Source organism: Pseudopipra pipra, chromosome 22 (assembly GCF_036250125.1).
Source record: "Pseudopipra pipra isolate bDixPip1 chromosome 22, bDixPip1.hap1, whole genome shotgun sequence".
In the NCBI taxonomy this organism is placed as follows: Eukaryota; Metazoa; Chordata; class Aves; order Passeriformes; family Pipridae; genus Pseudopipra; species Pseudopipra pipra.
In genome coordinates this window covers 1,409,204-1,462,805 of record NC_087570.1, presented here as the reverse complement: position 1 = coordinate 1,462,805, position 53,602 = coordinate 1,409,204, and the positions used below count along the sequence as shown (strand labels likewise).

General features: G+C 49.3%; 6 protein-coding genes across 15 annotated transcripts; 4 read left to right on the top strand and 2 right to left on the bottom strand.

The window, feature by feature from the left end:
• Positions 1-701: 701 nt before the first annotated feature.
• Positions 702-3,830, bottom strand: LOC135425776 (transcription factor HES-5-like). The gene is made up of 3 exons (XM_064678390.1): positions 2,419-3,830; positions 1,943-2,123; positions 702-1,764 (listed from the first exon to the last, which is right to left on the bottom strand). Exons 1-3 carry the CDS (start codon positions 2,806-2,808, stop codon positions 1,499-1,501), a joined length of 837 nt encoding a protein of 278 aa, XP_064534460.1. The 5' UTR covers positions 2,809-3,830; the 3' UTR covers positions 702-1,498.
• Positions 3,831-12,458: 8,628 nt separating this feature from the next.
• LOC135425778 (transcription factor HES-5-like) lies at positions 12,459-14,145 on the top strand. The gene is made up of 3 exons (XM_064678395.1): positions 12,459-12,581; positions 12,741-12,921; positions 13,049-14,145. Exons 1-3 carry the CDS (start codon positions 12,519-12,521, stop codon positions 13,288-13,290), a joined length of 486 nt encoding a protein of 161 aa, XP_064534465.1. The 5' UTR covers positions 12,459-12,518; the 3' UTR covers positions 13,291-14,145.
• Positions 14,146-15,015: 870 nt separating this feature from the next.
• On the top strand, positions 15,016-19,013 carry TNFRSF14 (TNF receptor superfamily member 14). Its single transcript, XM_064678383.1, is given in 9 exon segments — positions 15,016-15,117; positions 15,119-15,226; positions 15,356-15,461; positions 16,052-16,177; positions 16,724-16,879; positions 17,127-17,217; positions 17,758-17,885; positions 18,175-18,191; positions 18,389-19,013. Coding segments are annotated over 9 exon segments (969 nt in total). The 5' UTR covers positions 15,016-15,030; the 3' UTR covers positions 18,539-19,013.
• Positions 19,014-19,048: 35 nt separating this feature from the next.
• LOC135425777 (tumor necrosis factor receptor superfamily member 1B-like) lies at positions 19,049-22,371 on the top strand. Of its 4 annotated transcripts, none has more exons than XM_064678391.1 (7): positions 19,049-19,237; positions 19,965-20,070; positions 20,250-20,405; positions 20,653-20,743; positions 21,284-21,423; positions 21,712-21,728; positions 21,926-22,371. In XM_064678391.1, exons 1-7 carry the CDS (start codon positions 19,049-19,051, stop codon positions 22,046-22,048), a joined length of 822 nt encoding a protein of 273 aa, XP_064534461.1. In that variant the 3' UTR covers positions 22,049-22,371. The 4 variants fall into 4 exon arrangements, with proteins under 4 accessions (XP_064534461.1, XP_064534464.1, XP_064534463.1 ...); XM_064678393.1 differs by lacking the exon at positions 19,049-19,237 and adding an exon at positions 19,262-19,409; XM_064678392.1 differs by lacking the exon at positions 19,049-19,237 and adding an exon at positions 19,561-19,876.
• A 158-nt stretch (positions 22,372-22,529) lies between these two features.
• LOC135425775 (tumor necrosis factor receptor superfamily member 5-like) lies at positions 22,530-26,390 on the top strand. 5 transcript variants are annotated; one of them, XM_064678385.1, is made up of 7 exons: positions 22,530-23,227; positions 23,339-23,444; positions 23,933-24,088; positions 24,290-24,380; positions 24,921-25,048; positions 25,338-25,354; positions 25,552-25,635. In XM_064678385.1, the coding sequence occupies exons 1-7, from the start codon at positions 22,847-22,849 to the stop codon at positions 25,555-25,557; spliced, it is 885 nt and encodes a 294-aa protein (XP_064534455.1). In that variant the 5' UTR covers positions 22,530-22,846; the 3' UTR covers positions 25,558-25,635. The 5 variants fall into 5 exon arrangements, with proteins under 5 accessions (XP_064534455.1, XP_064534459.1, XP_064534454.1 ...); XM_064678389.1 differs by lacking the exon at positions 25,338-25,354 and having other exon boundaries at positions 22,530-22,761; positions 25,552-26,390; XM_064678384.1 differs by lacking the exon at positions 25,338-25,354 and having other exon boundaries at positions 25,552-26,390.
• A 1,189-nt stretch (positions 26,391-27,579) lies between these two features.
• Positions 27,580-53,172, bottom strand: MMEL1 (membrane metalloendopeptidase like 1). 3 transcript variants are annotated; one of them, XM_064678382.1, is made up of 23 exons: positions 52,892-53,172; positions 48,136-48,299; positions 42,036-42,095; positions 41,250-41,411; positions 40,760-40,840; positions 40,199-40,294; positions 39,805-39,923; positions 39,085-39,150; positions 36,743-36,877; positions 36,067-36,156; positions 35,680-35,816; positions 35,108-35,201; positions 34,708-34,836; positions 34,323-34,421; positions 33,863-33,946; positions 33,507-33,610; positions 32,605-32,663; positions 31,847-31,966; positions 30,654-30,787; positions 30,227-30,292; positions 29,123-29,218; positions 28,745-28,821; positions 27,580-28,571 (listed from the first exon to the last, which is right to left on the bottom strand). In XM_064678382.1, the coding sequence occupies exons 2-23, from the start codon at positions 48,287-48,289 to the stop codon at positions 28,472-28,474; spliced, it is 2,262 nt and encodes a 753-aa protein (XP_064534452.1). In that variant the 5' UTR covers positions 48,290-48,299; positions 52,892-53,172; the 3' UTR covers positions 27,580-28,471. The 3 variants fall into 3 exon arrangements, with proteins under 3 accessions (XP_064534452.1, XP_064534451.1, XP_064534450.1); XM_064678381.1 differs by lacking the exon at positions 52,892-53,172 and adding an exon at positions 48,472-49,437; XM_064678380.1 differs by lacking the exon at positions 52,892-53,172 and adding an exon at positions 48,434-49,435.
• Positions 53,173-53,602: the final 430 nt, after the last annotated feature.

The following is a 53,602-nucleotide window of genomic DNA, read 5'->3' as shown; positions in this document are numbered from 1 at the left end:
TTCCTGTGGTTAGAGAGTGGCTTTGTGAACTGATTATTTGTGCAGATCTGTTCTACTTTGAAGAGAAGGGAAAATAAAAGGAAACAACTTAGCAGAGGAAATGCTTTTCAGTCTCTGCTATCTAATTATGGAGACTTCCAGCCAGATGTGGGCACATTTCACTTCAGTAGAGGCAGCAATTTTTTTATTGCCTAGCAGAATTTGTGTCATAAAATTAAAAGGCAACACAAACTGGTTCACCCCAGTGCAGGTGGTTCAAAGAGGGCAAGATCCCCAAGCAGAGGCAAGTGCCAAACTCTTTGGAAGTTATTGGGAGATTTCCCTGAAGCTCCCTCATAAATGGGCAGAAAGCACAAGGCTGAGCTCAGCTTGGTGGGCAAATTAATGGGGGAAGTGAAGTGGCTGTGAAATTAGGGGTTTGTTTAAGGCTGAATGGGCTGCTGTTATAAGTCTGAAAGGTTAACACCTCTCAGCATCTCACTTTGGTTTCACCTCCATTTTGATTTTTGATAATTTTCCCAGAGGTTGCTGCTTTACAGGATCTGAAATCCTGCTCTGCCAAAGGAATTTCGCAGATATAAAGTATGTCCTGGAGTGAAGGGCTCAGCACTGTGACACCTCCTGATGGCTTCCCCACTGCAGGGGTGTGCAGGCACCCAGTCCAGCAGGATGAGCCTTTTGAATCATTTCAAACCAAAGGATTAATGACTAAAACAATTTTTATTGTATTGTACAGTGAAGACACACAAGTTGGACATCACACAGGATGAATACATCATAACTTTATAAAAGCTTTTTAAGCTCCTTATCATGTTCAGTGAATGATTACAAAGTACTTATTGCTTCCCTTCCTCCCCCTTCTCCTTAAGGTATAGCTCAGGTATTTTCCTTTACAAAAGGCATCAATTATCCCTCAACTGAGAGCAGCACAAAGTGACAGGAAGAGAATTTTCCCCAGAGCTATCTGTGATCAGCACAACTCTGTGAGGACACTAAAAATAGCAGAGGAGCTTCAGAAGAATCAGCATTTCTTAATAACATCTTTCACTCAAAAGGTAAAGGCTCAGTCCTCTCTTTATGATACAAAATACATTCTCCAAAGGGCTCCTTCTTGAGGAAGGTCAGTACATTACCAAGAGACAATGGAGCACTTGAACCAGTGACCCGGGGAGTCAGCACAAGGATTCCCACTGCCAGCCACGGGCTCAGCAGCCTCTGATGGAACCTGAAGGGCATTTGCTCTCTGAGATCACCACAGAACTTGGTCCTGTCTTTGGCCAGGAGCCACCAATAAAAGCAACAAATTTGCTGCAAGATACACCCACAGTCCTTCACTATGAAGGGAAACCACCCAGCGACCCTCATTTCTGGTGACAGAAAAACAATAACCACCCCCTCCCGCCTTTGGAAAGCAACGTTTCCTACTTTAAAGAGGAACTAATAAACCACAGGTCCCTCTAGTTTTTGTAGCAAAACACGGGAACAGAGTTCAGCAGGTCTACCAGGGCCTCCAGATGGTGGGAGCAGCAGGCAGGCTCTTCTGGGCAGGCTGTTTTCTGGGGAGCACACAGGGAGACAGGGGGGAGCTGCGCAGGGCCAGGGAGTACGAGGGGTCTGAGCCCAGCTGGGCTTTGCAGAAGTGCTTGATGAGCTGGACCTGGGTGTCCTTCTTGGGCTCGTAGTAGGACAGAAAGTGCATGGCCTCCTTGAGGCACCGCAGGTACCCGCTGTTAAAGTCCTGCTCGGGGCTCTTGGGGGCGAATGCTGGAAGAGAAGGAAAGAAGCAAATGCAGTGGGTTAAGATCATGACCAAAACATGGGACAGTGGTGATTTGAGCAGTGAATTTCTTTCAGGAGTCCCTGAGCCTTGCTCGTGTGCCTGGAGCTGGGGTGTCCCAGCCCTGGGGAGCAGGGTCAGGCGTGGTACCCACTCTGCACTCACTTTGCTCCTGCAGCTGGCTCTGCTGCTTCAGGTAGCTCACAGCCACCTCCAGGATGTCGGCTTTCTCCAGCTTGGAGTTGGGCTGGTGCCTCTGGAACTCCTTCTCCAGGAGCAGTTTCAGCTGCTCGATGCTGCTGTTAATCCGGTCCCGGCGCATTTTCTCCACCACCGGCTTCCTCAGCTGGGAGAGAGGGAGCACATCCTTAGGGATTCTGTGGAGCCTGACCCGATTTCCCCCCCATGCCCTGACACACGTGTTCAAAGATGCTTTCATCTGGTGGAAGAGCTGTGAGATGCTGCCTACCCATTCCCTACTCCATTTAATTTTTAAAAATCAGTATAGTCTCCTTTATCTCTCTTTAACCTATTTGCCTTCCCCCAGACCACTTTCTCCCTCCTATCCCACCTTTTCTCACGTCATATTTACTTGCTAGGGGCAAGCCAGCCTTTCCAGTCCTCTCAAGGGCTCCACTTACTTTGTTCTTTTCCTTTGGCAGCAGTTTCTCCTCCACGTGGATCATGAGGGTGTTGCTGGGAGCCATCCCGGGCGCTCTCAGCTGGGCACAGACCCCTCTCAGCTGCCGTGCCGAGCACGAGGGGATGCTCTGGCAGCTCCCGAGTGCTGTATTTATAGCCGGGGTGCCGGGGCAGATACGTGAGTGTCGGGATCGCCGGTGTTTCCCACAGCCCCGCAGCCAATCCCGGCGGGCAGCGGGACAATGGGGGAAGCATCCATTAGTGCACGGTCCATTGGCCGCCAATGCCCCGGGGAGAATAACCTTCTGCCCACGCTGCTGGTGGAGTGTGGGGCGTGGGGAGCTGGGAAAGCACCGACCCTCCAGCTGGTTGTCTGGGATCAATGGCATTCCCGAGGCCCCGCATGTGCCGGGAGCAGGGGTGGCGTGGAGGAGGCACGCTTTCGGGGCAAGGCGGGAAAAGGCCACGAGGAGCCCTGGTAGGGATAAAAATCAACATCACCAAGGACATCCCTGCCCTCCCCAGCAGGAGTGTGTGTGGGAGGTGTGTCCATACAGCCACTGCACGTCAGTGGGTGACCCAAAGTGTGACCAGTGTGGAGCCCTGGGTTTGTTTGCAGCACATTTTTAATGCTGTGGAGAAGTGACAGTCAGGGTGGAGGGGTGTTGGATGGATGGGATGAATAACTAGGGAATGGGAAGCAGTGGGAATAGTAACCTCAGTTTTGCTCATCCCCTTAACACAGCGGGCTCTGTGAGTGTTCCCAGTGCCCCCAGTAAGGAAGCCCACCCCTCCCAGCAGGGCTGGGCCATGCCCAGTCACCCCATAGCTCTTGCTTTTCCCTTTCCTCCTCTCTCTCTTTCATACAGACATTTATAGGGATGATGGTTAAATGGGCTGAGGAATAGCACCAGGTTCAACCTGTAATCCTGGGAAGTCTTTGGAAACCAGAGGTGTGTCATGAATGGGATTTAGGAGCTGAGGCCCATCTTTGGCCCTCAGCAAGGAGGTCAGCTGTGCTTCTTGCCTGAGGTTCCTGGTGTGCTCTGTTCTGCCCTTGGACCTGCTGCAGTGCTGAACATCAGATCTCAGAGACCAGTCTCTGCCTCCCTGTGTAAACCTTACTGTGTCATTCCCACTCCATTTTCTAATGTGGAAAATGGGAACAGAGCTGCTTGCTTGCATTGGCATGGAGATGTCGGTATGAGTTAAGCAAACATTTCTTTTGTGACAAAGGCAAGGGAAAGAATGAAGCTGTGAGGGCACTGGAGGTCAGTTCTGATTTTGTCTTATGAGAAAAATCTCTGCCTGGATACAGTCCTTGAGGCAGCACTGAAAATAACCCAGAACCTACCTGGGAAAAGCTGTGCTGCACCTGCCATCTGTGGGTCCAGCCCCAGGCAGAGGCGTGTGCTCCTCCTGCTCCTCCTGCTCCTCCTGCTCCTCCTGCTCCTCCTGCTCCCGGCACTCCACTGTGCACGGAGCGTGGCCGAGCATCTGGGCAGGGAAAGGGAGCAGGGAAGTGTGCAGGGAGGTGAGAAAGCCAAAGAGTTTCTTACTTGGAAATCCTGAAGTGAAGCCCGAGGGCAGTGGGCAGTTGACAGAAAGGAGGGAGGTGTCACTGGAAGAGCCAGGGATTCATTGTGCTGACCTGAATGGGCTCAGGGCTTTGTGAAGGGCAGATGTTGTCCTTGGAGCCCTTTATTCCCTGTGTGGTGGGAAAGCCAGGAGACAAGACATCTCATGAACACTTTGAAGCAGTCAAAGGATTATGATACAAAATAAGACACAGCTCAGAGACCATGGCCCAGCTCCTGCCAGCTCTAATGAGGTGTTGCCTGTTTTCCTGTGCTCTTTGGCTGGCCTTCCTCCAGGAGCTGGTATCCCGTGTTATCCTTTCCCTAGCAAGGGAGAAATGATGGCCTTGCAGGCAGGAGCTGACAGGTAGGCATGGACCAAGCTGGCTGAAGAGACTCTTCAGTGTCAAACCCCATCTTTTTCCCAACTCCTGAGAAGCAGCCCTGACCTTTATTGCTGTGTTAGAACTGATAGCCAGATGGTCTTTTGGGAGTTGGATTCTTTCCCTTTAAATCATTCAGGCTCAAGCACCGTCACTAATGTCGGGAGTAGTTGCAAGGCACACTTCTATTGTCCCAGCAAGAAGTGTTATCAATGGGGGAAGAGTATGGGAAAGGCAGAGAAATCCAAACCCACACAGCCCGGCGCTAATGACTCCTTTGTGGAGCTGCTGCTGTCGGGGCACCATGAACTCCGTGGCTTTTTCACCCAGGAAGGCTGAAACGCGCCTGTTTCTCCATCCAGGGGCTTCTCCAAGCTCTGTGTGTACCAGGAGAAAGGGATGGCAAGGGCCAAGGGGCAGGGACAGTGGGTCACACGCAGGGGTGGCTGCAGGAACGCGAGCTGAGCTGCAGCACGAGCTGTCCCAGGGCTGCTGGTTTGCTCCACTGTCCCTCAGTTTGCTCTCCTGGGACATGGGAGAACTTTTTCACAGAGCCCAGTTGGAATTGGGAGCTGCCCTGTGTCTGTGGTGGGAGGCAGGGACAGGGCTGAAGTGGCCCTTGTGCTTTTCTGGCATCCCCTGGGGACAGTGCTGGGCACCTCTGGGAACGAAGAGGAGGAGCAGGGCTGGGCTCTGCTCCTTGGCTCTGGAAGTGCTCAGGTGGCCCCTTCTCCCTGTCTTGCAGAGGAGTTTCTTTTCTCCCCTCCTGTTGGCTGAGAAGGCTCGTTTCCCCAGGGAAATGGAAGGGTTGTTAGGATCAAGCCAGCTCTGATCTCACTTGAAGGATAATGTGCTGGTGGCAGCAGCACTGAGGGGGAACAGCAGCAAAGAGAACACCTGCCAGGGTCCCAGGCACACACACCTGAGTGGGAACTGATATCTTTGAATGCCTGAGAAACTATTGGGTCTGTATGTCACTGCTGGGTGGACCTGTCCTAATGTCTAAGACTCCTGGATTTCAGCAGCACAAATCCCTGCAGTATTACCACACCCCCTCCTCATCCTCATGCTCTTCCAACTGGCTCTGTGGAGGTTCTTGGCTAAGGTGTGAAAAGACAGGGTTCTCTCTATTTGAGTGACCCCTAATGATCCTCTGATAGTTTTTAATTTAGGGGCCAGTGCTTTCTTTGGTGTCTCAGATGAAGATCCCTTTCCAGCCCCCCTGTGTACACAACCCTGCCTCCCATGGTCTGCTCAGGGTCCTTCAGTGACGTGACATTCTACACACTGAGTAATTTAAAAATTGTTTGCCTGGAAGGCAATATATAAAGAAATTATCATGTAAAACTTGCTATTCAGGATTGGCTTCTGTTCCCACAAGACAAGCATAACTCTGTGTGTGAACCAACAGAGTGGGAGTGCAGGGAAATCTGCCCTTCCAGGGGAAAAGGTTATGTTGTTATTGCACCCATTGTGTAAAATATTCCATTAAATGTCATTAGCATGGCATTATCTTGCCTCCTTTAGACATCAGAACCCCCCTCAAAAAGGGGTCTTAGTACTGTAAAGTACATTCTTCACAGATTTAACCTTTTTTAATTAGTTTTTCTTCAGATCCAGAATATTTAATATGCTGCCGTTCCCAGGTGCATGGGTGAGGGAAGGAGGACTTTGATCATTAAGAAACATCTGAGACAATTTGATCTGCATTTTTAGGGTTATTAGAGGTAAAAGCAATTTCTATAGCTGCTTGTGTGGTGACCCCCAAACAGTCATGCACCAATGACATAGTCCTTCTACAGTGAGTATCACAAATAATTAAAAATTAAGGAGAATTTATTATTTTTCTGCCCAGCTGAAATTCCCACAAGTCACCTCTCGGCATATTCAAGAGTGCACAAGAGGGATTTATTATTTCCTGGTATATTGACTCTGAAAGGTCTGGAGATTACAGCTGCTTTGCACATGAATAGCTGGAGTGTGTTGTACAAAAGGCATGGTCTGTGGGATAATGGGGTTGGATGTGGGAAAGCGCTGACCCTGGGGGAGAGCAGGCTGGTGCCTGATGGCAGGAATCAATTATGGCTCAAAGGAACACATTGCCCCGGGAGCAGGCTTGGCGGGAGCCACCACGTTCGGTGTTTACCACCCTCCTCCTCCGGCCCCGGATAAAACAACCGCGGGGTATATCCTGCCCTCCCGCCTGGCCCCGGGGCTGAGCCGGGGATGGCTTTGGGAATGGCACCATTCCCCACCTCAGGAGCAGGGCTGGCACCCAGCAGGGATCTCACACGTGCTGCCAGATGGGGCTGAGGTTTCTCTCAAGCACCTCAGATCCCGAGCTGACCGGGAGCACACGCTGCCCAAAGTGCCCCGGAATTCCCCATCAGTCACCTCCTGTGCCCTGGCCAGGGAGGACACAGCCTGGCCCTGACAATGCCGTGCAGGGAGCAAACAGAAGCTGCTGGGTTCATGCACTTCCCGCATTGTTTTGGGTGGGATTTTTGGAAGACGGTGGCATTCAGCTCTTACAATGGGCTCTGCATCTCCGGGTGTCTGGCACTGCTGCCAGCCTTTCAAATGTCAAATCTGGGCTTTGAGGAACCAAGAAATGGGCTGAGTGTCATAGGAATTTAACAAAAACATTTGATGTTTCTAATAAAAATAAAAGGATTTTGATGGGAGAGGGTTTACTTACATTTTGATTATTTTATTGAGTATTTAGGCTTTGGACCGACATCGTTAATTTTTGGTCTTTATACAATTATGAGGCTTGGACATGAAGTCCTGCTGAAGGCCATAAGTATTTTGAGCCTCCTGATAAAAGTCACAAGACTGAGCAAACAGTGCTGCCAAGCTGTTGGCAGGGAGCAGGTATCCTGCAGGGAGGATATTTCAGCGGAGCAGGTTGAGAACCCGGAATGTGGCTCCTGAGGTCTGGCCCCAGCAACCACTTGCTGTCATTGACAGGATGGGAATGGTGTGTCTGTACCAGAGGGGAGGGCAGCACCTCTCCCCGTGCAGGGGCAGCAATTAATCCCTTCTGCATGTGGCAGATATTTAATCACTCAGACTCCAGCCAGGGCAGCGTTTGGGTGGGGGAGATAACAGGCACAGGCTTCCCGGGTGTCCCCTGAGCCCCTCTGATTGTCCCTGATTGAGGTTTGGGACCTGAACCTGACTCTCCCTTATGCCTCAGTGGATTTCTCCCCTTCCCTTGAGCTCAGCCTGAGTTTTGGGGTGAGTTTTGGGCTGTAAGCTCCTGTCAGTCCCTGCCTGCGGAGCACAATGGACCCGTGTCTGGGGACAGTGTCCTGGGGCTCGTGGCAGGTCCTGCCCTGCCAGGCAGGTGGGTCTGGGAGGCCTGAGGAGCACCTTTGCCATGCTCAGCTGGCAGCAGAATGAAGAGATGGTGTCTGATAAAAGCAGGCACCTGCCCTGTGTTTCAGGAGGCAGGAAAGCTGGTTCTGAGCCAGGCAGGGGACTGGCAGAGGGGCACACGCAGGAGCTGCCAGGCCCTGGTGCTCACAGGGCAGGGCTGGGTGCCCTCATCACCATCCCCAGGGCAAGGCGTGCTGTCAGATTCCTCTATAAACTCAGGAGGCCTTGTAATTCCGGGCACACTGCATCCCCTCCTCCAGGGAGGTCCCAGCCCAGGATAACCACAACTGCTGGGAGCAGAATTCCATGGTGCTGACAGACAGACTGTCCTGACCAAGGACAGCTCTGGCTTTGGGAGGTCTGCAGGAGCACAAAGAAATTAAAACTTTGTTTACTCTCTAGAGAGATGAAGTTATTTTCCGTTGAACACATCATTAAGTATTTCCTGCTCAGGGATTTGAGAGCATCTTCCTCTCCAGCCATTTCATGGGCTTAAAGAAATTATACTAAATAACATTTTCGAACCCCACTGCTGAACTTGGGGGCAAAGAACTTTGGTGTCTGTTTATCTAGGTGGTGTGTGGCTGTGAGTGTGGTCCAGGCTGGTATCCCAAATTCTCCCAACAAACAAGGGAGCTGGCTCCTCTCAGAGATCCAAAGCTAATTAAAACAAAAGTGGGTGCTGAGCACCTTTGCAAACCAGATGTCTCAAACAGCCACTTGAGAAGCCCCGTGACCTGCAGGCTGCTTGAAAGCCTGAAACCTTGGTTTTCTCCTCTCTGCCTCATTTTCCTGCCTTTGTAAAACATTGCTAATAATACATCCTCATCTCGCCGAGGAGGTCGCTGAGAATTCATTAGCTGGTATTTGTAAAGCACTTTGAAAATGCAAAGCCAGTGCATTATTCCCACTCTTCTGGATGCTTTCCATGTTATTAAAATCAGGATTTCAGAAAGGCTTATCGGGGATCAAAACAGCATCCCAAACTTGAAAGGAAGCACGACTGTTAAACCATCAACTGTCGCCTCCCCCTCCAGCCAGATGTTAAGCCCCAAAGAACTGAAGTGGCACAAGGAATTACTTTCCCAAGTTCCCCCAGCTGGGCTGACAGGCCTTGATCAATGGTTTTCTCCACGGTGAGGGCTATGCAGATGGTGTGCCCAGAGCAAGGTTTCTGTGGAGCACAAAGGGAAGTCAAACACCATTTCTAATTCAGCTTGTAGCATGGCACACTTCCTTTATCCTCCTCCTGAATGCCCTGAATGGGAGAGCAGTGTGGGAAACTGGAGGGAACTCCACACTCACCGCGTCCCCCGGGCTGGGAGACACCCCTGTCCCCAAAGCACATCTGCCTGTGACAGCCAGGGGGGAGAGGAGTGACAGATCGAAAAATCAGATTATAAAACATGCGCGGAGGGAAAGCAAACCCCGAGGAAAAGGAAAAAAGGGAAGGAAGATGTGCAGGCGGGCGGAAATTGCACCGGGCGAGGAGCAGGGAAGGGGTGGGAGGGAATGCAGGGAAGGGTGAGGAGGAAAAGCAGGGAAGGGTTAGGAGGAAATGACAGGGAAGTGTCAAAAGGAAATGCAGGGAAGGGCAGGAAAGAAGTGCCATGGAAGGGAGCTGCAGAGCAGAATCTTGCCCATCCAGCACTCAGGCCAAAGGCTGAGGTGGTTTAGGTCTGCTCTGAGGCTTCTGAGCCACATCCCCTGTTTGCTTCTTCAATCCCTTTGATTTGTTCAATATATCCTGGCAAACAAGGTGATTCCTATGGACCATGAGGGACCCAGATGGAGCTAAGGGAGCTGGGCTTGGCTTTTAAGAAAATTAGACCAGGTTTCATCCCAGCAATACTAGGGGGAGGCTCTTCTTTTCATTAATACTCCTGAACTACTCTGTGTTGCTTGGATGAAAGAAATGGGTCAGACCTGGGTCTGGTTTTGGTATTTGGCAGGAGAAAATTCAGCCTCAAATTTTGCTGGCTGGGTTTTGGCAAGTCTGCTGTAGGTGTAGGTGTAGTTTGTATTTACGAGTTTACAGAGATCAGGAAATAGCTCCGGAGGTACAAAAGCTGCAGGGCAAATCTTGGAGCCCCAATGCTCTGTTGGCCATGGGAATGGCCAATCCCAGCTTGGGATTGGACCCGTTTTATTTTCGACTCCAGGACTGTAGGACTCAGCACGAACTAAACACCCTATATTTTGTCTTTCCCATTCCCAGTTCACCTCTGTCCCTGCTCCCAAGCCTTTCACCTCTCCAAGTGACTTACTAACATAGGGCTGTGGAAGTTAGTGTACTCCAGAGTTTCCCACACCATTCCCTAACCACAGTCCCTCCTGTCACAAAGGAAGTGTGCCCGACTACAAACCACATTAGCAACGGTGCTTGGCTCTGCTTTGTGTTCAGTGGGAAACCCTGCTCCCAAAAGGCCATCTGGGCAGCACGGCCCAGGAAGCACTGGGAGCAGGGAGCATCTTTGAGGGACTTGGGAAAGCAGCAGCATCTTTAAGTCTTCCTCAAGGGATAACATCTGGCAGGGATTCTGGGGGAAGGCTGATTGCTGATGCCCTATTTCAAACATCCAGATCCAGTATTTTGGGATCCTAATGAGTTTTCTGTGCAGTACTGTGTGTGTTTGGAACCGCAGTAGGAGGTGTGTAAGTCCAAATTCGTTCTCCTTAGTGCAAAGTCCATGTATTCTGCAAACTTTATAATAGGGAGGAATTTTTTTTATCACTTTCTTTAGGATTTCCAACCAAAGCACAGCATCTATTTTGGGTAATTGAGCATCTAAGTTGAGTAGCTCTTCCAAGATGGTCTAATTTTTCCCCTCACAGATTGTGAAACAAAAGAGAAAATAAAAAGTATAGGTTTTTATTTCAGATGCTTTAAAATTTGTTTCTGACACAGAGTGAGGGAGTAGGAGCCTCAACGGATTTACCATCCAAGGGAGATTTTGCTACATTCACCTCCCAATAATACATTGAATATTGTAATTTTTATTATCACATGCAATGTAAATATGTGGGGCCTCCAGCCTCCATAGTTAAAGGGCCACAGAAGATTATTTCACATTCATCCTGCTCAGTTGCAGGCTCTGGGTCAGTTTGGATCCGAAAGGAGAGGAAATTTTGAGCACTGACCCCTTGACTGCGCCAGTGCACAACCACTACCAAGAGCAAGGAGGGTAAAGTTGGCATGACTGTTCCCATGGGGTTAGTGTAGTAATTATGCAGGAATTGAGCGGAGAAGTAAGAGGAAAACAGCAATTGTCTGTAGCAAAACTGCCAGTGGCCCTGCAGATCACGGGACTGGCACTTTTCTTCCTCATGTGCTCAATTAACGAGCTCAAGAAATGAGTTCCAGCTCTGGAGTTTCTGTGTCAGGGAATCTCCCCAAGAGGGACGTGCAGAGAGCAGGATTGGTTTCAGAGGTGGCATTACATGGGCTCAAAGATAATCCACAGGCTTTGAGGAGAACATGTGAAATGGTGTCACAAAAGCTTTCCCACAACTTGACATAAAGGACGGGGAGCTCAACAGCTGCTGCTCTGAAGGGAGAGAAGGAGCCCATTCAGAGCAGCACAATGGGGCTGGAAGGGTAGAGCCTGGAGGAGCTCCTTTAAACCTTACCTGGGCCTGCAGGAATGAGCTGCAGAGGGAGAGAATGTGCCTGTGTGCTCGGTGTGTGTGCTCACACTGACAGACAGGAGTGACCACACACGTGCAGTGATGTACACATGAACACACGTGTATTAATGGCAACACAAGCAGCATTTACTGCTGCAGGAAGAGCTCCCCAAACATCAGCCCTGACGTTACTTGGCAGATGAATTGCTGGCAGATTTGGTTCAAGTTTTCCAACAGGAATCCCTGGCTCTGTTTATCAGGCACAAACAGTGACACTGTCAGCTCTTCCCACTGCAGACACCTCCTGAGCACCTCTGTGTGGAAACTGTCCCTGCTCCATGTGCCTTGTCCCTGCTCCATGTGCCATATCCCTGCTCCATGTGCCTTGTCCCTGCTCCATGTGCCATATCCCTGCTCCATGTGCCTTGTCCCTGCCCCATGTGCCTTGTCCCTGCTCCATGTGCCTTGTCCCTGCTCCATGTGCCATATCCCTGCTCCATGTGCCTTGTCCCTGCTCCATGTGCCATATCCCTGCTCCATGTGCCATATCCCTGCTCCGTGTGCCTTGTCCCTGCTCCACGTGCCTTGTCCCTGCACCATGTGCCTTGTCCCTGCACCATGTGCCATATCCCTGCTCCATGTGCCATGGCCCTGCTCCAGTGTGTGTCTCGGTGCATTCCCAGGAGCAGTGCAGCCTTCCCGCCATCAGCAGCTGACCTCCTCCTCCTCCTCCTCCTTCCTCCTGCCTGTGAACCCCCGGCCGCCCCTGGAATGCTATTGATCCATGGCATTAGTCAGCAGCGTTTCCCATTGAAGGCCAGCTCTTTCCCAGCTCCTGACACGTAACTCTGATCCCAGGCTTTCACGTAGCACACACTCCCCACCTGCTCATCTGGGAGAAGGTCATTATCCGCAGGCTATTCACTGCCACTGGAGCATGCAAGAATAGCTGCTTCTCCCATTGTGCTTCCCACCTCCCGGATTGGCTGCCGACTGTGGGAAACGCCACGGAGCCGCAGACCCACAGACTCGCCCTGAGCTTGGGCAGGATAAATACCAGGCAGAGGCAGCTTCCAGCAGCACGTTTCTCCTGGATTCCACTCTGAGGGCTCCCTTCCCTTCTCAGGACAGATGGCTCCCAGCAACGTTTTCTTGGAGCCCGACAACCTGCTGACACCAAAGGAGAAAAACAAAGTAAGTCCCAGCACAGCCTGGCAGCGATCTCGGAGCATTGACACCAGCTGAGAACCTGCCCCACACGGCTTAGGAGCAGGGATGGGCACCAAACAGCCCTGAGGGGTGACAGACAGAGGATCCTTTAATAACAGGTGTCTTTTCCTTTGCTTTTTACAGCTGAGGAAGCCGGTGGTGGAGAAAATGCGCCGGGACCGGATTAACAGCAGCATCGAGCAGCTGAAACTGCTCCTGGAGAAGGAGTTCCAGAGGCACCAGCCCAACTCCAAGCTGGAGAAAGCCGACATCCTGGAGATGACTGTCAACTACCTGAAGCAGCAGAGCCAGCTGCAGATGAAGAGTGAGAATTGAATTTTGTTTCGTTCTCCATCGTACTGCAAATCTGTGACAGTTGTATTAATACCGAGACATGAACAACTGCTTAAACTATTCTTTCTTCCCTCTCCCTCTCTTCTTCCCTTCTCTAGCTGCAGGATCCTTCCATAAAAGCTCCCAGTTTGACTTCAGAGAGGGCTATTCCAGGTGCTTGCAAGAAGCTTTCCACTTCCTCTCTCTCCATAAAGTCCGAACTGAAACCCAGACCAAACTTTTAAGCCATTTCCAGAAGAGCCAGTCGGCTGCTCCAGAGCTCTCCTGCTGCCCTGGGAATGCCAGCCCCCTGAAACAAGTGTCTCCAAAGGACACCTGCCCTCTCTGGAGGCCCTGGTAGTCGGGGAGTCCTCACTGCAGGGACCTGTGACAGTCCAGAGGAAGGATCTGACTGCATCAGATAGTCCAGCTCTGATCCTCTCTGCTGTAGGGAATTTTATTTCCCCCTGTATTTCATTTATGTGTGAAAGAATGCCATACTTTTGACGTTTTTGGGATCCTTTGGCAAAAGTTGTGGTGTTCTGTTTGGTGTGGAAGCTGTGTAGGCACTGCTGCAGTGCTGCCCAGGCAGGGGCAACATCTTCAGAATGAAGGAGGGTGTTTGTAAATGTTACATTTGTGATGGACAGCAATTGCTGCAGGAGATGTTCTCTAATATTCCCTGTAACAGCCACCAGCTTTGCTCTGGCTTGACGAGTGACTCGGGTTGGCTCACTCACTCCAGAGGAGAAATTTATTCCCTTTGCTCCATGCAGACTTGGTTAAAGTCCATTTCCCACTGTTTGCTTATCAATTGTGCAGCGTCAAAAACGGGTTTGGTTTTAGTTTGGATTTCTCCCCCATGGCCCTTTCATTGTTCTGTATATCCAGTGGGAGGGATGACCAGGAGTTAGGAAACTATGTGGAATATTTCTACTCTTTGATGCTTTTTTCAATTTAGAAAAAGAGTATGTTCCTGCTTTATGTTAAAGAAAAGGTAGTAAGTAACAGACTTGATTTGTCAATGTTATACATTCTGGGTGTAAGCTATGCTTTTTTAGCATTTTCATTATAATAATGATTTTTATCTGTATTGAGTAGTTGAATTCCTGGTGGATGGTGTTTCTCCCAGTGCTGGGACTGCCCTATGGCTCACGTGCATACTGTGTATGCGTCTCTGTGTGTGCAGAGAGCAATAAAATGCATTTGTGTGCAAGCTGTGTGTGGTTCTGTCCCTCTGAGGGATGTGCAGCTACTCGCACCCCTGGGAAAGGTTAATGTCAGCCTTCTGAAGAAATGGTTATTTTTGTGAAGCTCAAGGAACTCCCATTCGTGTCTACTCTGTATTCTCGTGAGTCTCCCCTCACCCCAAGGAGTAAGAAGTGCTCCTGGCACCCAGATTCCCTCAGCTGAGTCCTGCTGAGCATTTCCCTGGTCAGGGCCCCTCCTGCCCACCCAAACCCCTCACCTGAGCAGGAGGGCCTGGCACCTGCCCAGCAGGTCTGCAGGCACCGACCTGCATCCTCCCTCCTTCCACACCAGTTTCTCACAATGAGCCCCCTAAGCTGGGTTTTGAGGGGTTGTTTGCCACGATTTGAGGGGCTCGTTTCGGGGTTTGAGGGGTTGGTTTTCCGGGGTTTGAGGGGTTTGTACCACGACCAGAGCAGTTTGCTCCAGGTTTCGAGGGGTCTGTGGGTCAGGATTTGAGGCGTTTGTGGGTCAGGATTTGAGGGGTTGGTTTGCCAAGATTTGAGGGGTTTGAACCACAACTCGAGGGGTTTGTTCCAGGTTTTAGGGGGGTTGTGTGCCAGGATTTGAGGGGTTTGTTCCAGGTTTTAAGAGGTTTGCGTGCCAGGATTTGAGGGGTTTGCTCCAGGCTTTGAGGGCTGGGTTTGTTTGCCAGCTTTTGAAGTGCTTGTGCCAGGATTTGAGGTGTTTGCTCCAGGCTTTGAGGGCTGGGTTTGTTTGCCAGCTTTTGAAGTGCTTGTGCCAGGTTTTCAGGGGTTGGTTTGCCACGATTTGAGGGGCTTGCTGCAGGTTTTGTCGCAGTTTGAGGTATTTTACTGACTTTCGGTCCAGCTCTCTCCCTGCGGTACCCGCGATGCCACCGTCATGGGCGGCACGAGGGGGCGGCGGCTTCTCCTCTTCCGCTCGCTTCATGCCGACCTTTCGCTTTCGATTTCTCCGGGCAGCCTTCGGGGACGGGTCCCGTCCCGCATGGGGCAGCGGCCGCGGGGCCCCGGCGGTGGCGGCTGCGGGATCGGGATCGGGATCCCGCCCGGGACACCATGAGGCTGGTGAGGGGTCGGGGACACCCGCCGGGAACCGCCCGCGGGCCGGGGGTGACCCCGAGGGAGCCGTCTCACACCGTCCGGGCGGCCCCGGTGCTCGGGGGGTAACCGGGGATATCCTTGTGTTGCCCCGAGGTCCTCGCCATGGTGCTGATCGCGCAGCTGGAGCGCTCGGACACCACGGGCTGTGAGCCGGGCGAGTACCCCAATGGCACCGAGTGCTGCCCCATGTGTGCTGCGGGTACGTACCGGGCTGCCCGCCCTGCCCGCCCTGCCTGCCCTGCCTGCTCAGCACCTCGGCTTGGGGTGGCTCCCTCTGCCTCAGGGACCACGGACTGACCTACATCAGTGGGCACTGGCCATGACCTGCCCCACCTCTGTGGCCATGGGCACCCACCTCAACAGGCAGTGGCTATGAGGTGACCCACCTCAGTGGTCAGTGGCCATGGGGACCCGCCACCGCTGCTGTGCCCGCTGTGCCCTGACAAGAACCAGGCAGCCCATGGCTGTGAGCATCACCCCAGGGCATCCTCTGCAGCCAGCACTGAGCCCTCATCCAGTGCCGGGCCCTGTCCCTTCCTTGGGAGCCTCCGGAGTGGCCGTAACAATCAATAATCTCTGCTGGGGTGGTTGGTAAAGTCACAGTTTCCAAGGACCTTCGTTTTGTGCCCCAGTTTCTGTTTTGGGTTATGTCCTCGCTCTTAGGATATTTCTGAGGTCCTTGATAGTTCGTCTGCAATATCTAGGTGTGGTTGGGTGCCAGTGTCGCTCCCTGGCCACGTGAGCTTTGCTAATGGAGCTGCTTCTTTGGGGATGGTTTATGGTTTTTAGGATGGCGGGTTTTCAAGCACTGCACTGCCAGATCCAGCACAACGTGCGTACCTTGTGTGGAGGGGACCTACACAGATCACCCCAATGGTTTAACACGCTGCAGGACATGCAAACTGTGTGATGAAGGTAAGGAGGATGCTCAAGAACCAGTTTAAATGGATTTTTCATGCCTTTCCATGGATACATTCTCCCTTCTCCTTTCTTGCCTCATTTGCTTGACAAATCAGTCAGTGTGACTGACAAATCAGGCTCATGTCACTCTGCAGACATGGGAGTGCTGTGAGCGGTGGGATGGAAGGGAAAAACTGACAGGGAGCTTCAGCTGGCACCACTGGAAGTTTGATCTGCAGCCTTTCTCTTAGATTATAGCCTCTCTAGATTATAGTGAGGTGTCTTAGAGTACTGGGATAAGGTAGGCCTGGAAGAACTTCACTATGACAGCTAATTCAAAAACATCTGAGCTGGGAGTATTTTGCTTTTGCTGTGCAACATTTATGACAGATGTAAATGTGAGCCAAGGTGCTGCCTCAGTGAGGAACAGGGCCTCTTTCCACATCCAGAGCTCTGGTGCTCTTCAGCAGTGCATCAGGACAAGGCCAAATGTTGTCGTTTGCTTTGGGTTGTGTTTCCCCGTGTCAACGCCGTGGCTCTGTGTGTGTGGATTTCTCTCAGGGGCCAACCTGGTGACAGCAGCAGCGTGTACCTACACGAAGAACACGGTGTGTGGTTGTCGGCCAGGGCACTTCTGCAGCTCCCCTGGGCCTGAAGGCTGTGAGCTGTGCCAACCCTACACTGTCTGTGTGCCTGGCACTATGGTCAAAGAATGGGGTAAGCCAGCAGGGCATCAGTGCCACCAGCAGCAGAGCTTCCCTAGGGAATGCCTTTGGAGTGTGGTGTGCTGTGGCCAAGAGCACTTTGTGCTTTTTGGTGGTGTGCAAAGGCAGAAGGGTGTGAGCTGTTGTGTGTGGGGAAGGGTCTCTGCAGTAATGGCTGGGTCACTTCCAAAGGCCGTGCTGAACTGAACTGTCCTTAGGCAGAGGCTGAGGGGGAAATCCTGGGGGCTTCTTCCTTCTAGGTACAGCCACCAAGGACCACGTGTGTGAAGTCTGTCCTCCTGGCACCACTTCCACAGCCAACATGTCTGTGGCCTGCACACAATGGCCCAGGTAAGCAGCTGTGACTCCTTGTGGGTGAGTGGCTGTTCTCTAACAGCTGGCTCTGCATTTGGGTGTGTTCCAAACAGCAGTGTCCTCCTTGCAGTAAGGCAGCAAGTGTGGAATCCTTTTCCTGAGTCCCACTCTTTGTTGGGAACAGCTTAACTCCTGTCTTTATAGACTCCTTACTATGACAGGTTTCAGGCTCTAATCTGAACTTGTCAGTGCAGGGGAGCCCCTTGGGCAGGTCTAGCAGAGCTGGATCTGCAGCCATGGAGAGCAGCAGCCTCCTGGTAGCCAGGTTTCAGCTGGCACATCCCTTAGCTAGAGTAGAAGAGGTGAGAGTTTGCTTCTGAGGAGAATCCTTTTGCAGTTAGAGGCATTGAAGCAAAGAGGTAAGAGTCAGGTGCCCGCTGGATTAGCCAGCAAGTCAGCAAGAGTCTTGGGAATGGTGCTGGCTGTGGAGGTGTGATGTTAAAACCAGGGCAGCAGTTCCAGAGCAGGGTCTGCTGGCAGGTTGTATCATCACAATTATTTCTTTCCTCACATCAGACTTAAGGAGCAGGACTCTTACCCAGCAATCATAGCAATCGTTGTCCTTGTTGTTGTGATTGTGGTGGCTGGTGCAGCTGCTCTCGCATATAACTGGCAAAGGAGGAAAAGGAAAAGTTACGCGCCACGTAAGTACAAAGAGTGTGACTGTGCAGGGGTAGTTTTGTACCATTACTCTGAAGAAGGGTCTTGGATGTTCAGCTGAAAACTGAGCAGCCAGTCAGAGGAGGCTGTGAGGCAGCTGCAGTGTGTCTGTGTCACAGTTCACCGGTGTGAGGGGCCTCCCATGGGGCTGTACCTGTGCCCAGAGTGACCCTCAGTGCTGCCCCCCTGCCTGGCACAGCGTGGGTAGGAAAGGGCATTAGTAGGTAGTTGCCCTTCCTGCTTGTTGATGGGACTATTTGCTTTCCTTTGCAGCGGTGCAGGAGTCTGAGGTGAGTATGTGTGTCCTTGCTTTCTCTTTGTGGGGAATGTGTGGAAGTGTGATTTGAGAGGGGCCCAGCAGTGTCTCTTGGCCTTAAGGAATAAGCCCAGGTCTGTGTGGTAGTAGTGGAAGGAGCAGGAATTGTTGATAAAAGCTGCTAAAACCTGATTGTTCATATTCTGTGTTTTCCTCTGACATGTCCTAAAGCATGAACAGCGTGGTCAGGCTTTGAGGTCCGTGGAGGAGAAAGGGGCTCAAACAACTGTTCCTGTGCAAGAAGTTGGTGCTGACCCTGAAGAAACCAAGCCTGAAAGGGAGAGTCTTGTTTCAGCCATAGCAGACAATGGGGATGGTTAAAAACAACCAAGCACAAACTCTTTTTTTCTGAAACTCTGTGAAGGAAAAGTCAGGTTGGAAATGAAAAGGCAAGTTTGCAAAGGAGGTCATGAAATATCCCAGTGGCATCTTGTGAAACATCAAGTCCTGTACAAGCTGAGTGATCAAGGGAGTGTCATGAGCGGCTGGAAATCTCTTCCCTTTTCCATCCCCTTCCCGGAGCAATGGGGTGTGTGGAATGCCTGCAGTTCCCTTTTTCTTCCCCCATGGACAGCTGACACATGGTACATATGAATTATTCTATTGTTGGGGGAATATTCTATTCTATTATTTTTTTTTTTGGGGGGGGAAATGGCTTTTTTTTCCCTTTTAAGCTTGCTTCATACATAACAGAGTTTTCAAAAGCATTTTGTCCACACTTTTGTTTTTTAGCTGGGAAAAGGAATTGGGCACAGCATGGCGCATATAAGTTTTAATAAAGAAAGTTAATATCCTATGTGACCACTGTGTTTTTGAATAAAGTTTTTACTAATGAGAACCCCTTCTCTCCAATACCAACGAATTTGGACTCGTCAAACCCGTGCCAGGGCAAGAAGAGGCAAACTCAGACCTTCCTGTCACATGAGCAGCAGTTGTCCTTTGTCAGAGGAGCGTGGGCCCACCAAGGAGGGTTTGAATAATCCTGGCAATAGCTGGGTTTCATTGCTGCCTGTGCTTTTGGTAACCCAAACATCTGCTGGGGGGTCTGAGCACAACTGGGTGAAGCAGTGGCAGTGCTGGGAGGACAGAAGGAGCTGTGAGCAGTCCCGGTGGGCTGGGGCGCTTGGTTTTGGGTCAGGTAGTGCCAGTGAGGCCTCCCTGACATCTTCCTTCAGCCATGGGGTGTTTGCTGGTTAGTCCTGGGGGTGTGTGTGTGTGAGCAGGATTTTGTGGATAGAGACAAAGGTGGCCCCTGAAGTGGGCTTTGATGGTTTGGTATGCCAGGATTTGGGGGTTTGTTCCATGAATTGGGAGGGTGTCTTGTTTGCCAGGAGGTTTGTTTGAGGGGTTTGCCAGGTTTGGAGGGGTTGCTTTGCCGCAGTTTGAGGTATTTTTCTGCCTTTGGGCCTAGGCCCTGCCAAAGCCTTCCCTGCTGTAGCGGGCCAGGAGAGCAGGGAATGGTGTGACCGTTACGGGCCCCCTGAGAGGACTGGAGGCACAGGTGCCCTGCCCTGCCCTTCCTGCAAGTCAGTTCCTTTCTCTTGGGCATCAGGTGGGGCCAGAGCCCATCCCACCCTGTCCCACATGTGGCAGCAGCCGCGGGCCGCGGGGAGGCCTCTGAGATGGCGGCAGCAGCTTGGGCAGGGCCCCATCTGTCTGGTGAGTGGGGCCATGAGGGAACAGCCTCGGTGGCCTGGAGGCAAAACCTGGTTCTTGAGGTATAACCTGGTCCTTGTGTTGCCCCAAGGTCCTCACCATGGTGCTGGTCACACAGCTGGAGCACTCGGACACCACGGGCTGTGAGATGGGCGAGTACCGCAATGGCACCGAGTGCTGTCCCACGTGTGGTGTGGGTACGTACCGGGGTGCCTGCCCTGCCTGCCCTGTCTTCCCTGCCTGCTCTGTCTGCTCTGTGTGCACTGCCTGCTCTCTCTGCTCACCACCTCAGCTTGGGGTGGCTCTTCAGCAGTGCATCAGGACAAGGCTAAATGTTGTCTTTTGCCGTGGCTCTGTGTGTGTGGATTTCTCTCAGGGGCCAACCTGGTGACAGCAGCAGCGTGTACCTACACGAAGAACACGGTGTGTGGCTGTCGGCCAGGGCACTTCTGCAGCTCCCCTGGGCCTGAAGGCTGTGAGCTGTGCCAGCCCTACACTGTCTGTGTGCCTGGCACTATGGTCAAAGAATGGGGTAAGCCAGCAGGGCATCAGTGCCACCAGCAGCAGAGCTTCCCTAGGGAATGCCTTTGGAGTGTGGTGTGCTGTGGCCAAGAGCACTTTGTGCTTTTTGGTGGTGTGCAAAGGCAGAAGGGTGTGAGCTGTTGTGTGTGGGGAAGGGTCTCTGCAGTAATGGCTGGGTCACTTCCAAAGGCCATGCTGAACTGAACTGTCCTTAGGCAGAGGCTGAGGGGGAAATCCTGGGGGCTTCTTCCTTCTAGGTACAGCCACCAAGGACCATGTGTGTGAAGTCTGTCCTCCTGGCACCTTCTCTTCAACCAACATGTCTGTGGCCTGCACACAATGGCCCAGGTAAGCAGCTGTGACTCCTTGTGGGTGAGTGGCTGTTCTCTAACAGCTGGCTCTGCATTTGGGTGTGTTCCAAACAGCAGTGTCCTCCTTGCAGTAAGGCAGCAAGTGTGGAATCCTTTTCCTGTGTCCCACTCTTTGTTGGGAACAGCTTAACTCCTGTCTTTATAGACTCCTTACTATGACAGGTTTCAGGCTCTAATCTGAACTTGTCAGTGCAGGGGAGCCTCTTGGGCAGGTCTAGCAGAGCTGGATCTGCAGCCATGGAGAGCAGCAGCCTCCTGGTAGCCAGGTTTCAGCTGGCACATCCCTTAGCTAGAGTAGAAGAGGTGAGAGTTTGCTTCTGAGGAGAATCCTTTTGCAGTTAGAGGCATTGAAGCAAAGAGGTAAGAGTCAGGTGCCAGCTGGATTAGCCAGCAAGTCAGCAAGAGCCTTGGGAATGGTGCTGGCTGTGGAGGTGTGATGTTAAAACCAGGGCAGCAGTTCCAGAGCAGGGTCTGCTGGCAGGTTGTATCATCACAATTATTTCTTTCCTCACATCAGACTTAAGGAGCGGGACCCTTCCCCAGCTCTACCTGAGCCAGCAGTCATAGCAATCCTTGTCTCTGTTGTGATCGTGGTGGCTGTTGTAGCTGCCATCACACATACCTGTCAGAGGAGGAAAATGAGAAGTCGTGTGCCATGTAAGTACAAAGAGTGTGACTGTGCAGGGGTAGTTTTGTACCATTACTCTGAAGAAGGGTCTTGGATGTTCAGCTGAAAACTGAGCAGCCAGTCAGAGGAGGCTGTGAGGCAGCTGCAGTGTGTCTGTGTCACAGTTCACCGGTGTGAGGGGCCTCCCATGGGGCTGTACCTGTGCCCAGAGTGACCCTCAGTGCTGCCCCCCTGCCTGGCACAGCGTGGGTAGGAAAGGGCATTAGTAGGTAGTTGCCCTTCCTGCTTGTTGATGGGACTATTTGCTTTCTTTGCAGCGGTGCAGGAGTCTGAGGTGAGTATGTGTGTCCTTGCTTTCTCTTTGTGAGGAATGTGTTGAAGTGTGATTTGAGAGGGGCCCAGCAGTGTCTCTTGGCCTTAAGGAATAAGCCCAGGTCTGTGTGGTAGTAGTGGAAGGAGCGGGAATTGCTGATAAAAGCTGCTAAAACCTGACTGTTCATATTCTGTGTTTTCCTCTGACATGTCCTAAAGCATGAACAGCGTGGTCAGGCTTTGAGGTCCGTGGAGGAGAAAGGGGCTCAAACAACTGTTCCTGTGCAAGAAGTTGGTGCTGACCCTGAAGAAACCAAGCCTGAATCGGAGAGTCTTGTTTGACCCATGGCAGACAACGGGGATGGTTAAAAACAACCAAGGACTGTACATTTTTTCTACATCTGCATGAATGACTGTCATCTTTCCTTCCCCTGTGGACAGCCGACACTTGGTACACACTGATTATTCCTTTATTGCTTGTTGTTGGGAAAAAGTGTGGGTTTTTCCATTTTAATCACTCCACATAACTCATACATAACAGAGTTTCTAAATGTATTTGAAAAGATTTTTCCTTTTTAGGAGTAAAGAATATATTGCTGAGAAAAGGAATTGTGCACAGCATGGCGCATATAAGTTTTAATAAAGAAAGTTAATATCCTATGTGACCACTGTGTTTTTGAATAAAGTTTTTACTAATGAGAACCCTTCTCTCCAATACCAACGAATTTGGACTCGTCAAACCCATCCCAGGGCAAGAAGAGGCAAACTCAGACCTTCCTGTCACATGAGCAGCAGTTGTCCTTTGTCAGAGGAGAGTGGGCCCACCAAGGAGGGTTTGAATAATCCTGGTAACAGCTGGGTTTCATTGCTGCCTGTGCTTTTGGTAACCCAAACATCTGCTGGGGGGTCTGAGCACAACTGGGTGAAGCAGTGGCAGTGCTGGGAGGACAGAAGGAGCTGTGAGCAGTCCCGGTGGGCTGGGGCACTTGGTTTTGGGTCAGGTAGTGCCAGTGAGGCCTCCCTGACATCTTCCTTCAGCCATGGGGTGTTTGCTGGTTAGTCCTGGGGGTGTGTGTGTGTGAGCAGGATTTTGTGGATAGAGACAAAGGTGGCCCCTGAAGTGGGCTTTGAGGGTTTGGTATGCCAGGATTTGGGGGTTTGTTCCATGATTTGAGAGGCTGTCTTGTTTGCCAGAAGGTTTGTTTGAGGGCTTTGCCAGGTTTGGAGGGGTTGCTTTGCCGCAGTTTCAGTATTTTCCTGCCTTTGGGCCTAGGCCCTGCCAAAGCCTTCCCTGCTGTAGCGGGCCAGGAGAGCAGGGAATGGTGTGACCGTTACGGGCCCCCTGAGAGGACTGGAGGCACAGGTGCCCTGCCCTGCCCTTCCTGCAAGTCAGTTCCTTTCTCTTGGGCATCAGGTGGGGCCAGAGCCCATCCCAGCCTGTCCCACATGTGGCAGCAGCCGCGGGCTGTGGGGAGGCCTCTGAGATGGCGGCAGCAGCTTGGGCAGGGCCCCATCTGTCTGGTGAGTGGGGCCATGAGGGAATCGCCTCGGTGGCCATGAGGGAACAGGCTCTGTGGCCCGGAGGCAGAACCTGGTTCTCGAGGGATAACTTGGTCCTTGTGTTGCCCCGAGGTCCTCACCATGGTGCTGATCACGCAGCTGGAGCGCTCGGACGCTGTGGGCTGTGAGATGGGCGAGTACCGCAATGGCTCCGAATGCTGCCCCACGTGTGCTGTGGGTATGTACCAGGCTGTCTGCCCTGTCTTCCCTGCCTGCTCTGCCTGCTGTGCGTGCTCTGTCTGCAGTCTGCTCAGCACCTCAGCTTGGGGTGGCTCCCTCTGCCTCAGGGGCCATCGGGTGACCTATGCCAGTGGCCATGGGCAGTGGCTATGAGGTGACCCACCTCAGTGGACAGTGGCCATGGGGACCCGCCACTGCTGCCGTGCCCACTGTGCCCTGACAAGAACCAGGCAGCCCATGGCTGTGAGCGTCACCCCAGGGCATCCTCTGCAGCCAGCACTGAGCCCTCACCCAGTGCCGGGCCCTGTCCCTTCCTTGGGAGCCTCCGGAGTGGCCGTAACAATCAGCAGAGTCTGTAGGATGTACACATCCAGAGCTCTGGTGCTCTTCAGCAGCGCATCAGGACAAGGCCAAATGTTGTTGTTTGCTTTGGGTTGTGTTTCCCCATGTCAACGCCGTGGCTCTGTGTGTGTGGATTTCTCTCAGGGGCCAACCCGGTGACAGCAGCAGCGTGTACCTACACGAAGAGTGCAGCATGTGGCTGTCGGCCAGGGCACTTCTGCAGCTCCCCTGGGCCTGAAGTCTGTGCAGTGTGCCAGCCCTACACTGTCTGTGTGCCTGGCACTATGGTCAAAGAATGGGGTAAGCCAGCAGGGCATCAGTGCCACCAGCAGCAGAGCTTCCCTAGGGAATGTCTTTGGAGTGTGATGTGCTGTGGCCAAGAGCACTTTGTGCTTTTTGGTGGTGTGCAAAGGCAGAAGGGTGTGAGCTGTTGTGTGTGGGGAAGGGTCTCTGCCGTAGGCAGAGGCTGAGGGGGAAATTCTGGGGGCTTCTTCCTTCTAGGTACAGCCACCAAGGACCACGTGTGTGAAGTCTGTCCTCCTGGCACCTTCTCTTCAGCCAACATGTCTGTGGCCTGCACACAATGGCCCAGGTAAGCAGCTGTGACTCCTTGTGGGTGAGTGGCTGTTCTCTAACAGCTGGCTCTGCATTTGGGTGTGTTCCAAACAGCAGTGTCCTCCTTGCAGTAAGGCAGCAAGTGTGGAATCCTTTTCCTGTGTCTCACTCTTCACTGGGAATAACTCAACTCCTGTCTTTATAGACTCCTTACTATGACAGGTTTCAGGCTCTAATCTGAACTTGTCAGTGCAGAGGAGCCCCTTGGGCAGGTCTAGCAGAGCTGGATCTGCAGCCATGGAGAGCAGCAGCCTCCTGGTAGCCAGGTTTCAGCTGGCACATCCCTTAGCTAGAGTAGAAGAGGTGAGAGTTTGCTTCTGAGGAGAATCCTTTTGCAGTTAGAGGCATTGAAGCAAAGAGGTAAGAGTCAGGTGCCAGCTGGATTAGCCAGCAAGTCAGCAAGAGTCTTGGGAATGGTGCTGGCTGTGGAGGTGTGATGTTAAAACCAGGGCAGCAGTTCCAGAGCAGGGTCTGCTGGCAGGTTGTATCATCACAATTATTTCTTTCCTCACATCAGACGTAAGAAGCAGGACCTACTCATATTCACAGCAATCCTTGTCTGTGTTATGGTGCTGTTGACTGCTGCAGCTGCCTTCATGGAAACCTGTCAACGGCTTCGAAGGAAAATGAGAAGTCGTGTGCCATGTAAGTACAAAGAATGTGACTGTGCAGGGGTAGTTTTGTACCATTACTCTGAAGAAGGGTCTTGGATGTTCAGCTGAAAACTGAGCAGCCAGTCAGAGGAGGCTGTGAGGCAGCTGCAGTGTGTCTGTGTCACAGTTCACCGGTGTGAGGGGCCTCCCATGGGGCTGTGCCTGTGCCCAGAGTGACCCTCAGTGCTGCCCCCCTGCCTGGCACAGCGTGGGTAGGAAAGGGCATTAGTAGGAAGTTGCCCTTCCTGCTTGTTGATGGGACTATTTGCTTTCCTTTGCAGCGGTGCAGGAGTCTGAGGTGAGTATGTGTGTCCTTGCTTTCTCTTTGTGGGGAATGTGTTGAAGTGTGATTTGAGAGGGGCCCAGCAGTGTCTCTTGGCCTTAAGGAATAAGCCCAGGTCTGTGTGGTAGTAGTGGAAGGAGCAGGAATTGCTGATAAAAGCTGCTAAAACCTGACTGTTCATATTCTGTGTTTTCCTCTGATGTGTCTCAAAGCTTTAACAGCGTGGTCAGGCTTTGAGGTCCATGGAGGAGAAAGGGGCTCAAACAACTGTTCCTGTGCAAGAAGTTGGTGCTGACCCTGAAGAAACCAAGCCTGAAAGGGAGAGTCTTGTTTCAGCCATAGCAGACAACGGGGATGGTTAAAAACAACCAAGCACAAACTCTTTTTTCCTAAAACTTTGTGAAGGGAAAGTCAGTTTAGAAATTCTTTCATGTCTGCTGAGAACTGGTTTTCCTTTTGGTGGTCAAATAAGAGACAAGTCAAGAAGAGAGTTCTGACATTTCCTTCTGAAAACTCCAGGAGCACCCAGCAAATCCACCACTGGTTTTGTGTTTGCTGGTTTGTGGCTGGTCTGACTGTGTCATAATGATCAGTAAAGAGAGGAACTGCGAAAGTACAAATCTTTTTTCCTGACCTTTTTTCTCTTTGGTAAGTTCTTTAGTAGCTGGTTAATGTTTCATTAACTTTGGATATTTTCCAACATTTCCAACTGTAGAAACTGGTAATTGTTAACTCCTTCTTGTGTCTCTGCAACACCTGTACATGAAGGGTCCATTGTAAATAAAAAAGCTTTTTGAGCAAACTTTCAAGATAAAACCACATCCCCAAGTGGAGAAAGTTTAGAGAACAATGACAGGGCACCTTCAGCCATTTCTGTACTACAACCAATCTTCTGCTAAGTTGTGTTTTAGGGGTTTTTTTATTGTCTAATGACTTATCTTGTTGCTGAAGGCCCTCTTTGTCATCCTGCTGCTGCACCTGCACCTCTGTGACCTGTGGCTTTTACAGACTGTGTCATTTTTGAATTGTTAATAAAGTGATAATAAATTTACTGAGGTAAATAAACAGCTGTGAAAACAGGTGAAGATCTTGAGGAGTGAAAGGAGTTCAATATTGCTGTTGTTCAGTAAGTTTGTCATTAGGAGGAGGGATTTATTAGTGTTGAGGCAGCAATTGCTCCAAAGCTGTTTTTGCAAAGACATATCTCTCCTCTAGCCCCGTAATTAGGTGACTTTCAGTGACTTCACTTGCAGGCAGAAGCTGCTGTAGGTGAGCTGCGAGCTCTGCACTGCCAGGTAAGGAGGTGCAGCACCAACCAGGGCCACCCATCTACCAGCTAGAAATGAAATATTTGGGTGCTGCCATAGCAGGGTGTTTAATGTCTGCACCAAGTGCGTGTTCCACGGAGCCTGAAAAAAACTGCTCCTGTTGGATGTGTCTTTTGGTGTGTTTTGGAAGCCGGGTTTGTCGCCAGGTGGCAGCATGGGAGAAGGAAAGGCTTGATGTTCCTCACTCTGGCAACTACCTGGATCGTCCTCCTTTTCCTAAGGATGTAATAAAGCTTCTCTGATGCCTAATTGCCCGCAAGTCTAAAATGCAGCGAAACACTTCTGAGTACAGGATTTCCCACTAGGCTGAAATGTTTTATGATTGTGGAAAAGTAATGCAGTGGTCAAGAGTAGTTCAGTGCCCTTTCCTGGGCATTTGGAGCCTGTCTCCTCTCTCCAGTCCTGGTTCACCGCGGTCATCAGCGGCTGCTGGGAGGTGGGGCTGTGATGGGGAGGGGAGTGGGAGTGCAGGGGGGTACAACAGCGGAGGAGGGGGGCTGTGAGAGGAGGTTGGGGCTGTGAGGGGAGGCTGGGGCTGTGAGGGGAGGTTGGAGTTCTGTGCACTTGGCACTGACACAAAGTGACAGCTGGGAAGAGCCTTCTGCAGGTGGGAGGTGGGATAAACTCAGATGAAAAGATGAAGCTGGAAGGGACCCACAAGGACCATCATGTCCAACCCGTGGCCCTGCACAGGACACCCCAGGAATCCCACCATGACTTCACACAAGCAGTTACTGCCTTGCTTTCCAGGGATTTCTGTGCTAGAAAGAAAAGCATTTGCTGAAAGAGTATTTAAAATTCACTGTGAAGTGTTGAAAGTTTAAAATATTCTCATTATGGTAGGATGTTTACCAAGGAAAGCCACCCAACCCTCTCCGTAGGGAAATCCTTGCTGAATTTGCCACTGTGATTTTTTTTCTTTTAAATTTTATTAAAAATTAATGCATGTTACATTTTCAAGTGTAAATACTGAAAAATAGCCTATGGCAAAACGAAAAGGCACAGGATTAAAGCCAGCTTAATTGTTTCCATGGATACATGTTTGCTATTTGGCAAAAAGTATTTTATACACTTTCTACAAGAATAAGCATAATTTTAAATATATCTCTGAAGGGTGGGACCCTGTAATTTAACCATGAAGACAGAATTTGTACTCCTAAAACGTGATAATTCCAGTGATATGTCACTTGAAGGTTGTTCTTTGGAGCAGAGGAACTGGAGTGCAGGAGGAGAGTGCAACAGGCATCTCGACACAGGGCTCACTGCGTGACATGTCACGACAAATAGCGATCTCTGACAGCAAAGCAAAGTGCAGGGGTACACACAGCAGAGTTTACAGCAGCTCTAACCTGATTTGGGGGAGAATGCACCAGGAAGCGGATCAGAACACTGGGAACGGAGCAGTGAAACACCTCAGACAGGTTTGCTGAGCCTCAGAAGGCGGAGCTGGCATATTAAAATTATTGTTCCTTTCTGAAAAATAGACTTGTGGCTGTTTGTTGGTTTTGTTTTCCCTTAAGCATTAGTCCTTGTAGCCCTGATGCAGTGTCTTGATAACAGTCGGGATGTCGTTGGAAACAGTCGCTCTGCCGGGAACACCCCGTGGGCTCCGGCCCAGCCCCGGCTCCTGCGATCCCCGTGTGCTGCCCGGGGACTGGGACAGCTCAGTGCCGTGGGGCCAGGGCTCCCACTCCAGCAGCTGCCCCGTCAGCCCTGGCTGGGACTGAGCAGGAGAACACCAGGCACGTCCCTGCCCCGAGCCGTGGGTGGTGGCCCCAAAGGGGTCACCCTCCCTGTCCCTGGGTTACCACACCCGGCACTTCCCTGCGGGGTGCATGGCTGTGCCCTGCTTACAGTGGAACACCTCGGAGAAGGCTTCGAAGTTCTGCAAGGATCCCATCACCCTAAACAAAGGGAAGACACTTGTTAACATGGAGGCCCAGTGCATGTGCTCTCCAGTCATGGCAGAAATCCTGAAAGCTAGTCTGGATTTATCCAGTGTGTTATAAAACTCTCCTTCTGGGCTGTCTTGGTGCAAGGGGGTGAATGAAGTGAGTTAGGAGTCAGTCAAACCCACCTGTACTTCAGAGGGCTGTGCACGTCTGTCTTTATGGACTGGCTGGCATATTCTGGTCTGTAGGAGCCACACCAAACCTGGACAGGGAGCATGGATAATCAGTGGGTCAGGGTTTCAGGGAGTTCATTTTGGGAACATTCTCACTGGTTTTCAAAGTTTTCCTGAGAGCCATCCCAGTTTGTTATGATATCAGTGGAGTATGTTTTATAGAGAGGCAGAATAGATACAAGTATTATTAATTAGTTTTTGTTTTACAAGGTCTCGGATCAAGATCTCATGCTTTGGGATCAATTTATCAGCAGGTGGTTTCACCAGGTGTTTCCTTCCTCACGTGAACTGAAGTCTGAGAGCCTGGGGCACCACCCTGACTGTTCTTACCTGGGCAAAATTGAGGAAGAAAAGCTGTTTGTGGGACAGGTTCAGTCCAGGAAGCTTTGGCTCCTTCCCTTCCCGTTCCAGCCACTTCAAATAGGCCTGGAAAAGACCATAAATCCAGCTGAGATGAGCAGCAGGAGTGGGATATTGAATGTTTTATTGGGGTGGGAGGCTTTAGCCACAATATGAATGAACCCAACATGTTTCCCTTCTGTACTTCTGTGGGTTTTCTCTCTCTAATACAAATAGTACAGAGAATTTTATGACAAAGCTGTCAGCATAAGCTCTGTTGACTTCATTGACTCTTTCCACAGGAATTTGTATCTGGAAATAAAGTGTTAAGTCTCCGCCACAGCTCTAGAGTGATGACTTCTCTCTCTTCAGGTAACTGCTCATAAAATAGCAGATATCAACCTTGCTCAATGTTAAATCCATTACCTCTTATTGTTACACATTAATTGGCCAATTTGCCTTTTTTAGCTATATTGACATGATGGAGACAAGTTAATGTGTCCTCACGCTGGTTAATTCCCAGTGTTCTGTTTCTGCAGCCTCTCTGTTGCTGAGATAGTCCCAAAGCACGTGAAACAAAAGGGAGAGCTGAGGGTATAAATAGATCCAGCACCACAGAACGTCCCAGGATTCTGTAAGCAGGCAGTTTGTGTCATCCCACTCTGCTCCTGCACACCTGTAATGGCTTTTGAAACAATTCTAACAAAGTCACTGATTGGAATGTTGTCCCTCAGGGTCAGAAATGTCAGTTAAGATTTCTGAAAATCCAGGATGGGCTGTGAGCACCCTTAACTGGTGCCATACTCAAAATACCAGAGATAAAAAAGCTGCACCAGGACATCTGTGAGGGTTATTTGTAGGGGAGAACATTCCCTGCTCACCCTGGAGCTCCACCTTTGGGCTGCTCCTGGGTCCAGGAATGGCAGGTCCTACTCTGATTGGATCCATGGGAACAGAAGCTTCTAGACATATAATTGAGGCTTTAGCTTTTTGCATATGGTAATAACATGTTAAGTGTCATTTTTTTTTAGGACAGATTGGGTAACCCCACTGCTGGATGCCAGGTAAGGTTAACTCACAGTGTGTCTGAGTTACCTTGTAGGCCTGTCGGACTCCTCCGTTATCTGCAATGTTTTCTCCCAGTGTGCTGATGCCACTGACCTGTGAAAAACAATCATTTATTTACTCCATAGCCAGTAAAATCAGCAACTCCAAGAACCACAGGCTGAAGCACAGTCGTACAACACAGACAAACAATGGCTTTGTGCTGGGGCAAGAAAAGAGAGGATAAAAATTTAAAAAAATCACAGGGAAAAAGCTGCAGATTAGAGACCACCTGTATGAATGTACCACCAACAGGAGCTGGGCTGGTGCTGGGCAGAACCTCCCTGCACACAGAGCCTGGGTTTGCTGGGCTGCTGTTGTGCCTTCTTCCCAGAACAGCCAGCTGTAGGGTTTGGGGGGTGTGCTCTGTAGGGATTCCCTGTTCCCAGCCTGTGGAGGGGGGGTGGTTGTTACTCACGTTCTGCCCCCCCGCCAGCTCCCAGGTGTAGTTCCCGTACTGGTGCACCATGCACAGGGACTGCTCCTTGAAGTGCAGCGCTGAGAAGTTGCTCCACCAGTCCAGCATGTTCCCATCTTTATCAAAATTCCTTCCTGCAGGGAAATCCAAGTTAAAAAGCAAATTTTTCAGTGAGAGCACGTTGGAGCCACTGTTCCTCCAGGGCAGCACCTGGGATGTCAGAGCTGGGCCCTCCCTCCTTCCTCCTTTGGTTTGGATGCTCAGGAATGTTTGTGGCACAGCTGATCCTCTTTGTCATGAGGGAATGGACAAGATCAGCTATGATTTCTGTTTTCCATGATTTCCTGTTCAGTCAGCAGCCCTGACTTCAGCTAAACCACTAAGGCCTGGTTTTATTTCCAGCTGGATTATGCATCATGGAACAAAACTTCCCCCACCTTTGAGGTAACTGAGGTGCTTGTTCTGTGTGTCCATGTGACATAACTGAGGTTCATGGAGAACTAAAAGCTGGAATTGCGGTTCTGGGGTTTGTGTTCTCAACTCTCTGTCTAGAGCAAGGGTTTTCTCTGCTCTGGAACTCAGTTTCTGAGGCTGTGTTGTGTGTTTATGTGTCATCTGCACAAGATTAATTACCATAAAAAAAACAACTTGAAGAAAACCCATGTGTAAAAAAAACCACTGACTTATGGAATCAGAAGTGAGTTTCTGCCCCAAACATTTTTACATGGCATTCAAGAAAGATAATAAAGTCAATTTATTTCAAACATTCGTGTTGAAAAACAAAATCTCCTGGGATTTCAAGACCCTACTGAAAACTCTTCTGCCCCAAGAACGTCATTCCCTGATTTCATTGTACTCTGGGAGCCTGTGCATCTGCTTGCTTTGTGTTTCTGATCTGATGATGCTGTAAAAGTAACAGTTTTTCCTGAGAATTGCCACTGCCTGAATCTATCTTTGCCATCTGCTGGTTTCCTGCGTGCCCTGCTTTGCCCGTGGAACATTCCCTGCAGAGCCATCCCTGGGGTGTTCCCGTGTGCCTGAACTGCTCCCGGGCTGTTGCTGTGTGTGCAGGGACCTGCAGGCCCAGCAGTCTGTCACTGTAATTCCCGACAGGGGAAGGAGTTTGAGCTGGAATAATCCCATTTCCCAGGAGTTTGAGCTGAAACAATGCCATTTCCCAGGTCTCTCCTCACCGTTGTCGTCGAAGCCGTGGGTGATCTCGTGCCCGATGACCATCCCGATGCCCCCGAAGTTCAGGGCCTGGGGCTGGTGTTTGCTGAAGAAGGGGGGCTGGAGGATCCCAGCAGGAAAAACTGCAAAGAGGGAGAGAGAGGGGGGGAGATACCATAAGGTGGCTTTATTTTTGCATCCATGGCAGACAGTTTGTTTGCTTGGTGTAAGGGTCAGGAAGGAACACCAAATATAAAATGATTAGAAACAAGCTCATGCCTCCTGTGAAATTGTTTCTCTCTTGATAAATGGAAAATGACAAGTTAATAAAGGTTTAATTTGGCACATCTGCAGCTACAGTATCTCCCTGTTTGAGGCCCAAGCATCATTTGCATTAAGTTTAGCCTAATTTGGCGCATAATGTTTGCTGCAGTGAGTCAAGAACAGAATGTTTAGGAGCTGTCTTTTGGAGACAGGCACAGTTTGTGTGCAAGAGCCATTTTATAGGGGAACTAATGGATGTGTTATTGCTTTATTTGGGTTAAGGAAACGCTAGAAATCATCTGCTGGTTCCAACAACAGCTGGGGTGTAAAACATGCCCAGGAGGGATTCCTACAGACACCAAGGGCACTCGATGCCAGTTGTGCCCACAGCTCTGCAAAAACCCACCCAGCTGCTGTGTCAGCTGAGGGCTTTGCCTCTGGATGCAGAGCTGCACTGCTGTGGGGCTAAAAATGCTGAATTAGTTCCATGCAGCAGTTTAAAGCTGTTTAAACCTACCTATCTGGTTCCTGTTGGGGGAATAGAATGCATTGACCACTGCAGCTCCAATTATCCATCTAAAAACAAACATTGCACACAGTGAGTAGTGATTTTTAATTTTTTTTTAGTCATTCTTTTAATTTAATTATTGTTTAAAAAGTGTGTATAGAAAAGGATGGTAGAGAAATAATCCTTATATGGATTATATATGTATATACAAAATATATATAATATAAGGAATATATTTATGGATGTATAATCCCTACAAGCATTATATATATATATATGGATATATAATCCTTGTAAGGATATATATTATAAGGAATATATATATTATAAGGAATATATATAAGGATATATAAAGAAATATAATCTGCTGAAAAGGAAAATCCCGCTAAGGAAATTGTATAAGGACAGGATTAATGTAGGGAAGAAAGGTGCATTGAGCACAGCTGGGAAGAAATCCTGATACCAGGAAATACCTGCTGGCCTGTTTATGGGCACCTCTCATCCAAAATAATTCCCAGGTAAAGGGAGAGATGCTTTCCCCCTCGAATGCTGAGCAGCCACACTGGTGTGGAAGGTGGTGACTGGTACCCCCTCTTCCTGACACTGTCTGGGATGGAGAATTTCCATGGCACTGTTTCCCTCCTCCCCTCCTTGCTGGGCTGTCAGACAGGTCTGGCACTGCTCTCGTGTGAAGTATTTCAGTGCCATTTCTGAATGTGAAACATCTTGAGGAAGGACTGGAGATTCTGAGGGAAGGGATGGATTGCTGCTGCCAGAGTCAGTGAAGTACCTGCTTAATCCCCTGACTGTCTCAGCCCCAAGCACTCTCAGCTGCCCCAGCATGACTTACACACCCTCCCCATTAATCCAGATCTTGGACTGAGGCTGTAAAATGCTGGCTGGGAACTCACATGTCTTGGTCAACTCTCTCTCGAAGTTTTTTCAAGCTCTTCTGGGCTCCAGCTCGCAGGTTTTCCAGGATGTTTTCAAAGTAATTGTGTTCACTGAAGTTTAACTAAAGAAACAGAGCTCCAGGTGTATTAGTAAGCTGTGCAGAAAGAGGGACTCCTCATACCACTGGATGTATCCTCTGTAAGAGGTTTTTTCATTGCATGGCATCAACCAAAAGTTGGCTCCCTGCATGCATTTATTTACTAATATGTTCTTTTTAATGTCCATGGAAAGGACAGTTGTACAGGTATAAGGATTCCAAGTGGCAAGAAAATAAGTGGAGGCTTTTATCTTGAGGTGTGCACAGGATACTTACATTGGCATATTCCTGATCCAACTTGTCATTCTGATCTTCCAAAATGTAATCTGGATAGCCAATTTGTTCTTTGATTGCCATTGCCTAGAAGAAAAGAATTTACTGTTTCCCCTTAATTGTGGTTTTTGTTGGTGTGTGGTGGGTTTTCTATGAAGTGTCAATACTTTATTGAATAGAATAGTTTAGTTGGTTTTTTTTTCCCTTGCTATTACAATGGTGCTGTTGGTCCTAAGGTCAATGAAATGTTTTCCCTGGGGGATTGCATTGTATCCAATTGCCATTCTAGTTGATGTGGGGCTGACAAAGGATTAAAAGGAAAGGACAATGTGATAAGATAATGGAATAATGAACATTGAAGTATTTTCCTCCATTTTGCAGAGGAACTGGAAATAGAGATACAACAAAATTCAAAATATTTCATATTCATAAGGGAATCCTGAAGTTCCCTGTTATCTCTGACCTTCTCCCTGGCTTTCTCCTTGGATGCCTCGTCCATCCACTGTAACTCATCCAAGGTCTCCACGAACACTTCGCGGATCTTCTCTATTAAATCTCGCACCTAAAAGAGAACCCGTGAGACATGAATCACTCACATGATTTACATCTCCCCAGGTAGAGCTAAGGAGGGGTGAAAAGCTTCCTGCTGAAGCCTGATGTCCCCAGATTCTCTGCTCTAAAGCACAGTGCTCAGCATTCCAAAGGGATCATAACCGAGCTCTCCTTCCTTCCCACTCTTGGCCTGGGGGGGATCTTTCACAGGCAAAACATTTTGGGGGCTCAGACGGGAGGGAACGGGCTCTGTGGGCACGGTGGAGGTACAGTAGTACGAAGGGTAAACTACATACCATCCTCTTGCTCTCACCAGCAAAAGTCTCCCGGACATACATCGCTCCCACCGCGTTCTCCATGTTGTTGTTGACGTAACTCACGCACTCCCTCCACCGCGCCTCCTCCAGCGTCGTCCCGTAGAGAGCCTGCAGCACCAAGCACAGCTTTGGCCCTGCCTGTGCACCTCCAGAGCCTCCCCTAACCAGCAGCTTAGCCTAAGGCAAAGGTTTTCACTGCCACCCCGGGGTTTGTTTGGGGGTTACGTGACTTAACCGCGGCATCGCAGGATGGTTTGGGTTGGAAGGGACCTCAGAGCTCATCTAGTTCCACCCCCTTGCCATGGTTGTGTTGACAAGGACTTGCTCTGGAGCTGTTGGGCTCTCCTCCAGCCCAGCTGTCCAGGCAGGGAGGAAATACCTTCCTGTAGCTGGCCCGGGCGTCCTTGAAGCGCCGGCTCAGGCTGCTGACGCGGTCGATCACCAGGCGCCAGATGAGGTAGTTCTGGATGGTGCTGTGTGGGAAAGCAGAGCTGAGCTTAATCCCCTGCACAAACCAACACCAGTGCAGCCAGCCAGAGGGGGATCTCAGTTTTGGGTGGAGACAAGGAAGCAAATGACTGCTGCCAGTCCTGGGTTTCACGGCATCTGCAGGGGACTGTTCTCATTTCACTGGGGTTGTCCAGCCCGAGGACTGGACTGCCCTGTGTGCTCAGGGATTAATTTCCTATTGGTTTTCTTTCTGGAATGTAAAAAGATCTAAGCCTATGATGTACTTTTGGTTCCCATTTAACCTTTTCTAAGCAAGCAGCAGGTGAGACACTTGGTACTGAAGTGCCCTGAGACTCCAAGACCTTCAAAGACATTTCCCATATTTTACAGGGCTGTCATTTTCCTTGGAGAAGCTCTGGCAGAACTAGAAAGGGGGGTCCAATGATTGACATATCCGCAATATTTCTGTGAGTTTTGATGGCATATTCTCCAGTTTTTTACCTTGCTGAGTACTTGGAGATGATTGCCTTCAGCTCTTGCAGGTAGGGCATGCCATAGACAACCACCTCCTCCTCTGGGTCAACCTGGACACTTACTGAAGACATGACACCTTGGATGAAGAAGGTCCAGTTAAATTCCTAGGCAGACAGAGAGACATGCCAATGGTGGGTGTTTAAGTGCCTTAGTAACTGGACTTTCTGCAGTTTTATGGCCTTGAATGCAGCTGTAGTGTTGTTCAGCAGAAAAAAGCTTTTTAAGAGACTCTGAAGACAAGATTAAGAATGGGATTGATTTTATACCTCTTTGTTGAGTCACTGGCAAATTCACAAAGCCACTTCCATTGGAATTAAGAGACTGAAAGTATGGGACTGCTCATTAGGCACTTACATTCAATGCAAACTTTTCCTGTAGCTCCGTTAAGGTCATTTTGTTGTACAACAAGGTGACATCGTGCCTCTCCTCTGCTGGGGTGGTTGCCTGGAGACATTCACAAGGTTATTACTGGACTCAACTGGCAGAAATATCAATGGCTGAAATCACATGCATGTGCACAAATGCACACTCAAATAACATCCAAATAAACCATTTTTCTGGGGAGAAAGGAAGCTCATTTGATGGTGTCCAGTGCTGCTCTCTAAATTTCAGTGCAGGAACTCTGGTCCCTGCTATTCAATAATATTTTAGTGACATGCTGAGCCAAGTGGTTCCCTCTGTCCTCTAGAATGGCAGAGCAAGCTCTGGGATATTTTTAGGGGGCTGTAGATTCCTAAGGACGCGAGGGAGCGAGCCCTGGTGTTCTCACAGGATGGGTTATCCTGCTTTAGAAGAGTTCCAAACATAAACACAGCTAGGACTGGAGCAGCACAGCAGTGTACTCAGCAGACAGTTATAGACACAGGGACACTGATTTCTGGGCTGTTCATGGCACAAAAACTCTTCTTCCCCCTGTTTTCTGGGCCGTGGGTTTCGTGCTGGGTTGAAAACTGCTGCACAAACATCAAGAGATCTGCCCCCTCATCCCTCACCCCCCGGCATCCTGAGCTCTCTGGAGCTCTGTACTCACATTTGCAATCTCTGTTTCAAGCTCCATCACCTTTGTCATCTCCTCTTGCACAAAGGAGTCGTCTCTGGACACGTTCTGGTCCTCCCGGATCATTTTGGCCACGGTGATCATGAACTGCAGATAAGCCTCTCTCACCTGCACACAGGACACAGGGGGTAGGGACAGTATTGAGGGGTTTTTTTGTTTTTTTTTTTTTTTTTTTCCTGTAGTAGATGTCACTGCCTGTGGGGCCTCTGGTGGTCTAGTGGTTAGAGTGCAGGACTCGCACCGCTGCGACCTGGGTTCAATTCCCGGCCCCCCGGGCAGTTGGAGCTCGTCAGCCTTGTATGGCAATCCAGCTACGTCCTGGGGACCTCACTGCCACTGTCCAAGCTTTGCTCGGCCCCGGCAGATGAACCTCAGGATTAAAGGGTGGGCTCAGTTCAGCGCACGCTGTGTCTCACCTAAAAAATCCACTGCGCAGGCTCGAAGGGTTTATGACCTTTCCCAAATCTTCGCTTTCGAAGACTGGCCATTATTATTATTAGATGTCACTGCCACACCTTGGAGCTCAGCTCAGCCTGGAATACCCTGCAGGGCAGTTACCAGCCTCAAAACACACTTTCTGCTTCCCTGTGCAATGCAGCTCTGGCACTCGGAGTTAGAATTGCTGAGAAGGCTCCGTGAATTGAGCTACTCTGTGGGAACAGTGATCCCCACCAGCCAAAATCCCAGAGTAAATGTGGAAGGTTTGAGTCCTCTGAAAGCAATACCATAAATCTTCTCAACTCTGGTTTCACTGTCTGAGACAAAAGCTCTGTCTCAGACAGTTCCAGTGATACCTTTGCTTTATTTCTGGTGGGAGGTTCTGGCTGATTCATGCCCCAGAAAGGGCTTTGAAAAGATATTTGGCTGCTGAAGGAGTACTGACCCCTGATGCAGGAAAACTTAAAGTCACCTGTTCTTCTTGTACACTTTTCTTCCTCCAGAGACCTTGGAAACCAGATAAACACAGTAACTGTTGTGAAGTTGTGTCTGGGCACTTACAGGACGATGATTTGTGGTTTTAGGCTGAGCCCTTAATCAGGCCAGACTCCCCCAGGCCTCAGGAGGAGCTTTGCCAAAGGATGCTGGACTAAAGCACAGGGGGAGTTTGGGTCATCAGAGTTGGGTCATTGTCTGGGGGCAGCGAGCTGGTAAATAGCAAATAAAAAGGGGTTGTGTCTCCTCCTTAGTCATTAGAATTAAAGACACAGCCTTGCCCACGCTGGTTTATGGCTTCAAATTAAAGCTGTATCGAGCAGAGATGGTTTTCTTTTGCTAATCTGGGGTGGTCTCTGCACTGTACCTGATTTTCTATCTCCTACAGGTCAATCTATGTCTGACCTTCCTGCACCAGTGCATCAATATCCCTCTTTCCTGCTGTGACTGCTCTGTCCAGGTGACACTTGCAGGGCAGACTCCTGGTCCAGCAGCTCCCAGCACAGCTCCCAGGAGGTTGTTCTGGATCAGGAGTTGGCAGCTTGTAAAAGTGCCCAGAAGGTGCAGAAACAATCCTGTGCAAACCTCACAGGGCTGTATTTAAGCTATATTATCTGTGAGAATATAGTCAAATACACTGAAGTAAGAAGCAAACTCTTCCCACTGATGTTTTCATCTGCCCTTACAACCACGAGACAAAAGAGTCTCAAATGCTGATTGTTGTCCCTCTGTTTTCCCTTCCATTCTTGTTAGGAAAATTGGTTTGATGTTGGGCTGCAAATACTCTTTGTTAGCATGACATAATTGAGGGAAATACAATGTACTAAAGCAGAATTTTCATCTTGGAAACAGATAAATTATCTGGCTCTGTTTGCAACAGCTTTCTGTGTATTTACAGAAACAGAGTTTTTGCACAATCAGTGCTTTTGCCCCGAGCATTGGCAGAGAAAAACAGCTAGAAAATCATCTCTCACAATTTTCCTGTAATTCTGGGGAAAGGGGAGAGTAGGTGGCAGCAGATTCTTACCAGCTGAGTATCAGTGGATTTAGAGGAAGATAGAAGGGAATCCAAGACAACCTGCACTGAAAATGTGAACCCTGCCCTTCAGAATTAGAGACTGTTTAATGATTTTGTTTTCCCATAATATTCTCTATGGTTGGCCAATTCTGGGGAGGCTTGATGTTTATACAGCTGTTCAGTCCTTTTGTAAATGTGACAAAATTTTGGCATAATTAGGAAAAAACGTAGCAATGAATGTCACAGTCTAACTCTGATCGTTACATGCCCTGAAGATTCATATATTTGAGTTTTCCAAAGCCCAGGGATAAGTAATGAAGTTGTTTTAGTGGCACATGGTAAATAAATGACAAGGAACACTCACCCTCTGATAGTTGCCCCCATTGAAGTAGTAATCCCTGGATGGCATTCCCAGGCTTGGCTGGTCAATCTGAAGGAAAACACATTTCTCTGGTTAGTGATGAACAGGAACTGGGGTTGTCCAAAGGAATCCTTGGGAGCCAACATGAGATGCTGTCCCATCCTTCCAGTGCTGGACTGACACTGCAGCCAAACAGCCAGAGAACTGCAGCTCTCCAAGGACTGGGGGGGGTGGAAGGAACAACTTTGGTCTCTGGATTTTTGGGTAAGGACAGGATGGATCTTAGTGCGAGTTACTGAGCAAAATCTTTCAGTCCCCATTGAGATCCAAGAAGAGATTTGGGCAACTTTTCTAAGTTGCTTGACTTGAGGGCTGGACTTGCTGCATGAACAAACTCTGAAATATTATTTACATATTTTAGACCCATGGTTTCCTGCTACATGTTAAACCTCACCATCATTTTGTAAGTCACAAGAATTTACAGCCCTTAAATGCTGTAAATCAGCAAAGTTCCATTGATTTTTATTTCTTTCACTGAAAAAAAAAAATAAAAAAAGCTGCCACAAAACCTTTCCCAATATTTCTTTGAGACAGGTCTGTCACTGGGGGCTGTTCCCTGCATTTGGCCCGTGCTGTGCTGTGGGAATCTCATCTGTCTGCAGTGTGAACAAGTCTGCACTGTGATCCTGGGATGTAAATAATGCCCTGTGGTTTTTGGCTCACATAGATGATGTGCCTGCTGGAGTCCCGGTCGTCGTTCCACACGAACATGTCGATGAGGACACGTTTGTTAAACCTGGAGTTCATTATGGACAGTTTTTCTTCCATGCTCCAGCTTGGCTCTGGGGGATAAAAGGGAGAACAAACACCATTTATCCACCTGTGTCAGGACTGATTGAAGTTGTGCAGTTTGCTGTGCTAAAATTGTTTAGATCTAATTCTATATATATATATATGTGTGTGTGTGTGTGTGTGTGTGTTAAATATGTGCGACCCCCTGACTCTTGTTGATGAAGAAAAAGTGAAAATGGGGGATTTAATCCAGTGACAGTGGCCTCCCTAGTGCAGGAAATGATTCTGACTGCACATTATTGAACCCTTTCAGGCCCAGCATTACCTTTGGTCTTATTCCAGTCTGCAGAAGCCACTGGCCAGTCTCCAACCATCCTTAAGGCCTCCAGCAGAGGCAAAGAATCTCGTTGCTCTATAAGGCCTGAGAGAGGAAAGACAAATGCTGTGTTGTTTTCACAGAAAAACAGGTAATGGGCCGACAGTTTAAATCTGAAACTGCATTTGTCACAGTCCAAAAGAAGAGACACCGTGAAACCACCTGTCCCCTGCTCCAGCCTTCAGAAAAACAATGAAAACACTTCTGAGGCTCCAGTGCTGACTTTGACTGGACTGGTTTGGGAAGGATGAACTGGGACAGGTTTGTGCATTCTGAAGGGAAGGTTTGGCTTCCACCCCAGGGGCAGGTACCCAACCTCCATCCTTTCCCCATCCCAAATGTGCACATTAGGCCTTAGTGATGCACCCAGGCACCTTCACCCATCTGGAGATGAGCTTTCCAGACAGATCCACCCAGATTAGACAGGTATTGGCTGGACTGAACAGAACATTGGTGCTTCTGTACACTCAGTATGGAACCCGGGAATCAGTGGAACAAGAAGAGACTCACTCTCATTCATGCATGACCTGTAAAGGATTTTGGCTTTCTGAAATGCCTCTCTGTCCCCTTGATCTGAAGTCTCCAGCACACCTGGGGAAGGAACCATTGCCATGAGATTTGTGCCCTGGAGAGCTTTGATCATTTCACAGAAATCCCTGAGAATTCAGGGCTATGATAAACACTTGTTTCTGTAGCCTGCAATTACTGTGAGACTGGAGAGCCCTTTAGAGGAGCTATTAATGGCAAAAGTGTCAGGGGGAAGGATGTGCAGGCTCATCCTGCTCCTTTTGAAGTTAGTATCAAATCACCTATGGCTAATTTTTAGTGGGAACAGGATGTTCCTACAAAATGGGGGCAGTAAGAGATGTAGAGATTAAAGGACCAGAGAGAAAAAATCACACTCCACACTTCTCTCTGCAGGGTTATTTCTCTGTGTGCTGTGCAGCCAATAACCCCTGACACCAGACACGAGTGTGAGGATGGAGTAGCCCGTTCCCACCTTTCAGGATGATCTCCAGCTCGTCCCTCAGGATGTCGAAGATGCTGTACCTGGAGCTGGTCTCTGGGATGACATGCCTGCTCAGCCAGCCCCCACAGGCGTACTGGTAGAAATCCTGGCATGGGTCAGCTGCGGGGTCCATGTTCTGGATTATTCTGGCAGCTGGGGACCAAAATTGGAGAGCTGAATCCCACAGGCTGCCCAGTGATCTCTGACACTACCAAAGCCTGTCAAGGAGCTGCTTGGCAAGAGTCATTCCCGTGTATTGGGACTTGAAGGATCCCATTTTCTGCTTAAAAATGCCTGGGAGCCTCTGAGTGGCAGAATAGCCCTCCCAGAGCACAGTGCCCTGCAGGCATGGGGTGCTGCCCAGGGCTCCCCTGTGCTCCAGCTCAGGAACCTGCCTAAGAAACCAGTGTTCCAGGGGGGAATTGGGAACACCCCTGCTGGAGTCTCACCTCTCCTGAGCTGTAGATGCCAAAAATAAGAGGGTGAATGCCCCACGCATAGAGTGCACTCACAGAGAAAATTCATTCTAAAGGGATTCTTCCCATCCCAAGGCACAGACTGTTGGCCAGTCCCTGTCCCTGTGGCTCAGGTCAGAGGGCTCTTGGCCACACTGGCAATTTTCCTGTACTGCTTCCTTATGGATGATACCCCTTGGCCAAGGGGAAATCTCATTCCTTTTCAACTTCAGCCTTAAATCCTGAATTACCTTTTATTCAGGTTCAGCACCAGCACATAAAACCCCCCCTGTGCAATAATCCCTCCCAGGAGCCCCCTTACCTGCCGTGACACAGCCAGGGGTGGTGCATATGTTGCCTGAGTTGGTGCCATAGTGAGTTCCTGCAGGGAGGGGAGTGAGAAAGGACATGGAATTAGTTGTTTAGGAAGGGAATTGCCACCGAGGTCACTCACCTGAGCCCAGCCTCTGACAGCTCTGTGGGTTTGGAGTGAGTGAACATCAGTGCCAAGGACATTGAATGACAACTGCGATGAAATCTTTTATCTGGAGATTTATGAGGAAAATTTATTGGCAGCAGCATTACAACAGCATTGACAGTGAGTTTTAACTCTCCTGGAAGGACAATGAGACCATTTTTTTCTACCTGCTGCCTCCACAGACTTTCTGATGCAAACTCAAACTACCAGATCCCTTTCTAGGCAATCTGTTGAGATGCTTTGAGCATCTGAGCTCTCTCATGATCTTCAAAGTCACTGTGACCAAGAGACTTAAAGAGGGGGTGAAAAGCCCAGAGCTGCATTCCTGCTTTCCCACTGCTCTGAGCCACCAAGATCAAATTAGGAAAAAGAAATGACTTTTATTTCTTGAAGTGTGTGTGTGCTGGGGAGTGGAGGAGTGACAGACTCATATCTGGGGTATCTGAGCCCCCCAGACTGAGGAGTGGCCTTGGCCCTGAGAGAAGGAAATGAATTCTGATGGCTTAATTTCCTATTTGTGAAACTGGACCAGCTTAGTATCGACTTATGTTAAACAGACAACTACTTGGCTCCACACTGGAAAACAAAAGTTGATACTTTCCAACAGGATTAGATATTTTTTAAACTCCTTTTTTGATCCTTGCACTGGGATGTTTGCAGTAAAGAGTTACTAGAGAATTCCTGTCAATGAAAGCAAGTGCTTTACATGAGAGCAAACAAGATTACAGTAATTCAGAGAGAAATGAAACAGTGGGGAAGAAAAGAGGGCTTTGAAGTTCATCAGTGGGAGCGACACAAAAAGCCCCCACTGGGATTGGGGGCCCAGCTGAGCACATCTGCATGAGAATAACTCTGTGTCTTGTGGTTGGGGTCTGGCAACCTCAACATGGGATGAGCAAAACATGGGTAAAAATGTGAAGCTTCACATAGATGGTTTAGCTTTTTTTTTTTTTTTTTTAGTGTTTCTGTCAGGTTTTTTTTTTTTTTTTTTTGTGCTGGATGAAGCTAAGAGCAATTTTTGGAGTTTCCTAAATTCTCTATTAATTAAACAATTAGCAAAATCTAACCTAAAAGCCCAGGGTATTTTCAAGGAAAAAAAAAGTAAGAGTTTTGAGAAAAGAAATAAGTAGTTCAAAGGCAGATGGAAATTCTCTGTAAAGGAGCAATAGCAAAGGTGAGACAGAAATACCTGTTTTACAAGAACTCTGTGCTTCTCATTGTTTCTCAGGGACCAGGTAGGACTCAAGTGAAGCCTTTTTTCTTTTATATTTTTTTTTTTTTTTTAGTCAAAGCTCCTACTCTTAATGTAACCTGACAATGTCTGACTCCAGTTTGTGGAACCCAACTGCTTTCAACAAGGCTCAGACTTCCCCCTTCCCAAAGCCCTGGGGACTGGGAAGCTGTAACTGAGCTGGAGAACCAGGGAGCCAAGGCTGGTTTGGACACTCAGGGCTCTGAAACTCTGCCACGAAACCAGATCAGGAGGAACAGCTGGTGAGGGGCTTGGAAAGTGTCTCCTTTGTCCTTCTGTCAATTATGTCCTTTATTCCTCAGCACCTTTCCTGACACAGCCCCCACCTGTGGGAGGTGACCAGCACTGCCCTGTTTGGCTTTGCAGGGGGTTTGCAGGTCTTTGCTCACTCCACTGAGCCTCTGTCACCTGCACCTTCCAACAGCTGCAATCAAACATAACAGTGCACCTTGTGCAGCCCCAGCCAGGCAGCTCTGTGCTTCATTTTGTCAGAGCCCTTTGCTAAAACAAGAGCCCAACTTTTCAGTACAAATACAGGCAATTCTCTGTGTTTTTCTCCCCGGTCAGACAGTGCTGACAGGTTGAGTTACAGTGACATAGAGCCTCCTGCTCTGACATCCCTTTCAGTCTGACACAGCATCATCAGAGAATTGATCAGGGAAAATAAGCTTTAATGGAGCCAAATAAAACGACCTTGGCTGTGGGACTACAGCAAATGGAAGAAAATGAGGGAAATGAAGCAACTCCAGATGCTCCTTCGGAGGTGAACAGCTCACCTGAGAGATGGCAGAGCTGGGATGTGCTTCAGACCCCTCTGGGCTCACTGTGGAGAATTTTACTGTCTTAATTTGCCTTTACAAGAAGGCACCGAGCCCTGTCACGTTCCCTGGGCAGCAGCAGGAGGTGAGGATGACTCCTGAGAGCTGTGGAGCCCTGCAGGCCCCTTCTGCAGCCCAGCTTTGGAAGGGCAATTATTTTTTTTTTTTAAGTACAAGTTGCTTTTCACAGCCTGACTGAAGCTCCCTGTCAGACAACAAAAGCAAAGCAAATCGCTGTGTGGGGCTCTGGAGCTCACAGCTTGTGTTTAGTGTTTCCCCACAGCACGTTTGGAGGAGCACAGATGGCTGGGGATGGCACACACGGGAACAATTAGAGCCACAGTTGTCACCATGTGGGAGCTTTACCTCCCAGCACCTTCCCTGTTCCCCAGAACTCCTCTGCAGAAGTGCTGTTGGCACTGCAACCTGCTCTTTTTGCTGTCAAACCAGCGGATCTTTGGCAGCAAACAACACAATTGCCAAGCTCAGGTTTTCTTTGTCGGGGAGGGTGGTCTGTGCCAGGTGTCAGGGGCTTCAAATGGAGCCCAGAACACAAGGGTTTGGTTTTATTCCTCCTTCCTTAGGATTTCTCACCCACAGGCAGGGCTGAGCCAGGATTGGTGTCAGACTCAGTGAAGAGTGTTTGCAGCCCTGCACGTCCTGTCACCCCACAGCAACGCTCCACACCCATGGAGCTCCCTCTGACTTTGACTGAGAAGGGTCTTGCCACCCAAATATCACCATGACTTATGTTTTAGCTGCCACTTCTTTAAATTCCCCATCTGCTCTGAGTAGCTGCTTTTAATTAACGAACATTCATCTGGGCATCAGTGCAGGAGAGGAGCAGAGCTCAGCCACAGCCCCCTCTCACAGTGCCAGTGGCCAGTTCAGATATTGCTCCTGGTCAGCAGGTTTGTGTAAATCTGTTATTCGAGTGTGCAAAAACCACATTCACAGCATAGAAAATGTAGGAAGAAAATGTGGTTTTTTGGAAACCCCCAGGGCAGGGTGTCGCTTAGACCAAGGGTTGGATTCTTCTCTGTTTACAACCTAAGAGGACAGAGCAGAGCATGACCTTGAGCTTCCCAACAGCCAGCAGGGACAACCTGAGGGGATGCAGGCACACAGAAATAAATATCTGTGAGTCTGGCTTCTGAGAAGAGAACTTGGAAGCCAGAAAGTGAATAAAACGTCACTGAAAGAAGACATTACCAGACTGGCAGTTGGGTGAGGATGGAAGTGGTTGGTAACCAAGTTGCCTGAAGAAGTTGCTGACTGATTTGATGTGTCAGCTACAATAAGTGCTGAAATGTTCTTCAGACTGTAACCTCTCCAACAAGTGCTGAGATGTGGAGTTTGGTAAATATTTGTGGAAGGGAGCTGGGAGGGAGCTGTGGAAAGGCTCAGAGCTGAATGTGTGGGTGTGATGGAAAGACTGAGAGTGTGGAGTGCTCAGGTCCAAACCCAGTGACTTCAGTCCTGTCTGCTTCCCTTGCTGTGATCACCCAAATATTACTCTGTTCTTCCTGTATTTTCCTTTAGCTTGTTTAGATGAGTTTTTCTGGGCATGAAAACTTCCTTGGATGTCGAGCACCCCCAGACTGCCTGTAGGACTGTAGAACTGCACTGCTGTGAGAGCTCCAGTGTTTTTGTTGGCTGGGAATAGAGATAAAAATCCCAGTCAGCTTTAACAGAACTACAGGAATTACTGCTGTACCCAGGGGCCTGTTTCATGCACCACAATGCTCCTCTGTGAGCTCTGTGCAAGCAGAACAGAAATAGTCTTCCTGAAGCACAAAGCCTATATATGCCTTTCTGTATTAAAAAAAGAGACAATGTAAGGCAGGACAGGTAATCCTTCTGTCTTTCTAATTTAATTTTCTAATTTAATTTCTAATTATTAGCTAAACAGAATTATTTGTTAGAGGCTGGGTAGTGCCAGTACGATCAGGGATGTACAGAGATGAAGTGGCAGATCTGAATCTGCTCTCAGTGAACAATCCAGTGTCCCATTCTCATCTCAAAATCGACATTTGAGTGAAATTAGAAACAGAACAACCCCAGGATAACACTCTGGGTTCTACCACATGAAAGCTGCTCAGCTACACTGGTTTTCTCCTGTTGCTGTGTGGGATTTATGTTGCACAGCTGTGAGCCATAAGTGCTTTTCCCCTGGTGAGTCTGAGACTTCAGGCTCTTGGCTGAGCTTTGGGAATGGGCCCAGGGGTGACAGCAAAACAGGGCCAAGGGGAGCACTGGGACAAAACTTTTCAAGACAAAAAGACAAATGTTTCTCCTGCAGGAACAGCCTGAAGAGCTCTTTCTGCCACACCTTTAGACCCAAACAGGGCACGCAGACACCCACTAAAAGGTGACATTTCTCCTGCTCAGTTCCTACCTGGAATTTCCTAAAGCTCGTGGCTGCTCCAGGGTGAGCCCCCCCCGGGGTGTCCCCTGGAGCAAGAGATGAGCTGTGTGTGCTCAGGGGGAGCAGAGGCACAGAGGGGCTCTGGGTCAAACCCCCTCCCTCCAGCTGGGAGGAACCAGCCCAGGACAGGCAGCACATCAGCTCTGCAGTGCCTGGCACTCCTGCTGCCCAGGAATGTCTGAATCTGGGAAACACCTCCAGGGACAGTTTAACTGGCCATACAAGAATGCAAAATATTTACATTTTAGGCTTGTTTTCTCCCAGAGAAGCTTTCCAGCAAACAAACATAGTTAGCACTGGCTCCCCCCGTGGGTTTGGGTGAGACCAGTGTGTGACCAAATATTAACACCTGAATTATTCAGGCAGCGAAACCCTGCAGAGCTCAATATTTGATACAGAAACTCCTCCTCTAGTACCTTTCCCTGGGGAATTTCTTTCCTCCCATCTCCTGAGCTGGTAGAACAAACTTTCTGATGAACTTCACGGATACCAAACACTCAGATTTCACCCAACATTCAACGGCTGGTAGCAAAAGGAGTGAACAATAAAAAGGCTTTTCCCAGGAGTTATTGCCCAGAACTGTGCAGTGTTTCCCTTACAGGTGCTGAAAACGCAGTTCCCTGCAGCAGGGGATGCAGAGACAGGGGAAGGACACAGTAGTGCCTTGCTCCAGGTTTGCTATTCCTGCTTTAGTTCTGTTCTCCAGCGTTTTAGCAGAGATGTGAATCCAAGAGGCTTTAATGGGAATGACAAACACAGGCATTTGATGCTTCACAGGATTTTAAAGCAGGTGTGCTGGTGGGAAAAAACTTCAGCTTTAGTTCGTGTGCTCTGCAGCTGAAATATTCAGGCAGAACACCTCAAAATGAGGTGCATCAGTGTCAGCAAGACGTTTGAACTAAAGTCACTGAACCAAATCACACTCAGAGATCCAACTGCCTGGTGGAATATTGAAAAAGTCTCTTCTCTCCTCAGCAGAAAGTGGCATTGTTTTTTAAAGCTTTCACATTTTAATAAGCAATTTCTCCTTTAGAGAGATTGTTTTAAAAAGTGTTTTAAAGCAGCTGCTCCTTTAAAAATCCTGACAATGATGAATCTTGGCTTGTGCTTCTTGTGTAAGGAACTATCAATCCTTACACACAGACACACACCCTCCCCCTGAAACAGCGCAGCATCTTTCTCAAAACAATGCTGAATTCAACAAAATGCATGGAATTCATTGAAAACACAGAATCTTACATCACGTAATTTAAAAATTAAGTAAAATCCAACACAATCTCTATGCACAAGCTGGGAACAAGGCAGAGACAGCCACATCCCTCACAGAGGTGACTTCACTGTCCCCCCTGGAATTTTATTTTCATTTATCCCCCCCCCCAAAAAAAGAAGAAAAAGACTTGTATGCAGTTTGCAGAGGGAAGAGGAGAATCATTCCCAGGTTCTTACCTCTGCTGCTGGCATACAGGATCACCAGGGCGACGGCGGCACAAGTCATGAGGAGCAGCAGGACAGCCAGACCCAGTGCCACAAAGCTCCAGGGCTTCTTCCCAGATTTCGTTGATTTTTCCACAATATCCATTTGGCTTTCTGATTTCCCCATTATTGTAACTCTAAATCGGGGAGGGTAAAAAAAAAAGAATTAACGGCACAGCTAAATCAGCGCAAGGGTAAAAGCAGGAGAAAGCAGGGAGGAAAAGGAAGCAGAATAAAAGCAAAGGGAGAGAGGAAAGTTCCAAATTATTACATGTATTTGTCCATTTGATTGTCCACAGATTTGCCAACCTCATTCTCCATCTCCCGAGCTGTGTGTGCCCTCGGCGGGGCTGCGCTGGACTGGCTGCCCCGAGCTCCCAGGGCTGCAGCGCCAGAACTTCAGGAGCCTCTTTGGGAAGTGTGGAAGAGTCTCATGACCAGGTTGGGCAGCTCCTTTCTCCCGAACGGGGAAGGAGGGGGAAAACTGCCGCCTTCCACCCCCCACTTTGGAAGTCTCTCGCTGTTTTGAGGGATTCCTTCCGCGGGGCTCCGTTACCAGCCGGGGAACCCACCCCGGGATCCTTCCCGGTGCCTCCGAGCGGGGTCTCCGGCGCGGGCGGAGGGTCTGGAGGGTGGGGAGCTCCCGGGACACGCGTGGGCTCCCGGCTGTGCAGGAGGCTGTGCCCGGCAGCCCCTCGGAGCCCCCCGAGCCATGCTCGGAGCGGGAGCTCAGCCGGGCGCCCTTCCCGGCTCCAGGGAAATGGAAAAGATCCCAAGCCCGGGCAGCCGCGGGAGGAGGGGTTGGAGCGGGGCTGGAGCTGCTGCGGCTTCTCCCGAGAGTCCCCCCGGCTTCCCGCAAATCCCTGCTGGCCCTCCAGGGCCACAGGGGAGGGGGCGACCCACCGAAACCCTCCGGCTGCCAGAGCGGCCGCGGCTTTGGGCTGTGATGTGGGAACGGCTTGGGTTGGGGAACAGGATTTATGGGCTGTTGTGGGCAACGCACCCTGGTCCCTCATGCTGCTGCCGGGGAAGCCGTCTGGTTACAACCGGGAAAGATAAAAGGGCAGGGAAGGCGTGTGATTCCCCTGGGGGTTGGTTTTGTTCTTCCCCAGAACTGGCTCTGGAGCGAGGCAGAAGCGGGTCGGTGTCTGGGGGGTTTGTCACCGAGCTGCCCGAGGTCACAGTGGATAAATGGTCAGGTTGTGCCTCTCCCGACCTGCTCCCAGCCCTGTGTGTGCTCGGGAGGAGGTGCTGAGGGCAGAGTAGGGATTCCTTTGTGGCAGCCCTGATTTGGGAATGTACACACAGTGTTCCAAGGGGAGGAAACAATGAACACCAGTTTCTTCTGCCAGGAGTCCAAGCCTCCTCTCCCAGTCAGGATTCTGCCTCAAAATCCCTGTGAGAATTTGCCTTTTTTTTTCGGAGTCATGTTATCTCAGGCTTCTGTCGAGTGTGAAGGCAGCTATTCTCATCCCACCAGCTGAGGAGGAGGATGAGAACACAGGGATCTGAAAGGCACGTGCAGATCCCGGGTGTCCATATGGGAGAAAAAGCTGCAGAAGGCAGGGTCGCTCCTGGGGACAAAACTATGCATTTAATGAAGATTCAAATCATCCCTCATTTCTGTTTGCAGAAAGTTCTACAGCTAAAAAAGACTCGTTTCCTGTGTATGTGAGTCTTCCTTGCTGCTGAGCAGTTTTGCTGGTACCTTGCAACGAGGGTGGCTCTGAGGAGGGTCCTCCTGGTTGAGGTCCATAGCACTGCAGGTATCTCAGGTTTTAATGTAGTTTTTTTTGGAGATTTAAGGTAGTTATTCTTGTACCATGGCTATAAGATAGTGCAGGGTATTATTTTGCCCATTTTGGAGTTGCAGAGTTAAGATGCCAAGAATCCAAGAGCCTTATTCCTACTGCTGGGCTGTAAGGAAGTAAAAAAAACAACAAACAACCCAAACAAAGCAACCCAAACAAAAACAACCCTTCTGTGTGAGGAGCAGCAGCAGCAACTGTAAAGGACATATTTGCAGAATCATTAATTTTGATTGTCTTGAGCAACTTTGTGTGGTCACTGAAATAGGGCAATCCATCATCCTGGCAGTGCAGCAAGGTCCCCGTTCTGCTCCCTGCTTCCGAGGGGACAGACCTGCTTTGGCTTCTGACACTCTCAGCATCACCTTGGAGCCTCTGTGGCAAAGGACACTTGATGCTGCAAAGTGGAATGGGGTTGTTTTGTCATTTACTTTTTCCTATATTCCCCATTGAATCACTGCCTGCAGGAATTTCCATGTGCTGGTCTCTCACCTGCTGGTCGACTCCACAGTCCATTAGCCCCTCATTTTACCAAGCAGCTTAAAAAGCATCATCTTTCTTGCAATACAGAGAAGGTGAACACTGATCTGGGGAATTTTTCTTGCAGAAATTGAGGAACAGTGGGGGTTTTCAGTTCTTAGGAAACATCCTCTTTCCCCAAAGCAGTGTGGACTCAAAACATATGAAGCAATGAGGCGTTTGCTGTTTGGGTTGGGCTGCTTTGAAAGGATTTTTCCCTTTTTGCTTACTTTGTAACTTTGTGAAGGAGGTTCTCCTGTTACTGGAATTTGGATGTGTAAAGAGCTCTCAGTTACAGTTTGGAAAAAGCCTCAAATCAGAGATTTTTACACTTGGATCCTGGAGGGATGGGGCTGGAGCAGCCAGGCTGGATGACTGCCTGCTTTTAGGATGTGTTCACTGTGAACTACAGGACTCCACACAGGAATATTTAATAAAAAGGTGCTTCCTCAGGCATAAGGCTTCCCCAGCCACACAGAACTACCGTGGTTCCTGAAGAGAGACAGGGAGCTGCTCTGCAGTTTTATGCAATGCTTTTCTCCTTGGGAAAAATTCTCAAGTCTGGGAGGAATTTATGGTGAGAGTGTTCCAGCCCTGGACAGCAAATAGTACAGCTGGTGCCTCACTTGCCTGGGAGGCTGTGTTTGAATATTTTTCTTTTCATATTTCCCCTGGAGAATCTGGAATAACCATGGCTATACCTGGGGCACTGCACTGGGAGGAGATAGTAGCCAAGGATAACACTACCTTGCTCAGGAATTTGGCTGTTGTGTCTTAGTTTCCACAATGTCAAGTTTACCAGCAACTCTTCCTTCAGAGGGAATTGATTCTGGAGATAAAAATTGTGAAAAGCTGTTCATTTTTCTTCCTCTGCATCTTTGCTTTACCATCAGAGGTTGGGCCTCAAAAGCTCTGTGCTTATGAGGATATATTACCCAATATTCTTATTATATATATATATATCTATATATTTGTCTATGAGGATATATTACCTCATTCAGTTCCTTGCCATCCAGAGGTTTTGCACAGTCTTTAGTCTCAGTATTGATGTAATTGAATGTTCTGGGTCATCTGAACAGCTGATCCTGTGTCTGCTGCTCCCTGAATGCTCCCAGAAGTCCAGGGATGCCCAGCAGGGCAGTGATTTCCCAGCCACAGCTCTGGGCTTCTCCTGCAGGTATTGAACAGCTCCATCAAAGGTACCAACAGCTCAGTGTCCTAAAGCAGCCAAAGGACGTGGCAGCATCTTCAGTGTGATGTGTCTTAAGTGTTGTTACCATGGAAACAAGGTCTCCATCTCTCTGTGTTACACTCCTTACAGACTGATCCACAGGGAGATGTGAGGGGAAATCACACACCTCTGCATGTCAGGGGTTGTAGTTTGCCCTGAACCCTTTGCCTGCGCAGAAAAAGTCCCCTCTAAATAGGTTTTAGGCAGTCCTGCTTCAGGGGAAGTGCAAAACCAGCTCTGCAATCACTTCCATGTGAACTGCAGGTTCCAGATGACCAGTAAGTGTGAGAGGCAGAGGGACTGAGAGCAGCTCTGAAACTCCTCAGTTACTGCTAAAAACCTCTCTTATTGTTTACCTCTTTGGTTTTAGTACAATAAAGAACAACCAGTGTGGAAAGAGAGCTCTAATCTGTCGTGATCTGTGTTTTGATGTTCAGGTTACACAAAGGTGTATTTCTTCTGCTTATATGAATTAATCTAAATAGGAAAACTCACCTGAACCAGGATTGATATGGTTCAGATTCAAGGTCAGATTCACTCTCAGCATCGCTGGTTTTGTTCAGGAACCAGAGCAGTGCCACTGTTCCATAGTCAGATTTAAATGAGTCTGGTATATGCATTTACCTTAAACATGGGAGAGAATCTGAAGCTCTGGGGTGACATTAAAACAAAAAGCCCAAGCAAACAGCCTGGCCCCAGTAAATCAGCACCACGCCTGGCTCCAGGACAATGGCTGGATGTTCCCTGTGATTTATTGGAGCAGGGCTGCCGAGCACAGAGGATAACTCATTGTGCTCAGACATAATGGGGCTGTCTTTGGGAGCCGGTGTAACCCTGTCATCTGTCAAGCAGCATAAAAGAAATAAAACCCAGCACTGAAATATCTTCTTGGAGCTGGTTGGCTCCCAGCTGTGCGTGCTGGAAATAAGTCCTGGTAGAGGCACAGCTGAAACAGGTTAGAATTGGGAAAACCTGGAAGTTTAGGTGATGTTTCAAAACTCTCCTCTCACCCTCCCTTTAAAGATGAGCACCTTTGGAACATCAGCAGAGCAAAAAAACCCAGCAGACATTAGTGCTGTTGTGTGTGCAAGGTAAGCAAGGATTTCTGCCCTGAATTTCTGAATTCATGCACTTTGCAGAGACAAGCAGGAAAAAGGGGAAGGTGTCTTACCTTGGTCTGGTGGAGGATGTTCCTCAGCTGCAGAGCTCAGGTGGCTCGTGTAGTTTCTGGGGTGGAATTGAGGTGTTTGTGCTTTCTGGCAGCCAGAAATAAATGCTTATTCATGTTCTCAGCATTGATGCCTCTACCAGTGATGGAATTGCAAAGTGCTGTGCCTAAATCTCCCTCTCTTTCCCTTGAACACTCACTCACTCACAGGTGGCTTCCAATGCCCAATGAATTAAATGCTGAGGCTTCTCAGGGAGATTAACCCTTTCCATATTGGAAATCACTTGATTTTATATCCAGACTGGAAAACACGTTGCATAGCAGGCACAAGCCTTGTCCTCTAAGTGGACAAGGTGATTTCCTGGCTTATTAGCATTTGTTGCTTATTAGCATTAGCAAAGTCTCTTCTGTTACAGCAATTAATTCTTAGGAAAGTCCTCCAAATTTTCCACCATGTGCTTTACTTTTCCCCCAAGAGGTTTTTCAGGTATCTATGGCACAAAGACTTCTGGAATGCAGTGTCTCCTTTCCACACTTAATTTCAGTGCAGTGCTGAGTATTGCAATTACATTCTTAATACATTAATAATGCAATTATATGCATGTGACGTAAAGGGTGTATTTTTTGCCTTGTTTTGCTGTGCAGGAAGACAGATTACAAACAAAATGAAGATATTTTACTTTGTTTTCATTGACTGAGCACGTAGAAGTTTTA

What these genes read in the sequence shown, in the direction of transcription:
- LOC135425778 (XM_064678395.1), top strand. Translation starts at nt 12,519, where the DNA reads ATGGCTCCCAGCAACGTTTTCTTGGAGCCCGACAACCTGCTGACACCA. An exon ending in CACCAAAGGAGAAAAACAAA is followed by an intron (nt 12,582 to 12,740) that starts GTAAGTCCCAGC and finishes TGCTTTTTACAG; the next exon opens with CTGAGGAAGCCGGTGGTGGA. An exon ending in GAGCCAGCTGCAGATGAAGA is followed by an intron (nt 12,922 to 13,048) that starts GTGAGAATTGAA and finishes TCCCTTCTCTAG; the next exon opens with CTGCAGGATCCTTCCATAAA.
- LOC135425777 (XM_064678391.1), top strand. Translation starts at nt 19,049, where the DNA reads ATGAGAACCCCTTCTCTCCAATACCAACGAATTTGGACTCGTCAAACC. An exon ending in CATTGCTGCCTGTGCTTTTG is followed by an intron (nt 19,238 to 19,964) that starts GTAACCCAAACA and finishes TGTTGCCCCAAG; the next exon opens with GTCCTCACCATGGTGCTGGT. An exon ending in CTGTCCCACGTGTGGTGTGG is followed by an intron (nt 20,071 to 20,249) that starts GTACGTACCGGG and finishes GATTTCTCTCAG; the next exon opens with GGGCCAACCTGGTGACAGCA.
- MMEL1 (XM_064678380.1), bottom strand. Translation starts at nt 48,483, where the DNA reads ATGGAGAATGAGGTTGGCAAATCTGTGGACAATCAAATGGACAAATAC. An exon ending in TGGATCAGGAATATGCCAAT is followed by an intron (nt 33,611 to 33,862) that starts GTAAGTATCCTG and finishes CTGTTTCTTTAG; the next exon opens with TTAAACTTCAGTGAACACAA. An exon ending in CCACGGCTTCGACGACAACG is followed by an intron (nt 30,788 to 31,846) that starts GTGAGGAGAGAC and finishes ATTTCCCTGCAG; the next exon opens with GAAGGAATTTTGATAAAGAT.
- LOC135425775 (XM_064678384.1), top strand. Translation starts at nt 22,847, where the DNA reads ATGCCAGGATTTGGGGGTTTGTTCCATGATTTGAGAGGCTGTCTTGTT. An exon ending in GGCAGGGCCCCATCTGTCTG is followed by an intron (nt 23,228 to 23,338) that starts GTGAGTGGGGCC and finishes TGTTGCCCCGAG; the next exon opens with GTCCTCACCATGGTGCTGAT. An exon ending in GCCTGCACACAATGGCCCAG is followed by an intron (nt 24,381 to 24,920) that starts GTAAGCAGCTGT and finishes TCCTCACATCAG; the next exon opens with ACGTAAGAAGCAGGACCTAC.
- LOC135425776 (XM_064678390.1), bottom strand. Translation starts at nt 2,808, where the DNA reads ATGCCATTGATCCCAGACAACCAGCTGGAGGGTCGGTGCTTTCCCAGC. An exon ending in TGCCAAAGGAAAAGAACAAA is followed by an intron (nt 2,124 to 2,418) that starts GTAAGTGGAGCC and finishes CCTCTCTCCCAG; the next exon opens with CTGAGGAAGCCGGTGGTGGA. An exon ending in GAGCCAGCTGCAGGAGCAAA is followed by an intron (nt 1,765 to 1,942) that starts GTGAGTGCAGAG and finishes CTTCTCTTCCAG; the next exon opens with CATTCGCCCCCAAGAGCCCC.